This window comes from Hakea prostrata, chromosome 7 (genome assembly GCF_041222555.1).
Source record: "Hakea prostrata isolate BN-2017 chromosome 7, UWA_Hpros_2, whole genome shotgun sequence".
Classification (NCBI taxonomy): Eukaryota; Viridiplantae; Streptophyta; class Magnoliopsida; order Proteales; family Proteaceae; genus Hakea; species Hakea prostrata.
In genome coordinates, this window is record NC_142606.1 from 3,774,425 (window position 1) to 3,844,545 (window position 70,121).

The 70,121-nt window shown below is 36.0% G+C and overlaps 7 protein-coding genes and 1 pseudogene across 9 annotated transcripts in view; all 8 read left to right on the forward strand.

Annotated features, from left to right (window-relative positions):
- Nucleotides 1-1,993: 1,993 nt before the first annotated feature.
- LOC149009061 (ABC transporter G family member 1-like) lies at nucleotides 1,994-6,497 on the forward strand. The gene is made up of 8 exons (XM_089161595.1): nucleotides 1,994-2,704; nucleotides 2,875-2,954; nucleotides 3,868-4,332; nucleotides 4,422-4,508; nucleotides 4,595-4,723; nucleotides 4,828-5,022; nucleotides 5,126-5,212; nucleotides 5,315-6,497. Exons 1-8 carry the CDS (start codon nucleotides 2,179-2,181, stop codon nucleotides 5,990-5,992), a joined length of 2,247 nt encoding a protein of 748 aa, XP_089017721.1. The 5' UTR covers nucleotides 1,994-2,178; the 3' UTR covers nucleotides 5,993-6,497.
- A 2,970-nt stretch (nucleotides 6,498-9,467) lies between these two features.
- LOC149009062 (ABC transporter G family member 1-like) lies at nucleotides 9,468-13,786 on the forward strand. The gene is made up of 8 exons (XM_089161596.1): nucleotides 9,468-10,163; nucleotides 10,339-10,418; nucleotides 11,309-11,773; nucleotides 11,863-11,949; nucleotides 12,036-12,164; nucleotides 12,269-12,463; nucleotides 12,567-12,653; nucleotides 12,756-13,786. Exons 1-8 carry the CDS (start codon nucleotides 9,638-9,640, stop codon nucleotides 13,428-13,430), a joined length of 2,244 nt encoding a protein of 747 aa, XP_089017722.1. The 5' UTR covers nucleotides 9,468-9,637; the 3' UTR covers nucleotides 13,431-13,786.
- Nucleotides 13,787-19,303: 5,517 nt separating this feature from the next.
- LOC149009063 (ABC transporter G family member 1-like) lies at nucleotides 19,304-23,246 on the forward strand. Its single transcript, XM_089161597.1, has 8 exons — nucleotides 19,304-19,902; nucleotides 20,038-20,117; nucleotides 20,883-21,347; nucleotides 21,471-21,557; nucleotides 21,641-21,769; nucleotides 21,878-22,069; nucleotides 22,181-22,267; nucleotides 22,371-23,246. Exons 1-8 carry the CDS (start codon nucleotides 19,374-19,376, stop codon nucleotides 23,040-23,042), a joined length of 2,241 nt encoding a protein of 746 aa, XP_089017723.1. The 5' UTR covers nucleotides 19,304-19,373; the 3' UTR covers nucleotides 23,043-23,246.
- A 1,699-nt stretch (nucleotides 23,247-24,945) lies between these two features.
- LOC149009064 (ABC transporter G family member 1-like) lies at nucleotides 24,946-29,608 on the forward strand. The gene is made up of 8 exons (XM_089160948.1): nucleotides 24,946-25,511; nucleotides 25,684-25,763; nucleotides 27,349-27,813; nucleotides 27,902-27,988; nucleotides 28,081-28,209; nucleotides 28,314-28,508; nucleotides 28,647-28,733; nucleotides 28,838-29,608. Exons 1-8 carry the CDS (start codon nucleotides 24,989-24,991, stop codon nucleotides 29,606-29,608), a joined length of 2,337 nt encoding a protein of 778 aa, XP_089017074.1. The 5' UTR covers nucleotides 24,946-24,988.
- A 3,230-nt stretch (nucleotides 29,609-32,838) lies between these two features.
- Nucleotides 32,839-37,138, forward strand: LOC149009065 (ABC transporter G family member 1-like). The gene is made up of 8 exons (XM_089161593.1): nucleotides 32,839-33,573; nucleotides 33,701-33,780; nucleotides 34,679-35,143; nucleotides 35,260-35,346; nucleotides 35,433-35,561; nucleotides 35,670-35,861; nucleotides 35,973-36,059; nucleotides 36,163-37,138. Exons 1-8 carry the CDS (start codon nucleotides 33,024-33,026, stop codon nucleotides 36,820-36,822), a joined length of 2,250 nt encoding a protein of 749 aa, XP_089017719.1. The 5' UTR covers nucleotides 32,839-33,023; the 3' UTR covers nucleotides 36,823-37,138.
- A 4,241-nt stretch (nucleotides 37,139-41,379) lies between these two features.
- On the forward strand, nucleotides 41,380-45,519 carry LOC149009066 (ABC transporter G family member 1-like; annotated as a pseudogene). Its single transcript, XR_016174455.1, has 8 exons — nucleotides 41,380-42,060; nucleotides 42,242-42,321; nucleotides 43,010-43,474; nucleotides 43,594-43,681; nucleotides 43,766-43,894; nucleotides 44,003-44,197; nucleotides 44,308-44,394; nucleotides 44,484-45,519. The product of XR_016174455.1 is annotated as an ABC transporter G family member 1-like (transcript).
- Nucleotides 45,520-50,809: 5,290 nt separating this feature from the next.
- On the forward strand, nucleotides 50,810-55,428 carry LOC149009067 (ABC transporter G family member 1-like). The gene is made up of 8 exons (XM_089162117.1): nucleotides 50,810-51,335; nucleotides 52,083-52,162; nucleotides 53,043-53,507; nucleotides 53,680-53,766; nucleotides 53,901-54,029; nucleotides 54,115-54,306; nucleotides 54,416-54,502; nucleotides 54,662-55,428. Exons 1-8 carry the CDS (start codon nucleotides 50,939-50,941, stop codon nucleotides 55,325-55,327), a joined length of 2,103 nt encoding a protein of 700 aa, XP_089018243.1. The 5' UTR covers nucleotides 50,810-50,938; the 3' UTR covers nucleotides 55,328-55,428.
- A 4,167-nt stretch (nucleotides 55,429-59,595) lies between these two features.
- Nucleotides 59,596-70,121, forward strand: part of LOC149009068 (polyadenylate-binding protein 2) — a 10,617-nt gene continuing 91 nt past the window's right edge. Inside the window, exons 1-6 of one of the 2 annotated variants that reach the window (XM_089161561.1) lie at nucleotides 59,596-59,753; nucleotides 59,867-59,969; nucleotides 62,040-62,110; nucleotides 68,124-68,315; nucleotides 68,464-68,591; nucleotides 68,907-70,121. The exon at nucleotides 68,907-70,121 is cut by the window's right edge and continues 91 nt beyond it. In XM_089161561.1, the coding sequence (XP_089017687.1) occupies nucleotides 59,631-59,753; nucleotides 59,867-59,969; nucleotides 62,040-62,110; nucleotides 68,124-68,315; nucleotides 68,464-68,591; nucleotides 68,907-68,955 (666 nt within the window). In that variant the 5' untranslated portion in view covers nucleotides 59,596-59,630 and the 3' untranslated portion in view covers nucleotides 68,956-70,121. Of the gene's footprint in view, nucleotides 59,754-59,860; nucleotides 59,970-62,039; nucleotides 62,111-68,123; nucleotides 68,316-68,463; nucleotides 68,592-68,906 lie in introns of both variants that reach the window. The other variant, XM_089161560.1, reaches the window with a different exon arrangement.

A 70,121-nucleotide genomic window follows, 5' to 3' on the forward strand; every position in this document is an offset into this window, starting at 1 on the left:
ACGAAACTACCGAAAATCGAAATTTTGACAATTTTCAGCGATATGTTTTACCTTGAAATACCCCCTCTATTTGAGAAATTGATAAAATGCCCTCTCACTAACTTAAGTGACCCAACCTCACCCATCTTCTTCCTACATCTTGCTGAAAACCCCCACCACCATGGTGACCACCACCCTTTGCCCGGCCTGCAACCCCCGCCTTTCCCTTGCCGTTGCCAAAAATTATCTTTGAACTCACAAGGGTTCTCTTCATCTATAGGCTCAATCACCTCACAACTCTTCTTCTGCATTTCGGGAGACATGGCCTAACACTGCCTCTGCTGCTTCATTTAAAGGATTTCTAACTCCACTTGCTTCAGCAGTTCACTCTCTATGGTGAGAGTATTAGTTTTGGAACTAGCCCAGATAAGATTTCCCAGATCATTGGCACTGCTGGAAGGAAAAGTCTTAATTTGCACAGAAGAGTAGTAACTTATTCATCTTCTAACGAATTCGAGTTTTATTTTAAAATTTTTGACGAATTCATTAGCTTCTATTCTTTAAGAATGTGAAAGCAGAAGTAGTATACGATTATCATGTTACATTTGACTATTCTTTTTAGATAATATATGTTACACTCAAATAATTGACCACTATATAATACGTAAATATAGAATGAGCTGAAAATTCATTGACCAATTCAATACGTCTGAATTCCTAGTTTGTAACCTCTAATGGTTTTTAAGATACGGTCGACTGTAGCTTAAGAAAATAATTATTTTCTTTAACCAGGGTACAAGATGAGCAAACCTGCAAGATTGAATCTTTAGTTTATTTGTTCAGTTTAAATAAAAGGAAGATTATGAAGCTGGTTTTGTTTAAGAATAACAAATTTGGTTATTGCTTTTTCAATTGGAGGACTAAACATCTCTCCCAAGAAAAGCAAACCTTACAAAAACACTCTCAGATATTACATAAATGTCAATAATTGAAGGAAGATGACTATTTACTTTCAAATAAAAATAATTAATATCTAAAGGGTATTGTGAAATTACTTTCAAAGGAGATTGCTATTTTACTCATTTAGTAAATGAATTCAATATATACCCAAAGTAAAATTATTAATCTACTCTAAATTTTTTACCTTAAACAGCAACTACAGTAGTCAATCAATTAGCCTTAAATTACTAACCTATAATTGCAGTTTTTTGTTCAGTGATAAAAAAAATTAAAAAAGAAAGAAGATGAGTGAAGAAAGAATTCATTCAATCATATGCATAAGTTGATTATATAAATTTGAAAATAGGATAAAAGTTAAAGGGCACTTGAGTTCAATAAAGAGCATTAGAATGTGGTAAAGAAAAAAAAAATAAAATGCAATGGTAGGTTCTTTGAGTCAGTGTAACATGGTGTTAACAGTGCTTAACAATGTCAAATGCTGGGGGATGCCTTTGTAAGATTTGTTTACACTAAGGTCTCGCAAGTATGATTCTACACCACAAGAAGCGTTGTATGTGTGACATTTTCACTAAGAAGTGTTGATCATTTTTAATTGAACTATCCTTAGATGGTTAGACTTTTTATTTTTCTGACATCGTCCCTCCAAGCACTCTTTACACAGTCTGCCGAGCAGACCATTCTTCTATACTCACATTAAGTAATGAAACCCACACTGGTAAGGTTTACCAGGGTCAAACAAAATAGTGTTTATACTGCGTTAGATGGTTTGACTATTGGGTGGAAACACATGTGTTGGGGCCGACATCCTATCGGCTTATAATTTATAAACCAGACAATTAATTAGGAGTATTCTCGAGGTTAACGAATCCCAAAGCAAGACTCGGTCACCCCACGCGGGAAGCGTGGACAACTGCATTTGTTTACTTACACAGGAGACTTCTAGGGTAGTGAGGCACCAATACGATAGGAATTCAAACATAAGTTCTACATGTGATTTTTGTTTTTGTATTCTAGACTCTTGAAAGTTCAAGCCATCCCACCGGCCTCAGTTCTATATAAAGCCATTAAATCTACAATGCTCTTTACAAAACAAACATACCAACTCCATGCATCAGAGTTAAGACTCTCTCTCTCTCTCTCTCTATCTCTCCCTTCAGTCAATCCCTTTTCCTGATCCTCGGATCAGAAACACAAACAGAGACTTTGGCGAGTCATATAGGTTGTCATTGAATACTGAGAATGGCTTCTCCAATCAGATGGACACCAAGTCCAAGCCCTACTAGATCACCTAATCATGGTGAACCAATTACACATGCCGAAGATGGACTGGAGTTGGGAAGCTTTGGTTCTGAAGAAGGTAACAATTCCTACAGCAAGGCAACCTTTTCCCCATTCAGTATTGGTCCTCCTTCATCTTCTCCTGCACCTCCTGCTTGTTACAATCAACACCAGCCTCAGCTTGAGAGTCATGAGATTATCAAGCATGAACTGCATGATGATCAGTTGCAGCACTCACCAACCTTGAAGATTGGCTTGGGAGATCAAAATGAAACTATCGATTTGCAAACCCAGGGAGAAGAAAATTATGGTACCGGCGGTGATGGTATTAGCTTGACTTGGGAGGACCTGTGGGTGACTGTTTCTGATAAGAAAGGGAGCCGAGCAATACTGCAAGGGTTGACTGGATATGCTCAGCCTGGTGAGCTATTAGCCATTATGGGTCCTTCTGGTTGTGGCAAATCCACACTCCTTGATACCTTGGCAGGTGATCTCCATGTTTCAGTTTTCATTTAATTTGCGTTTCTCTGTGACTCCATTTTTTCCATATCTGCTAACAATCAAACGTTAGACTTGGTAAATAGATTATTCCTTCTTAAATTCCTTTTTGTTAATTGGGATGAAGAAGTAGGAATAATGGTGTTGTATGATATGCAGGCAGACTAGGTTCAAACACAAGACAGTCAGGGAAGGTGCTTGTCAATGGTCAAAAACAGAGGCTCACATTTGGTACTTCGGTAAGTGCAACACTAATTCTATTTTCTACCACAATGAAATATATCCCTCAAACACAAACTCTATTGTTTCAAAAGAAAATTAAAAATAAAAACTCAAAAGAAACATCTTTTCTCCTAGTTATTTCATCGACTATTTTTTTCCTTGAGATTTGCCAAAAAATATTTTTTCCACGGAGGTCATCAACTCACCCCTTCAAAACTGTTGAATATATTCCAAATCTTCATACCCAAGTTTTAGTCATGCATTGTGTTTCATAAACTCTAGTGACTCAAGAAATCATGCAACTTGGTAAACCGTGAGAGATTTAATCTTTTCCATTCGCATGATGATATGTTTAAGTTTCATATGGACCATCATTAATCACTGTGAAGAGCGTGGAATAATAGAAATTCACGCCCAACTTGTCTATATTAAGAATATGGTTTGTAGGGGTTATAATATTTGACATTATTTGACCTAATTATTAAGTTATGCTGTCTTTGCTATTACATTATTTGAACTAATTATTAAGATGCTGAAAGTCAAATTAATGTAAATAAAGATATTTTTTAATTAGAAAAACTAGTTTAAAAGGAGAAGAAAAAAAACCAAAAACATGTTTTATAACCAGGATCTAAAGTAGTTAGACAATCTATTTTAATCTATATCTCATGAATGATGTCATAGAAAAGGACTTAAATTTGTAACCTATCTTCCATGCTGTAAGGACTTAAATCTATAAACATATTTATTGATTATATTTTTCTTATTGTTCATGTAATTATTAAAGCAAAGTCAAATTAAAAAAATAAATAATAATAAACTATTAATAAATTTTATTTGAAAATTTTCAAAAATTATAAAAAAAAATTTTGAATTCTTTTAATGATGAAGACAGTTATATTAAGGAGCCTCATTTTGAAAAATCTTCAGGCGTATGTGACTCAAGATGACACATTGATGACTACTCTAACGGTCAAGGAAGCTGTTTACTATTCTGCCCAACTCCAACTTCCAGATTCAATGCCAAAGACTGAAAAAAAGGAAAGAGCAGAATCTACCATAAGGGAGATGGGCTTGCAAGATGCCATGAACACAAGAATTGGAGGTTGGAGTGTCAAAGGACTAAGTGGTGGCCAAAAGAGGAGAGTCAGCATTTGCATTGAGGTCTTAACACGCCCAAAGCTTCTCTTTCTTGATGAGCCCACAAGTGGATTGGATAGTGCAGCATCTTTCCATGTCATGAAAAGAATTGCAGGCCTTGCCCAACAAGATGGAAGGACTGTAATAGCATCCATCCATCAACCAAGCAGTGAAGTTTTTGAGCTCTTCCAAAATCTTTGTCTCCTGTCAAGTGGAAGAACAGTTTACTTTGGTCCTGCTTCTGGAGCTAATGAGGTAATTATGGGATCCAATTCTAACATTGATTTGATTTGCATGTCCTAGTTTTAGTGAATGATGGTTTTTCTTTTTGCCAATTCATGTAGTTCTTCGCATTCAATGGTTTCCCATGCCCAACAATGAGGAACCCATCCGATCACTTCCTCAGGACAATCAACAAAGATTTTGAACAAGTAAGCTTCTTTAGTACATCTTTCAAGGTTTGATCAGGCATTATTTCTTTCCTTCAAACCTAAATTCTTGATTATTGTCTTTATAGGATATCGAACAAGGCCCTGGAACAGAGGCCATGACCACTGAACAAGCTATAAAGATCCTTGTACAGTCGTACAAATCATCATCAACATGCAATCAAGTTCAAAGACGGGTAGCTGAGATATGCAAAAGGGTATATATGCAAGCAACTCTCTAGTTGATTTCATCTGTTCTAATGGTTGTTGTGCAGTATAAGATCCATAGACCTACATATAATATACTTGTTTCGTTCATTAGGAAGGAGCACCAATGGTGAAAAAGGGAAGTCAAGCTGGATTTCTCACTCAATCCATTGTTCTTACTAAGAGATCCTTCAAGAATATGTTTCGAGATCTGGGCTACTACTGGTTGAGATTTGCTATCTATGTTGCTCTGTGTTTATGTGTAGGCACTATCTACTATGACATTGGTCACACCTATGGATCAATTCAGGTAACCAATTGAAGTTGAGAATGCATTTGTCTTATGGCTAGCAAACCATCTAAATTGATTTATAGTGCATTATGCCTAAACCTTTTTATAACTCTAATTTCAGGCAAGAGGTTCTATGCTCAGCTTTGTTGGTGCATTTTTAACATTCATGGCTATCGGTGGATTTCCTTCATTTGTTGAGGACATGAAGGTGAGCTAAATCAATAAAATCCTATTTGTATTGCTTCATCTCCAAACCTGCAATAGTTACAATTTTCTAATGATGCACTCTAATCTTTTTTTTCTATCTCAGATCTTTCAAAGGGAGAGGTTGAATGGGCATTATGGAGTGGGTGCATTTGTCATTGGCAACACACTTTCTTCCATTCCTTACTTGATATTAAATTCGTTGATACCGGGAGCAATTGCGTATTACCTTGTTGGACTTCAACGAGGAATCGACCACTTTGCCTACTTTGCTCTAGTACTCTTCATGTGCACAATGTTGGTGGAGAGCTTAATGATGATTGTTGCAAGTATTGTTCCAGATTTCCTTATGGGCATAATCACAGGAGCTGGAATTCAAGGAGTGATGATGTTAAATGGTGGTTTCTTTAGATTGCCAGATGACCTCCCTAAACCTTTCTGGAAGTATCCAATGTACTACATTGCCTTCCACAAATATGCCAACCAAGGGTTCTACAAGAATGAGTTTTTAGGGTTAACTTTTCCTAATAACATGGTAGGGGGGAATGCTACCATCAGTGGATATGAAATTCTAAGAGATTCATGGGAAATGGAGATGGGTTACTCTAAATGGGTTGACTTGGCAATCTTGTTTGGGATGGTGATTCTGTACCGGCTAATGTTCTTTGGCATTATAAAGAGTGTTGAGAAACTCAAACCAATCATCAGAGCTGCCTTTGCTGTTCCACCCCAGCAGAAGACACATATTATGGTGGAGGAGTCAACGAAAGAATTAGCGGAATAGAACTACCCAGTTTCGTTTTACTTCCTCTTTTTTCTTTTTAATGTAATAATATCAATAAGCTCTAGTTAGCTGCTCTCTATGAACATCTCGTTCAAGTATTAAAGATTTGGAGTTTCTCTCTATGAACATCTCGTTCAAGTATTAAAGATTTGGGATTCAAGTTTTTCTTAGTCAATGAACTACCCCAATTGGTGCAAAGTGTATCATACTGCGTCCTATAGAGGTGGTTTGTATCGTGGAGGATATTAATCGAGTGCTTCTTCTACAACATTTTTTCTAATAGTCAACAATTTGTATCCCTAGAGAAGCCAATGTTATTGCAGATTCACTAGACAGACAAGCCTTGCCTTTGGCAATTAAAACAGCTTGGCCTATTGTCACTTGAATTTGTGTTATTTATGTATGAAATTAAAGTTACATTTTAATTATATAATAGTTAATGAAAAAGAACCCAAAAGCGAAGCAATGTTTTGGAAAGTCAATTAGCCACCATGAGACTTTTTTTTTTTAAACATGTTTATATTACTTACTCTGTAACCTGAAAGTTCAAATAAAGCTGGTTTTATTAAGAGCTACATGAAAAATTGATTGATGTTTTCTCATTTGGAGCACCAAACGTCTAATTATTTATCACGACGTATGGATGACATTATTATTATTTTTTTTGAACTAAGGTTTATCTAGGTCAATTATATACACATGTTGACCATCTCTTTAGGGGATAGTTTTACGATTACTTAAATATATGATGGGACTTTATTACTTAACTCTTCATCTTATACTATGTGGGTTATTCTTTACCAAAAATAATTTTAAGAAATAGCCATTATAATATATGACTAGAATGCATGATAGATTTTTATTTTATTTTATTGTGTTTTTTCACAGGTACAATGATCAAGGAGAGGTCAAAAACTCAGTAAACACACATTTGAGGAGAGGGGGAAATAAAATTATTTAGGTCTAATCTGTTTTACAGGATGAGACCGGATCTTAAATTAGAGGGAAAATGCATGAAATTCGGCTGAAATTTGTTTACTTACGCTACTGTATTTCTCCTCTAAAAATATCACAGTTAACCTAAAATTGGGTTTGTTTGTCCTGTGGAAAAAGAAAAATGGAAGAAAATTATGGATGAAGGAAGAATTTTTGTAAGTTTGAAAATAAGATTTAAATTAAATGATATTTAAGTTCTTTTTAACGTATAAAAAAAGGCAAAACTGGTTTCAATGGTGAAGATTGAAAATAAGACTTTATTTTAACACTAAGAAGCATGGGTCATTGTTAACAGAACTGATTTGCTGGTAAAAAGAATAACAAAAAAAAAAGATTTTTATTTGTTGCAGCCGACGGTCGAGATTCGACCACGTTATCAAACTTATGTTTAACGGTCTAAATTAAAAACTCAAGGATCTTAATTGTAAATATAATTTTTTTCTTTTGCATTTTAAGGTTTTAGAGTTTTATAAATTTACAAATTCAACCCCTGGTACTAGCCGAATAAAAACCCCAATTGAAAGACTGATTTTTGCTGTCGGAATCTTCGGCAACATTCGCCGGTTTTCTTCCTTCTCCTCCTCCGTCGTTTTCCGTCTCTCTTCCACTCCTTTCACATTCTTCCTTCAATTTCTTAATTTCCAATGGAGCAAAATAACATTAAAAAAACTTCATAGATCTTGAAGAAATAAAGAAAGAACAGAGCCACAGAATCTCGTAGGATTTGTCATCACCGACTTGTGTTTATTGTTCTAAGGAGTTAGAAGATGAAGAGGAGCTTCGGTTCTGTATTTCCATAGCAACAGAGTCCCGGTTATTGGTTCCGTTAACGGCACAATCACAGATCCGTTTGGTTTTGCCATGGTTTCTCATGTCTTCTATCTCTCCATCAAAATACCACCTATCTTAATCTATCTGCAATTCTTTTTGAAAACTAGGGAGGTGGAGCGGAGGAGCCTTCGCTCTCTTTTTCCACCACTCTTAAAGCCATTTTCAAGGATTCTTCCGCTGCTGCGTCCGATAGTATAGCCTCTCCTCTCCAATCAGCGTGATAGATCCTCTTCTTCCTCCTCTTTCTTCCCTGAACTCTACTGCCGCAAAGGAGAGGGATTCTCCATCCACTCTTAGAGCCATTTTCACAGGTTTTTCCACATTTTTCAAGAAGATCTGCCACAAAACATCGGTAAAACCTGCAGCCGGAGGTTTAATTTATCACAGGGTTTAGATTCGGTTACATAATAGGGGCTGATTTTGTAAACTTATAAACTCTAAACCCTTAAAATGCAAAAGAAAAAAGTTATATTTTTATATAAATCCCTAAGTTTTAATCTCAACCGTTAAAACGATATAGTCAAATCTTCTTGACAGTCAGCAAGACTAGCAAGTTGCAAATAAAAGTCCAACAGAAAACCTCTATTTTATTTTGTTTAAGGTGTTAAAAGTCTAGATCACTTCATTGTTAGGAGAGAACAATGTGCTCCTCCGACTTTTTTAACTACGTAAAAAGGGGGTGGGCCCACGTGAGACTCACTGGGGTTCCCGTTTCTCATTATTTTTATATTTACAAGTGAGCCAAACCAACTATTATGTAGTTATAAAACGGGGAGCACATTGTTCTCCCATAACGAGAAGGTGATTTAGACTTTGCCTAGCCTCAGTCTCTAGAAAATTTAGATCATTTTCCTATCAAAGAAGCATTATGTACTACTTTCATGTTTTTTTATCACACATTTTTTAACATGATTATTAAATATTTTAATATTTCACTTTAATTCATTATTCTATTTTATTTAATTAAAGTAATTAATAATTGACAGAAGAAGCTAGCTAAGGAGTCTCTTTTTTCCTCTGCCTTCCATGATTCTCACATGCATGGTTTAAAACATGGGTATCAAGTATCAATTGGGTAATTTTGAAAGACAGTATCGTTTTTAACGGTGATGGTGTGTCATACTGTCTAAACCTGAGATCAACAATAAAAGGTGGGGGTGAGAACCCCACCAAACCTGAGATATCTACAAATGGGAACACAACGAAGCCAAATAACGTATCAATTCGTGGTGGAATTGGCTCCTGGACAAGTCCAGCATTCCGTCGGCAATAGTACCCACACCCGTAGGCTATGCCTGTGTCAGACAGGATAGTGTGGATCCTACGCCAGATGGTTTGACTATTGGGTGGAGACACATGTGTCGGCTTATAATTTATAAACCAGCCAATTAATTAGGAGCATTTTCGAGGTTAACGAATCCCAAAGCAAGACTCAGTCACCCCACGCGGGAAGCGTGGACAACTGCATTTCTTTACTTACACAGGAGACTTCTAGATCAGGTACCAATACAATAGGAATTCAAACATAACAAGTTCTACATGTGATTTTTGTTCATCTATTCTATTCTAGACTCTTGAAACTTGGAAAGTTCAAACCATCCCACCGACCTCAGTTCTATATAAAGCCATTAAATCTACAATGCTCTTTACAAAACAAACATACCAACTCCATGCATCAGAGTTAAGACTCTCTCTGTCTCTGTCTCTGTCTCTCTCTCTTTCTATCTCTCCCTTCAGTCAATCCCTTTTCCTGATCCTCGGATCAGAAACACAAACAGAGACTTGGTGAGTCATATAGGTTGTCATTGAATACTGAGAATGGCTTCTCCAATCAGATGGACACCAAGTCCAAGCCCTACTAGATCACCTAATCATGGTGAACCAATTACACATGCCGAAGATGGATTGGAGCTGGGAAGCTTTGGTTCTGAAGAAGGTAACAATTCCTACAGCAAGGAAACCTTTTCCCCATTCAGTATTGATCCTCCTTCATCATCTCCTGCACCTCCTGCTTATTACAATCAACACCAGCCTCAGCTTGAGAGTCATGAGATTATCAAGCATGAACTGCATGATGATCAGTTCCACTCACCAACCTTGAAGATTGGGTTGGGAGATCAAAATGAAACTACCGATTTGCAAACCCAGGGAGAAGAAAATTATGGTACCGGCGGTGATGGTATTAGCTTGACTTGGGAGGACCTGTGGGTGACTGTTTCTGATCGTAAGAAAGGGAGCCGAGCAATACTGCAAGGGTTGACTGGATATGCTCAGCCTGGTCAGCTATTAGCCATCATGGGTCCTTCTGGTTGTGGCAAATCCACACTCCTTGATACTTTAGCAGGTGATCTCCATGTTTCTGTTTTCATTTAATATTTTTTGCGTTTCTCTGTGACTCCATTTTTTCCATATCTGTTAACAATCAAACGTTAGACTTGGTAAATAGATTATTCCTTCTTAAATTCCTTTTTGTTAATTCGGATGAAGAAGTAGGAATAATGGTGTTGTATGATATACAGGCAGACTAGGTTCAAACACAAGACAGTCAGGGAAGGTGCTGGTCAATGGTCAAAAACAGAGGCTCACGTTTGGTACTTCTGTAAGTGCAACACTAATTCTATTTTCTACCACAATGAAATGTATCCCTCAAACACAAACTCTATTGTTTCAAAAGAAAATTAAAAATAAAATATCAAAAGAAACATCTTTTCTCCTAGTTGTTTCATCGACTATTTTTTTCCTTGAGATTTGCCAAAAAAATATTTTTTCCACGGAGGTCATCAACTCACCCCTTCAAAACTGTTGAATATATTCCAAATCTTCATTTAGTCATGCATTGTGTTTCATAAACTCTACTCAAGAAATCATGCAACTTGGTAAACCGAGAGAGATTTAATCTTTTCCATTCACATAATCATGATATGTTTAACTTTTATATGGACCATCATTAATCACTGTCAAGAGCATGGGAAAATAGAAATTCGCGCCCAACTTGTCTATATTAAGAATATGGTTTGTAGGGGTTATAATATTTGACATTATTTGACTTAATTATTAAGTTACGCTGTCTTTGCTATTACATTATTTGACCTAATTATTAAGATGCTGAAAGTCAAATTAATGTAAATAAAGATATTTTTTTTATTAGACAAATTAGTTTAAAAGAAAAAAAAGAAAAAAGAACAAAATGTTTTATAACCAGGATCTAAAGTAGTTAGATAATCTATTTTAATTTCATCTCATGAATGATGTCATAGAAAAGGACTTAAATTTGTAACCGATCTTCCATGTTGTAAGGACTTAAATTTATAAACATATTTATTGATTATATTTTTCTTATTGCTCATGTAATTATTAAAGCAAAGCCAATTCAAAAAATAATAATAAAAGATAAACTATTAATAATTTTTCAAAAATTATAAAAAATTTGAATATTTTTTAATGATGAAGACAGTTGTATTAAGGAGCCTCATTTTGAAAAATCTTCAGGCGTATGTGACTCAAGATGACACATTGATGACTACTCTAACGGTCAAGGAAGCTATTTACTATTCTGCCCAACTCCAACTTCCAGATTCAATGCCAAAGGCTGAGAAAAAGGAAAGAGCAGAATCTACCATAAGGGAGATGGGCTTGCAAGATGCCATGAACACAAGAATTGGAGGTTGGAGTGTCAAAGGACTAAGTGGTGGCCAAAAGAGGAGAGTCAGCATTTGCATTGAGGTCTTAACACGCCCAAAGCTTCTCTTTCTTGATGAACCCACAAGTGGATTGGATAGTGCAGCATCTTTCCATGTCATGAAAAGAATTGCAGGCCTTGCCCAACAAGATGGAAGGACTGTAGTAGCATCCATCCATCAACCAAGCAGTGAAGTTTTTGAACTCTTCCAAAATCTTTGTCTCCTATCAAGTGGAAGAACAGTTTACTTTGGTCCTGCTTCTGGAGCTAATGAGGTAATTATGGGATCCAATTCTAACATTGATTTTATTTGCATGTCCTTGTTTTAGTGAATGATGGGTTTTCTTTTTGCCAATTCATGTAGTTCTTTGCATTCAATGGTTTCCCATGCCCAACAATGAGGAACCCATCCGATCACTTCCTCAGGACAATCAACAAAGATTTTGAACAGGTAAGCTTCTTTAGTACATCTTTAAAGGTTTGAACAAGCATTATTTCTTTCATTCATACCTAAATACTTCATTATTGTCTGTATAGGATATTGAACAAGGCCCTGGAATAGAGGCCATGACCACTGAACAAGCTATAAAGAACCTTGTACAGTCGTACAAATCATCATCAACATGCAATCAAGTTCAAAGACGGGTAGCTGAGATATGCAAAAGGGTATATATGCAAGCAACTCTCCAGTTGATTTCATCTGTTCTAATGGTTGTTGTGTAGTATAATTTGCATAGACCTACATATAATATACTTGTTTCGTTCTTTAGGAAGGAGCACCAATGGTGAAAAAGGGAAGTCAAGCTGGATTTCTCACTCAATCCATTGTTCTTACTAAGAGATCCTTCAAGAATATGTTTCGAGATCTGGGCTACTATTGGTTGAGATTTGCTATCTATGTTGCTCTATGTTTATGTGTAGGCACTATCTACTATGACATTGGTCATACCTATGGATCAATTCAGGTAACCAATTGAAGTTGAGAATGCATCTGTCTTATGGCTAGCAAACAGTCTAAATTGATCTATAGTGCATTATGCCTAAACCCTTTGATAACTCTAATTTCAGGCAAGAGGTTCTATGCTCAGCTTTGTTGGTGCATTTTTAACATTCATGGCTATTGGTGGATTTCCTTCATTTGTTGAGGACATGAAGGTGAGCTAAATCAATAAAATTCTATTTGTATTGCTTCATCTCCAAACCTGCAATAGTTACAATTTTCTAATGATGCACTCTAATCTTTTTTTTCTAACTCAGATCTTTCAAAGGGAGAGGTTGAATGGGCATTATGGAGTGGGTGCATTTGTCATTGGCAACACACTTTCTTCCATTCCTTACTTGATATTAAATTCGTTGATACCGGGAGCAATTGCGTATTACCTTGTTGGACTTCAACGAGGAATCGACCACTTTGCCTACTTTGCTTTGGTACTCTTCATGTGCACAATGTTGGTGGAGAGCTTAATGATGATTGTTGCAAGTATTGTTCCAGATTTCCTTATGGGTATAATCACAGGAGCTGGAATTCAAGGAGTGATGATGTTAAATGGTGGTTTCTTTAGATTGCCAGATGACCTCCCTAAACCTTTCTGGAAGTATCCAATGTACTACATTGCCTTCCACAAATATGCCAACCAAGGGTTCTACAAGAATGAGTTTTTAGGGTTAACTTTTCCTAATAACCAGGTAGGGGGGAATGCTACCATCACTGGATATGAAATTCTAAGAGATTCATGGGAAATGGAGATGGGTTACTCTAAGTGGGTTGACTTGGCAATCTTGTTTGGGATGGTGATTTTGTACCGGCTAATGTTCTTTGGCATTATAAAGAGTGTTGAGAAACTCAAACCAATCATCAGAGCTGCCTTTGCTGTTCCACCCCAGCAGAAGACACATATCATGGTGGAGGAGTCAACAAAAGAAGTGGAATAGAACTAGCCAGTTTCGTTTTACTTCCTTTTTTTTTTTTCCCTTTTAATGTAATAATATCAATAAGCTCTAGTTAGTTGTTCTCTATGAACATCTCATTCAAGTATTAAATATTTGGAGTTGCTTTCTATGAACATCTCGTTCAAGTATTAAAGATTTGGAGTTGCTCTCTATGAACATCTCGTTCAAGTATTAAAGATTTGGGATTCAAGTTTTCTTAGTCAATGAACTACCCCAATTGGTGCAAAGTGTATCATACTGGGTCCTATAGAGGTGGTTTGTATCATGGAGGATATTAATCAAGTGCTTCTTCTACAACATTTTTTTTTTCTAATAGTCAACAATTTGTATCCCTAGAGAAGCCAATGTTATTGTAGATTCACTAGACAGTCAAGCCTTGCCTTTGGCAAGTAAAACAGCTTCACCTATTGACACTTGAATTTGTGTTATTTATGTAAGAAATTAAAGTCACACTCTAATCATGTAATAGTTAATGAAAAAGAACCCAAAAGCCAAGCAATTAATGTTTTGGAAAGTCAATTAGCCACCATGAGATTTTATATATATATATATATATATATTTGATAAATAAATAAATTCATTACCAAAAAGAAGTAAATACAAGAGTAGAAAGGGTGCAGCTAGAGCAAAGAGACACAAGGCACAATGATAAGCAACCAAAGAGGCAACAAGTCTAGCAACTACCTACGAGCAAAATGCAACAAACTAGGCATACAAGATATTGCCTATTTTTAGGATATATTTCTTTTTCTTTTTCTTCTTATTTAGCTGCAATGTAAAATCAACAATAAAATCTTTGTTGATTTGGTGTTGCCCTTTATTGGCGCAATTGCTTTTTCTACAACCATCATGAGCAAAGACTGATAAACGACTTGAGACAATGTCCTCAACTAGGTCAGAACGGGAGAAGGAGGAGGAGGAAAGTGGCACAGAGGAGTGGGGAGGAATTTGGAAGAGAGAGAGAGAGAGACAGGGATGGCCCGAGAGGGAGACAAAGAGGGAGAGAGGAGATGAGGGACCAAAGGGATCGAAGGAGAGGGGAAAAAGACTTATTCAAGCTGCAAACTAGGACTTGTCAATTCAAGTGATAATGGGACAAAGGTAATTTCCGTTGAACAATCAATTCCATTGGTCTATGATGAATGATTATTCGTTCCCCTAAATAAAAGGAAAAACTACATCTAAATTATTTCAGCACTAAACTTACATTTCCATTGACTGTTAACTTATTTTCATATTTTGATGAATTTGTTTCTTATTTTTAACCTTTGACGAATTCGGTGATTCCATTCTTTAAGAATATGAAAGCAGAAGTATTCTACAGTTTTCGTGTCATATTTGTTTATTTTATGGATAATATCTCACACTCAACTATTTGACAATTACTAGAAAATTTGTTGATGAATTAAACATGTTTATACTTTATATTACTTACTCTGTAACCTGAAAGTTCAAATAAAAGTTGGTTTTATTAAGAGCTACATGACAAATTGATTGATGCTTTCTCATTTGGAGCACCAAACGTCTAAATAATTATCACGACGTATGCATGGTATTAATTTATTTTTTTTGAACTGAGGTTTATCTAGGTCAATTATATACACGCATCTTGACCATATCTTTAGGGGATAGTTTTACGATTACTTAAATTTATGATGGGACTTTATTACTTAACTCTTCATCTTATACTATGTGGGTTATTCTTTATCAACTGAGTCAATCTCTTTTAATGTTTACTTTGTTCCCTAATAAGAGATGAGTTTTTTTTTTTTCGGTTTGCCAACCCCGGTTTTTTTATAAACTGGTGTTCGACTCGCGCGGCACACCTGGCTGTGGTGGGTGAGTCTCCCAGCGGGAATTTTTTACATCCACAAGGATTTGATACCGGAACCTTGCTTAAGCGAACCAAGCTACTTACCACTTGGACCAACCCCGTTGGTAATAAGAGATGAGTTTACGAGGACATGTAAGAAGATTTTTATTTATTTTTTTATTTTCTCTTTTTCTAATCTAAAATTCCTTGCAGCAAGTATCATTATTACTTTTTGCTCTTCGAAAATGAGGTTTATGCAAGTCAACAGAGCGACAGGCCCGCACGGGAGGCCCCAAAAGGCGAGAGGGCGAGAAAACGAACCCGCAGGGGGGGCAGACAGAAAGACAGAACCAAGAGGCCAAAAACACATTGGGGGGAGACCAAAACACACCAACCAAAGAAAGGCACAGCCAACAAGGGACAAACGAAAGGGAAAAAAAACAAGAAAAGCAAAGAGAACACAAACACAAGAGAAGAGAGACAAAGACAAAAACAACAGGAGAGGCAGCACAAGGCCGACGGCGGGGCCCGAGAACGAAAACGGGAAACAAACGAAGGGTATATATGGCGAGGCGACACCGGCCGCCGACATGGAAAATGAGGTTTATGCAAGTCAACTTATGCGTATCTTGAGCATGTCGTTACGGATTTCACCAAAAAAACAAAACCAACCCCTTTGAAATTTACTCTATTTTCACCCTTTGAAGTTTACTTTATTTCATAATAATGAATGGATTCAAACAGGAGGCACGAACGTTCCCAAACAACTTTCTTTTTCTTTTCATTTTCTCTTTTTCTAATCGGTGGAATCAACTACCCGTTTTCATTTCATTTTATTTTACTTTTTCTGTCGACACGGTTTCTTTGTTTTTTGTTTGAATGAGAAGATTCTCCGAGTGGCTCTTACATAAATTGACTTCTTGGTATAATAGTTGTTGAATCCATTCTAAGATTACCAAAAATAAAAAAAATAAAAAAAAAGGATAGAAGTCAAAAACGCAGCAAACACACATTTAAAGGCAGGGAAATAAAATTATTTAGAGGGAAAATGCATGAAAATCGACCGAGATTTGTTTACTTATACTGTATTTCTCCTCTAAAAATATGATAGTTAACCTAAAATTGTGTTTGTTCGTCCAGTGGAAAAAGAAAAATGAAAGAAGATAATGGGTGCAGGAAGAATTTTTACTAAGTTTGAAAATAAGATTTAAATTAAATGATATTTAAAGTATTTTTAACATATAAAACATTACCAGTGTCAACGAAGCTGATTTGCTGATAAAAAAGACATAACTGGTTTCAATGGCCAAGATTGAAAACAAGACGCAATGATAGGGTATTTGAGTTTTTTTTTAACAAAGACACTTTATATATAGGGAAATTGGGGCTGTGATATTACATATGCCGCCGGTAAGGATTAAACCTACAATCTTTCTATTGGGGGTGAGTTCTCAACCACTCCACTATCCTTCCATTGGCATTGATCATTGTCAACAAAATTGATTTGTTGGTAAAAAAGATAACAAAAAATCTCTATTTTATTTTGCTCAAGGTGTTAAGAGCCTAGATCACCTCATTGTCAAGAGAGAACAGTGTGCTCCTCCAATTTTTTTTAGCTACATAAAAAGGGGTGGGCACACGTGAGACTCACTGGGGTTCCCGCTTCTCATTATTTTTTATATTTACAAGTGAGCCTCACCAACTATTATATAGTTATAAACCGGAGAGCACATTGTTCTCCCATAACAAGGAGGTGATCTAGACTTTGCCTAGCCTTTGTCTCTATAAAATTTAGGCCATTTCCCTGTCAAAAAAGCACTATGTGCTACCTTCATGCTTATTTATCACACATTTTTTGTGAAGGCCCACGCAACAAGGATGTGATCCAAGGATGTGATCCAGACTCACTCTTTTGATGGAAAATCAATTTCATTGGTCTATGATGATAGATTATCCATTCCCCTTTTAAACTATATCTTTTTTTTTTTCTTTTTTCTAGCCACTAAACTTACAGTCTATTAACCGTTAACTTATTTTCATTGGTCTATGAGGCATTAATGAAGCATTATTCTTTGTCAATTGAGTCAATCTCCCTAATAAAAGAAGAGTTTAGGAGGACAAGTACTAACATATATGGAGATTGTTTCTCTTTCATTTTCTCTTTTCTAGTCCAACATTCTTTACATTAGGTACCATTATTATTTTTTTTGTTTTTTCTTTCATTTTTTCCTTTTCTAGTCCAACATTCCTTACAGCATGTATCAATATTATGTTTTGCTTTTCGGAAATGAGGTTTATTTTAGTCAATTTATGTGTATCTTGACTACTTCTTTGGGGTTCACCAAAAAAAAATATAAAGACTACTTTGCTTCATAATAATTATTTAAATATACAATAGAATTTTGCATTTGCATTTGATCTTAAAGAGATTCTAACTTTTCACCTAATACTATGAGATGTTGATCTTCGTCAACAATCCAATCCGTTGAAATTTACTTTGTTCTCATCCCTTGAAGTTTACTTTGCTTATGGATAGATTTAAAAGGAAAATAAAAACATTCACAAATATATATTTTTTTCCCTTTTTCTTGTTCAACATCCCTTTTTAGATTAAAATTTTAAAATAATTGGTGGAATCAACTACTCATTTTAATTTAATTTTTTGCTTTTCTGAAAATGCATGAAAAGCGGCTGAGATTTGTTTTCTTATTCTGTATTTTTCCTCTAAAATATTATAGTTAACCTAAAACTTTGTTTCCTTGTCTGGTGAGAAAAGAAAAGAAAAAGAAAAGAAGAAGAGTACAGGTGATTAGGTGAAGGGAGAATATATTCCTTCTCTCTTTTGTGTGGTTCAAGTGTGAAAATAAGATTTAAATTGAAGAATATTTTTAAGTCTTTTTAACATATAAGACGTTACTGGTATCGATTACCAAAAACGCCATTACCAGTATCGACGGTCAAGGTTGAGCATAAGATGCAACAAATAAGGCATTTGAGTCATTTTAACACTACGAGGCATTTGGCATTGTCAACTAAGTTGATTTGCTAGTTAAAAAGATAAGATTTTTTTTATTTTAATTTAATTTCAACCCTTTAATATCAACTAGGAACATTTCAAACACTCATCCATAAAGTCATCCATTTCCTTGTTATAAAATGACACGTTTTTCAATCACATAAAATAGGGGTGGGCCCACGTGAAATCAGCTAGGGTTTCCATTTCTCATTATTTTTCATATTTACAAGTGAACCTCACCCACTATTATGTAGTTTAAAACATGTGGGAAGCTATGAAGGAATTAGATTCCAACATGTGTACTGGGAGTCCAACTACATTGCTGACTGGATTACAAAGAGACCGACTTCTTTAGAGGAACTTTCGCGATTCTTTATAGATCTACCCCAAAAATTGGAGGAGATCCTACTGGCGGATAAGATTTACATGCTTGAGTAGTTTTTCTTTTTCAGTATTGCTAAACCTCGTTTATTTGTTAACTAAAAAAAAAAAAAAAAAAAAACATGTAGAAAGATATTTTTCTCTCCTAATGAGAAAATGATCCAAACTCGGCCAAACCGATGTTTCATGAGAATCGAGATCACTTCCCATCGAAAGAGCACTATTTGCTACTTTTTGCTTTTTTTAATCACACATTTTTTGTAGGCTTCCGTCTGACATGAAGGTGATTTAGACTCCGTCTCTCAATCGCAAGCATGGGCCCACACTCTGGAGGTGGGACACATGCAGTGGGGCCGCATCCTGACCGCGTATAGAGTCAGCCAATTATTCGGGATATTCTGCGAAGTTAACAAATCAAGCAAGACTAAGTCTGCCCCACCCAAGGGTGACGATGGAAGCGTGGACAGAAAGCCTCGTAGACTTCCTAGGTAGTGAGGACAGTCAAAATTGGATTTCTGAGAAAAAAAGGTTTTCTTTTTTTTGGTAAATGGTACAGTCAAAATTCAAACAAAGTATCCTTCCTCTCCCAGTTGGTCGATCGTTGTTCAAACCATGGCCAGGACCTTCTATATAAAGCCATTAAATCTACAATCCTCTTCACAAAACAAACAAACATACGAACTAGATAGGCTGTGGTGTTATTGAATATCTGAGAATGGCTTCTCCAATCAGATGGACACCAAGTCCAAGCCCTACTAGATCACCCAACCGTCTACTCAAACATGAAGAAGACGAATCGGAGATGGGAAGCTTTGGTTCTGAAGAAGGTAACAATTCCAACAGCATGGGAAACTTTTTCCCATTCAGTATCGGTTCTCCTTCCTCTTCTCCTGCACCTCTTCTTTATTACAATCAACACCAGCCTCAGCTTGAGAGTCATGAGATTATCAAGCATGAACTGCATGATGATCAGTTCCACTCACCAACCTTGAGGATTGGCTTGGGAGATGATCAATATGAAACTGTCGACTTGCAAACCCAGGGAGAAGGAAATTATGGTAATGGTAGCTGCAGTGATGGTATAAGCTTGACTTGGGAGGATCTGTGGGTGACGGTTTCTGATCGTAAGAAAGGGAGCCGAGCAATACTGCAAGGATTGACTGGATATGCTCAGCCCGGTGAGCTATTAGCCATCATGGGTCCTTCTGGTTGTGGCAAATCCACACTCCTTGATACCTTGGCAGGTGATCATCATGTTTCTGTTTTCATTTAATTTTGGGATTCAGTCCATGACTCTATTCTTTTCATTTCATTTCTGTTAACAATCAATCGTTAGACTTGGAAATTAAATAGTAGTAATGGTTTTGTATGATATGCAGGAAGACTGGGTTCAAACACAAGACAGTCAGGAAAGGTACTTGTTAATGGCCGAAAACAGAGGCTCTCATTTGGAACTTCGGTAAGTACAACACAAACTTCAAACTTCTTCCGGAAGGAACTATATATCCCTGATTATCTCTTGATCTCTGCATAAACTCTTTCGTTCACCAACTTGACCCCTTCATAACTATTGAATAATCTATCCAAATCTTCAAACCCAGGTATTAGTCATGCATGATATTTCATAATTTTCTTGGTCACTTAAAAGAAATCATGCAACCGGGGAAACCGTGAGAGAATTATTAATCTCTTCTGCTCATGACGACATGTTTAATTAACTTTTATTTGGACCATAGAATAATAGAAATCAGACCCGCCCAACTTTTCTATATTAGAAAAATGGTTTGTGGTAGTCAGTAAGTTGTCGTTGTCTTCGCTATTGCCATTTGGAATTAATAATTCAACGAATCTAACTGAACGTCAGATGAATGTAAATAAAGATATATCTTTTAATTGGAAAAATTAGTTTAAGGTAAAAGGTAAAAATCCTAAGAAAATTTATTTTAATCTACATCTCATGAATGATGTCAGAAAAAGACTTAGATTCATAATCTATCTTCAATGTTGTAGGGACATCAATTTATTAAAAAAAATTTATTGATTATATTTTTCTTATTGTCCATGTAATTATTGAAGCAAAATTAAATTAAAAGCAATTAATTATTTATTTTTTTATTTCACTTCGCTTCCACCCGTGAAATCATCATGAAGAAAAAATAAAAAATATTTGAATAAGTTAATGAAGATAGATGTACTAAGGAGCTTCCTTTTGAAAAATCTTCAGGCGTATGTGACTCAAGATGATACATTGATGACTACTCTAACGGTCAAGGAAGCTGTTTACTACTCGGCACAACTCCAACTTCCAGACTCAATGCCAAAGGCTGAAAAAAAGGAAAGAGCAGAATCTACCATAAGGGAGATGGGCCTACAAGATGCTATGAACACGAGAATTGGAGGATGGAGTGTCAAAGGACTTAGTGGTGGCCAAAAGAGGAGAGTCAGCATTTGCATTGAGATCTTAACACGCCCAAAGCTTCTCTTTCTTGATGAACCCACAAGTGGATTGGATAGTGCAGCATCTTTCCATGTCATGAAAAGAATTGCAAGCCTTGCCCAACAAGATGGAAGGACTATAATAGCATCCATTCATCAGCCCAGCAGTGAAGTTTTTGAGCTCTTCCAAAATTTGTGTCTCCTATCAAGTGGAAGAACAGTTTACTATGGTCTTGCTTCTGGAGCTAATGAGGTAATTATGAGATTCAATTTTGCCATTAATCACTAACTTCTAGTGATTTCTTTTTAATTTTGATATGCATCCCTTGTTTTAGTGAATGATTTCCCCCTCTTCTTCTTCCCCCAATTCTTGTAGTTCTTCTCATACAATGGTTTCCCATGCCCAACAATGAGAAATCCATCTGATCACTTCCTCAGGACAATCAACAAAGACTTTGAACAGGTAAGCTTCTTTAGTACATCTCTGAAGTTTGAACGAGCATTTCTTTCCTTCAAGACTTAAATTCTTGATTATTGTCTATATAGGATATTGAACAAGGCCATGGAACAGAGGCGATGACCACTGAACAAGCAATACAGGTCCTTGTACAATCATACAAAGCATCAACAACATGCCAGCAAGTTCAAAGACGTGTAGCTGAGATATGCAAAAGGGTATGTATGCAAGCAACTCGATTTCCAGTTGATTTCCTCTATTCTAATGGTTGTTGTATAGTATAAAATGTGTAAACCTATAAATGATATGCTTGTTTCATTCTGCAGGAAACAACAATAGTGAAAAAGGGAAGTCAAGCTGGATTCCTCACCCAATCCATCATTCTTACGAAGAGATCCTTCGTGAATATGTTTCGAGATCTAGGCTACTACTGGTTGAGATTTGCTATCTATGTTGCTCTGTGTTTATGTGTAGGCACTATCTACTATGACATTGGTCACACCTATGGATCAATTCAGGTAACCAAACTAAGTTAAGAATGCATTTGACATATGGCTAGCTGAATAGCAAACAGGATAAGTTGATCAATAATGCATTATATATAAAGATTTTGTTGACTCTAATTTCAGGCAAGAGGTTCAATGCTCAGCTTTGTTGGTGCATTTTTGACATTCATGGCCATTGGTGGATTTCCTTCTTTTGTTGAGGACATGAAGGTGAGCTAAAATCTATACAATCCTATTCATACTGCTTCATCTCCAAACTTGCAACAATCACAATCTTCTAATGATGTGCTCTTATCTTTTTGTTCTAACTCAGATCTTTCAGAGGGAGAGATTAAATGGGCATTATGGAGTTGGTGCATTTGTTATTGGCAACACACTTTCTTCCATTCCTTACTTGATATTAAATTCTTTGATACCGGGAGCAATTGCGTATTACCTTGTTGGACTTCAACGAGGAATCGATCACTTTGCCTACTTTGCTCTAGTACTCTTCATGTGCATAATGTTGGTGGAGAGCTTAATGATGATTGTTGCAAGTATTGTTCCAGATTTTCTTATGGGTATAATCACAGGAGCTGGAATTCAAGGAGTGATGATGTTAAATGGTGGTTTCTTTAGATTGCCAAATGACCTCCCTAAACCTTTCTGGAAGTACCCTATGTACTACATTGCCTTCCACAAATATGCCAACCAAGGATTCTACAAGAATGAGTTTTTAGGGTTAACTTTTCCTAATAACCAGGGGAATGCTACCATCACTGGAAGAGAAATTCTAAGAGATTCATGGGAAATGGAGATGGGTTACTCTAAGTGGGTTGACTTGGCAATTTTGTTTGGGATGGTGATTCTGTACCGGCTAATGTTCTTTGGCATTATAAAGAGTGTTGAGAAACTCAAACCAATCATCAGAGCTGCCTTTGCCGTTCCGCCACAACAGAAGACACATATCATGGTGGAGGAGTCAACAGTAGTGGAAAAGAACTAGCCAATTTTGTTTTCTTTCATTTTTTTATTTTAATTTTTTTATTTATATTGTAACAATATCAATAAGCTCTAGCTAGCTGCTCTCTATGAACATCTTGTTCAAGTAGAGATTTGGGATTCTAGTTTTTTTTTTTTTTTATTCTATGTACTACCCCAATTGGTGCAACGTGTATCATCCTGGTTCCTATTGAGTAATAGAGATGGTTTCTATCGTGAAGGATATTCTAGTGCTTCTTTTAGAACATTTTTTACCTCTAGAAAAGCCAATATTATTTGGGACTCGCTAGACAAAAAATCCCTGTCTTTGGCAAGCAAAATGGCTTAGCGTATTGTCACCTAAATTTGTGTTATTTATGAAATTAAAGTTACACTCTAATTATCACATCCCACCCGATGGTATTGGATTTGTTCCAACTACCCGTGGATGTGATCTACATCACAAGATCATGTTACAAGAATAGTAATAAATATTGCACACAAAACCATAATCTTGAGAAAACGATAATAAATCCATTATGAATAAGCGTGATAAATGTCAAAGTCCTAAAGAAATCCAAAAGAAATCTCCAAATAAAAGGTAGAATTATCAAAACTGAAAATTTGCATATGTCCTAAGGCTCTTTTTTTTTTGTATCAATTATCATTTTCAATTATGAGAATTTTTTATTATTTTAAATTGTTTGGCATCTATTATCAATTTTACTTTTACTTATACTTTCAAATAATAAAAAAAAATTCAAAATCCATAATAGACTTTTTGTCTATTATGCATTTGGTGAGAATTGAGAACTAGTCCCTTAAAGGCCCAGCGGAGTTAATTTCGATCATGGAGGACATTAGACATTCAATGCCTATGTTTATGGAATATAGAATTTGTCATATTTTTAGGGAGAATAATAGTTGTGTGACTTCTTAGCTAGGTGGGCCCTATTTTTGATAGGAGAAATAGCTTAGCCCTCTCCTTGACCTGGATTACTCAGTTATATCCAATGCTTATTCTCAATGAAGGACTCATTTACCCAAAAAAAAAAAATCCAAATATAATTTAAAAATAGAACCATCGGTGAGTCCCACATAGGGCTCACACAAAATACGTAAAAAAAAAAAACAATCGAAGAAGCACATGGTGCTTTGGTGATGGGATGGTAATTGAATGTGGATTATCTCCTCGTCAGGAAAGCACCCTGACTATGTTACCGCTACAAATCATGTGGGACCCACTGATAAATAATAATAAAAAAATATTTATAAAAAAAATTAAAAAAAAATAAAAGAAAAAAGCCCAGGAGTCCAGATCCTCACCCCGTCGGGGGAGCACAAACTGCTCCCCGACAGCTTTCCAACCATACAAATACGTGGGGCCTACAGGTGAAAAACACTATTTAAAAAAAAAAAATAAAATTCAAATTTTCATATGTGGGCCCCACGTGTTTGTGTTTGGGAAAAAATTTAAAAAAAATTCAAATTTTTATATGTGGGCCCCATGTGTTTGTGTGTTTGGGAAGCCGTCGGGGAGCAGTCTGTGCTCCCCTGACGGGATGAGGATTCGGACTCAAAGCCCATCACCCAAACCTGTGGGCGCTCTTGTAATTTGTGGTCAATAATCATCAGGGGAGGACAAACGGGGAGCTGGATGGTTCAGGTTAACAAATCAAGAAAGACTCCGTCTGCGGTCTGCTCCATACAGGGGTGACGATGGAAGCGTGGACAGACTGCATGTACTCGTGGGTCACGATCGAGACTTCCGAGGTCGTGAAGGCAACAGTCAAAATTCATACAAAACTGAAGAATCCCTTCCCAATTGCGGTCGTTGTTCAAAGCTTCAAACCATTAACCATCCCCATTCCCCTCCCCTGTCCCCTGGACAGTTGATTAATCTACAAATCTCTTCAGAAAACAAACATATATACGTACTAGATAGGCTGTGCTGGTATTGAATATCTGAGAATGGCTTCTCCAATCAGATGGACACCGAGTCCAAGCCCTACTAGATCATCACCCAACCGTGTACTGAAACATGAAGAAGACGAATCGGAGTTGGGAAGCTTTGGTTCTGAAGAAGCAGGTAACAATTCCTACAGCATGGGAACCTTTTTCCCATTCAATATTGGTTCTCCTTCCTCTTCTCCTGCTCCTCTTCTTTATTACAATCAACACCAGCATCAGCTTCAGAGTCATGAGATTATCAACCGCCACCAACCGCATGATGATCAGTTCCACTCACAGTCACCGACCTTGAAGATTGGCTTCGGAGATGATCAATTTGAAACCGTTGACTTGCAAACCCAGGGAGATGGTAGTGTTGGTATTAGCTTGACTTGGGAGGATTTGTGGGTGTCAGTTTCTGATCGTAAGAAAGGTAACCGACCTATACTGCAAGGGTTAACTGGGTATGCTCAGCCCGGTGAGCTATTAGCCATCATGGGTCCTTCTGGTTGTGGCAAATCCACACTCCTTGATACCTTGGCAGGTGATCTATGTTTCTGTTTTCATTTAATTTTGGGTTTCTCTATGCATCACTCCATTTTGCCATTTTCTGTTAGCAATCAAACTTAATTTTGACCTGGAAAATAGATTATTCCTTCTTAAATTTGTTTTTGTTCTGATGTAGTATTGTAATAATGGTGTTGTATGATATGCAGGCAGATTAGGTTCAAACACAAGACAGTCAGGGAAGGTGCTTGTCAATGGCCGAAAACTGAGGCTCCCATTTGGTACTTCGGTAAGTGCAACACAAACTCAACCCGATGCTCGCTGGAGCCCACCCGGGGAAAACAACCAAAAAAAAAACTCGTTGCACAAACTTCTACAAGAAGGAAATGCATCCCCCAACACCGGGGCGGGGCCGCCAGATTTGAACATGGGGGGGGGGGGGGCCAATGTATGTGGGCCAGTGTGGGACCCACTGTAGGTCCCATCTCAGAATATATAATTATATTTTAATGTGGATTCTACATTAAAAGTTAGGTAAATTAATAGAAAATTCGTGAGTATGAGAGAAAAATGAATAATTTGAGAAAGAGAGTGAATACCTGATGCGGAGAAGATTTAGGAAAATTCCAAAGTTTGCTAACTGCTTCAATATTTTGTGAGACGTGTGAGAAAAAAAAAAGGAGAAAAAATAGGAATAAAAGAGGAGATTCATGAGAAAATAAATAAAATTGAAAATAGGAGAGAATATATAAGGAGAAATTCATGGATCGTGAGTTAGTTTTTAATTAAAATTTAACCTTTTATTCCTTAAAACTAGGGATTTAATGACAACCATTAGATTAAGATTATGAATGACATTTGTACCCATCATCTCTATCTTAAATTTTTATTTTTAATTTTTGGAGGGGGCCAAAGAATGGTATTTCACATTTAAAGATAGAGAAATAAGGGAAAAAACAAGGATATTCACAATTTCAAAAAATCCAGGGGGGCATGGCCCCCTCCGATCCCAACGTGGCTCCCCCACTGCCCCAACACAAACCTTTTCTACGGAATCACCACTAACCCCTTCAAAACTATTGAATAATCTGTCCCAAATATTCAAACCCACGAACAAGTTATGGACAATGTTTCATAATTTTTTGTGACTTTAGAAATCATGCAGTCAACGTGACTAGGTAAACATACGTGACATATGAACATATGTCACTCATCCATAAAAAAAATAATTATCAAAAATTGATAAAATTAAAATATGTGGAGATTTAATCGCTGACTCTGCACATTACGATATGTTTAAGCTTTATCTGAACCGTAGAATAATAGAAAATCAGGCCCAACTTTTCTGTATTATACAAAATGGTCCGTATGGGACGAAGTCATTAAGTTGTCGTTGTCTTTTCTATTACTATTTGGAATTAATAACTCGATTGATCTGATTCAAAGTCAAAAAAAAAAAAAAAATTTGGGTAGCATTGAAAGTTAAAATGAATGTAAATATAGACAACTCTCTAATTAAAAAATAATTTAAAAAGAAAAAAAAATTATAACAATTATTTAAACGGGTAGATATTTTATTTTAGTCTACCATCTCATGAACGATACTACAGAAAAGGAGTTAGATTCGTAATCTATTGTGGATGTTGTTGGAGGCATTAATTTATAAATATATTTATCGTTTATATTTTCTTACTGCTCATGTAATTATTAGAACAAAGTAAGATGACAGGAAAACTGAACTATTAAAAATTTTTATTTTTGAAAATGATCACTTTCTTTCCACCGATGTGGTCATCATGAAGCAAGTCTAAAAATTTGAATAAGTTTATGAAGATAGATATACTAAGGAGCCTTCTTCGGAAAAAATTCTTTAGGCGTACGTGAGTCAAGATGATACATTGATGACTACTCTAACGGTCAAGGAAGCTGTTTACTACTCTGCCCAGCTCCAACTTCCAGATTCAATGCCAAAGGCTAAGAAAGAGGAAAGAGCAAAATCTACCTTAAGAGAGATGGGCTTGCAAGATGCCATGAACACAAGAATTGGAGGTTGGAATGTCAAAGGACTTAGTGGTGGCCAAAAGAGGAGAGTCAGCATTTGCATTGAGATCTTAACACGCCCAAAGCTTTTATTTCTTGATGAACCCACAAGTGGACTCGACAGTGCAGCATCTTTCCATGTCATGAAAAGAATTGCAGGCTTTGCGCAACAAGATGGAATGACTGTAATAGCTTCCATCCATGAGCCCAGCAGTGAAGTGTTTGAGCTCTTCCAAAATCTATGTCTCCTATCAAGTGGAAGAACAATTTACTATGGTCCTGCTTCTGGAGCTAATGAGGTAATTACTAACTTATGGTGCTTTCTTTCTAATTTGATCTGCATCTCGTTTTAGTGAATGATGTTTTTTTCCCCCTCAATTCATGTAGTTCTTTGCATTCAATGGTTTCCCATGCCCAACAATGAGGAACCCATCTGATCATTTCCTCAGGACAATCAACAAAGACTTTGAGCAGGTAATCTTCTTTAATTAGTACATCTTTGAAGTTTGAACAAGCTGCTAGCATTTCTTTCTTTAGACTTAAATTATGGATTATTGTGCATTTAGGATATTAAACAAGACTCTGAAACAGAGGCTATGAGCACTGAACAAGCTATAAAGATCCTTATACAATCATACAAATCGTCAGCAATATGCCAGCAAGTTCAAAGATGGGTAGCTGAGATATGCAAAAGGGTATACGTGCAAACAACCATCCAGTTGATTTTCTCTGTTCTAATGGTCATTGTGAAATATAAGATGCATAGACCTACGCGTAATATACTTGTTTCATTCTGTAGGAAGGAGCACTAATGGTGAAAAACGAAAGTCAAGCTGGATTCTTCACTCAATCCATCATTCTTACGAAGAGATCCCATGTGAATATGTGTTGTGATTTAGGCTACTACAGGTTGAGATTTGTCATCTATGTTGCTCTATGTTTATGTATAGGCACTATTTACTATGACATTGGTCACACCTATGGATCAATTCAGGTAACCAGTTGAAGTTAAAAATGCATCTTTCTTATGGCTAGCAAACAGTTTAAGAATGCATCTCTCTTATGACTAGCAAACAATACAAATTGATCAGTAGTGCATTATACCATGACATTTTGTTAACTATAATTTCAGGCAAGAGGTTCAATGCTCAGCTTTGTTGGTGCATTTTTCACATTCATGGCTATTAGTGGATTTCCTTCCTTTGTTGAGGACATGAAAGTGAGCTAAACTCAATAAAATCCTATTTGTATTGCTTCATCTCCAAACCTACAACAGTTACAATTTTTATAATGATGTGCTCTTATCTTTTTGTTCTAACTCAGATCTTTCGAGGGGAGAGGCTAAATGGACATTATGGAGTGGGTGCATTTGTTATTGGCAACACACTTTCTTCCATACCTTACTTGATATTAAATTCGTTGATCCCGGGAACAATTGTGTATTACCTTGTTGGACTTCAAGAAGGAATCAATCACTTTGCCTACTTTGTTTTGGTACTCTTCACGTGCACAATGTTGGTGGAGAGTTTAATGATGATAGTTGCAAGTATTGTTCCAGATTTCCTTATGGGTATAATCATTGGAGCTGGAATTCAATGTGTGATGATGTTAAATGGTGGTTTCTTTAGATTGCCAGATGACCTCCCTAAACCTTTCTGGAAGTACCCTATATACTACATTGCCTTCCACAAATATGCCAACCAAGGATTCTACAAGAATGAGTTTCTAGGGTTAACTTTTCCAAATAACCAAGCAGGGGGGTCTGCTACTATCACAGGATATGAAATTCTAAGAGATACATGGGAAATGGAGGTGGATTACTCTAAGTGGGTTGATCTGGCTATCTTGTTTGGAATGGTGGTTCTGTACCGACTAATGTTCTTTGGCATTATAAAGAGTGTTGAGAAACTTACAACCATCATAGCTGCCTTGGCCATTCCACCCCAGCAGAAGACACATATCATGGTGGAAGAGTCAACCGGAGAAGTGGAAAATATGAACTACCCCAATTGGTGCAAAGTGTACCAGCTAATGTGGTCTAAGTTGGGGGAGATACTTGAAGGCTCCTACAACATTTTTTCAAATGAACATTAGTTTGTATGTCTAGAGAGGCTAATATTATTGTGGACTTGTTAAACAGACAAGCTCAATCTTTCTTTCTTTCTTTTTTTTAATAAACAAATAAAAAGAGATTACAATCTGTAATATTTTTCCGCTGGCATCATTGTTAATTAGATTGGAAAGAGCCGCTGGGAGACAAAAGGGGTGAAAATGAATTTCTTAGGTGCATTGAGAAACTACCTTTATATATGTTGGTGCACCTTCCAAGCCACTTTAAATGAGCCATTTTTCTTTCTAGTTTGTGCAAAATATATTTTGGATTGTGAATCACGTTCATCCAGTATCTAATGATACCAATCAATACTGATTAAGTGTGAGACGCCCTGCTTAAGATAGGTGTTTATTTGGGTTCAATGAGCCCTGTGAAGTCATTGTCTTTCTAAGCACCTGAAGTTATTGGGACTCCAAGGTATTTAAAAGGGAAGCTTCCATGGTAAACCCTAGTGTATCGTTAAAAATATGAGAGATTTGTTGATATTAATGCGTAGACTAGATTGCTCTGAGAAATTCCAAAAAAAATATTTTGAAGACCCATTCAACTATTTCTATTTTCCTTCGTGTAGACATCCGAATCATCAACCAAACAAACTGATGTGCATGATCCCTGTTTTGGCAAGTAAAATAATTGGCCTATAATATTGCCACTTGAGTTTGTGTTATATATGAAATCCAAAGTTACACTCTAATGTAATACTTAATGGAAAAAAAAAACCCATAAGCCAAGCAATGCTTTGGAAAATCGATTGGTCACTATGAAACTTATTCAAGCTCTAATATTCGTATGGAATTTGTCAATTCAAATGGTAATGGGACAAAGGTTATTTTTTGTTGAACAATCAATTCTATTGGTTTATGATTAATAATTCATTTATTTTCTTAAATAAAAGGAAAAATTATATGTAAACTTTTTTACTAGTAAATTTACATTTCCATTGACTGTTAACTTATTTTCATTTTTGATGAATTTGAATTTTATTTTCAACTTCAGACGAATTAGATGATTCATTCTTTTTTCTTTCTTTTTTTTGGTTTGGTAAACTGTTGATTCTTCTTTTTTTTTCTTTGTTTTGGTAAACAGATGATTCCATTCTTTTAAGAATATGAAAATAGGCGGATTCTACAATTTTCATGTTACATTTAACTATATGTCACACTTAACTATCAGAGCACCATGTAAAATGCAATACAGAAAGAGCTGAAAATTCATTAGTGAATTAACAAATAAATAACTTTTTTTAACCCATGCACAAGATGAACGAACCTTCAATTGATGATATCGATTATTGATCGTTAATTTATTTGTTCAGTTCAAATAAAAGCTGATTTTATTTTGGTCAGTAACGAAACTGGTTTCACGTTTAACTTATTATGAAGATGTGCCTATGATTTTACTTTAGTTTTTGAACTGAGGTTTATTTGGGTTAATTTACACTACTTTAATTAGGTTTTCAAAGAGATAGCTTCATAATTAACTAAATATATGATGAGATTTCGTCCTTGGCTCCAAAAAAATTTGAATTGTTCACTTTATACTATGATGCTTTAGTCTTTATCAATTGAATCAATTCCTTTAGGGTCTGTTTGATTACATGAATCTAGAGATTTCGAATATCTATAGATTTCAAATCTATGGAGTTATAATTTATAAAATTAGATGTTTTGTTGTGGAATGAAATCTGTGGATTCATAAAAAACTATTTGATTGACGTGATTTTTGTGAATGTGCAAATGTATAGCTTTTTTAAAATCTCTGGATTTCATCCCTTACCCATAAATCTAGAGATTCAAGTATAAAATACAAAAATGAATCTCTAAATTGAATGAACCATTGAGATTGTTTACAACCAAACGGGTATAATTCTCAAATTCATGAATTCAGAGATTTGAAATCTCTTGATTCATGTAACCAAACAGGCCCTTAAGATCTAGGTTGACCCAAAAAAAAGATGAGTCTAATGGAACACATATACTAACATTTATGAAAAATCCCTTTTTTTCTTCTATTCCAACATTCCTTTCTTGGACAACAATAATCGGTAGAATTAACTACTCTTTTCCATTTTATTTTTCTGTCAAGCACTTCGCTTTTTCTTCTCACGTGACGATTGAAGTGTTCTTACTTAAAAGCCTGGTCTGCTTGGAATGGTAGTTGTTGAATTCACTTTATGGGGTCCATTCTAATCTATGACTAGCAAGAATATATGGTAAATTTTTCATTTTTATAAGTTTTTTACATGCACATATCAGCTTTCAAATTAAACTCGCGAGTCTCCCAACAAAAGTAAACCTTAGAAAAGACACCCCGAGATTTGACATCATTGTTTGACTGATAATAATTTAAGACAGATTATTATTTTACCTTTAAGTTAAAAAAAAATATCTAAAGATATTGTGAAATTACCTTTATAGGAGATTATTATTCTAAGTTAATGAATTATGGCATTACATGGCATTAGTGGTCAAGATTTGAAAATGAGATATAATGTCAGGATATTTGAGTCATTTTAACATGTTAAGGGTTACTAATTTTATTATCATATTATTTTTCTGGAATTAAGGTTCATTTGGATAAAATCTAGAAGGGTGGTTCAGTTGATAAAAAGTCAACAAATTTAAGTGAGAAATCAAAAGTCAAATCTCATTGGGCACTTGGCCATTTCTAATATATAAAATGGCCTATTACCAAAAAAAGATTCATTCGAATAATTCTATATTCGGGAGTAGAGACTATACGTGAAACGCATGACTCTTCATTAAGAGGTGCCTATTATTATTAATTGAGGAACCTTTTTTTTGAAAACTCTATTTTATTTTGAGTAATTATACTTAGTGCTTGTGGGCGCGTAACCTCTTCTCACAAGCATGCATGCATGGCCAATGCTGGATCCAAATTGTTTATGCCGATCGAGCACTTTAGGCATCCAGATGTCATTCATCTAACAGTTGGATTGACCGGATGATGAGGATCTGAGGTGGGACGTATGCGGTGGGGCCTAGTTGGCACTATAGAAGCATTAATACTAGGTCATAACTCATACGCCAGCCAGGGGTGACCATGGAAGCGTGGACGACTGCATATGTGAGACTTCCTAGGTAGATAGATACAGTCAAAATTCAAACAAGAGACTCTACAGCCTTCTTTACAAAACTACTGGTCTTTTCCATATGGTCACCGTCGTTCACTCTTCATAGTTCAAACCATCCCCACCTCAGAGTTCTATATAAAGCCATTCAATCTACAATCCTCTTTACAAGACAAAATACATAACCCATCAGAGTTCAAGATTCTCTCTCTCTCTCCTTCAATCAGTCCCTCTTTCTGATCCTTGGATCAGAAACACAGCTAGAGACTTGGTGAGGCATATAAGCTGTTATTGAATAGCTGAGAATGGCTTCTCCAATCAGATGGACACCAAGTCCAAGCCCTACTAGACCACCAAGCCGTGGTGAACCAATTACCACAAAGGTAATGAAAGATGACGAAGAAGGATCAGAGTTGGGAAGCTTTGGTTCTGAAGAAGGTAACAATTCCTACAGCATGGGAACCTTTTTCCCATTCAGTATTGGTTCTCCTTCCTCTTCTCCTGCACCTCTTCTTTATTACAATCAACACCAGCCTCAGCTTGAGAGTCATGAGATTATCAACCACCAACTCCATGATGATCAGTTCCACTCACCAACCTTGAAGATTGGCTTCGGAGATGATCGATATGAAACTGTCGACTTGCAAACCCAGGGAGAAGGAAATTATGGTAATGGTAGCTGCAGTGATGGTATAAGCTTGACTTGGGAGGATCTGTGGGTGACGGTTTCTGATCGTAAGAAAGGGAGCCGAGCAATACTGCAAGGATTGACTGGATATGCTCAGCCCGGTGAGCTATTAGCCATCATGGGTCCTTCTGGTTGTGGCAAGTCCACACTCCTTGATACCTTGGCAGGTGATCATCATGTTTCTGTTTTCATTTAATTTTGGGATTCTCCATGACTCTATTCTTTCATTTCTGTTAACAATCAATCGTTAGACTTGGAAATTAAATAGTAGTAATGGTGTTGTATGATATGCAGGCAGACTGGGTTCAAACACAAGACAGTCAGGGAAGGTGCTTGTCAATGGCCGAAAACAGAGGCTCTCATTTGGTACTTCGGTAAGTGCAGCACAAATTTCTACCGGAAGGAAATATATCCCTCAACACAAACTCTTTTCTCCTAGTTACCTCCAGAGGTCACAAACTCACATCTTCAAAAAATTTGAATATAGTTCAAATCTGATCACCCAAGAAAGAAAAGAAGGAAAAAAAAACCCAAGTTTTAGTCTTGCATCGTATTTCATAATTTTTTTTTAGAGACCTGAGGAATCATGCAACCAGGTAAATCATGAGAGATTGGATCTCTTCTGTTCACATGATGATATGTTTAAGACCATAGTTAATCAATGACAAAAGCATAAAATAATAAAAAATCAAACTCTACAATATGAAGAAATGGTTTGTAGGGATTATAACCTTCGACATAGTTTGATATAATTATTATTTATTGAGTTATCGTTTTCTTTCCTATTGCAATTTGGAATTAATAGTTGCATGTGATCTGATTGAAAGTCAAATGAATATAAATAATGTTAATGAGAAAAATTAGTTCACAAGAAAAGATGAAACATGTTTATAACAATGATCTAAAACAGTTAGAAAATCAATTCTAGTCTACAAGTCAAATCCACGATGTAGACCATCTGGGGGTATGAAGACTACATCTCATGAATGGTGTCATAGGAAAGTGCCTAGATTCTTAATCTATCTTAGAAGTCTTGGGAACTTAAAATTTGAACATGTATAGTGATTATATTTTTCTTGTTATTCAAGTAATTACTAAAGCAAAGTTGAATTAAAATTATATTAAAATAACTTATTTGAAATTTTCACTTCCTTTCCACCAATGAAGGCATCATGAAGAAACTCCAAAAAATTGAAATTTTTTCTATTAAAAATTTTGAATAAGTTTATGAAGATAGATGTAGTAATGAACCTCTTTTTGAAAACTCTTTAGGCGTATGTGACTCAAGATGATACATTGATGACTACTTTAATGGTCAAGGAAGCAGTTTACTACTCTGCCCTGCTCCAACTTCCAGATTCAATGCCAAAGGCTGAGAAAAAGGAAAGAGCAGAATCTACCATAAGAGAAATGGGCCTGCAAGATGCCATGAACACAAGAATTGGAGGTTGGAGTGTCAAAGGACTTAGTGGTGGCCAAAAGAGGAGAGTCAGCATTTGCATTGAGATCTTAACACGCCCAAAGCTTCTATTTCTTGATGAACCCACAAGTGGACTCGATAGTGCAGCTTCTTTCCATGTCATGAAAAGAATTGCAGGCCTTGCCAGACAAGATGGAAGGACTGTAATAGCTTCCATCCATCAGCCCAGCAGTGAAGTGTTTGAGCTCTTCAATAATCTCTGTCTCCTATCAAGTGGAAGAACAATTTACTATGGTCCTGCATCTGGAGCCAATGAGGTAATTATGGATCCAATTTTGACAATAATCACTAACTTCTAGTGCTTTCTTTTTAATTTGATCTGCATCTCCTTGATTTAGTGAATGATGGGTTTTTGCTTCCTTAATTCATGTAGTTTTTTGCATTCAATGGTTTCCCATGCCCAACAATGAGAAATCCATCTGATCACTTCCTCAGGACAATCAACAAAGACTTTGAACAGGTAAGCTTCTTTAGTACATCTTTGAAGTTTGAACAAACATTTCTTTCCTTCAAGACCTAAATTCTTGATTATTGTCTGTCGTATAGGATATTGAACAAGGCCTTGGAACAGAGGCGATGACCACTGAACAAGTTATAAAGGTCCTTGTACAGTCATACAAATCATCAACAACATGCCAGCAAGTTCAAAGACGTGTAGCTGAGATATGCAAAAGGGTATGTATGCAAGCAACTCAATCTCCAGTTGATTTCCTCTATTCTAATGGTTGTTGTACAGTATAAGATGTGTAAACCTATAAATGATATGCTTGTTTCGTTCTGCAGGAAATACCAATAGTGAAAAAGGGAAGTCAAGCTGGATTCCTCACCCAATCCATCGTTCTTACGAAGAGATCCTTTGTGAATATGTTTCGAGATCTAGGCTACTACTGGTTGAGATTTGCTATCTATGTTGCTCTGTGTTTATGTGTAGGCACTATCTACTATGACATTGGTCACACCTATGGATCAATTCAGGTAACCACTCAAAGTTAAGAATGCATCTGTTTTATGGCTAGCTGAATAGCGAACAATATAAGTTGATCAATAGTGCATAATACCTAAAGATTTTGTTGACCCTAATTTCAGGCAAGAGGTTCAATGCTCAACTTTGTTGGTGCATTTTTGACATTCATGGCCATTGGTGGGTTTCCTTCTTTTGTTGAGGACATGAAGGTGAGCTAAAATCAATAAAATCCTATTAGTACTATTTCATCTCCAAACCTGCAACAATTAGAATTTGCTAATGATGTGCTCTTATCTTTTTGTTATAACTCAGATCTTTCAGAGGGAGAGGTTAAATGGACATTATGGAGTGGGTGCATTTGTTATTGGCAACACACTTTCTTCCATTCCTTACTTGTTATTAAATTCTTTGATACCGGGGGCAATTGCATATTACCTTGTTGGACTTCAACGAGGAATCGATCACTTTGCCTACTTTGCAATGGTACTCTTCATGTGCACAATGTTGGTGGAGAGCTTAATGATGATAGTTGCAAGTATTGTTCCAGATTTCCTTATGGGTATAATCACAGGAGCTGGAATTCAAGGAGTGATGATGTTAAATGGTGGTTTCTTTAGATTGCCAGACGACCTCCCTAAACCTTTCTGGAAGTACCCAATGTACTATATTGCCTTCCACAAATATGCCAACCAAGGGTTCTACAAGAATGAGTTTTTAGGATTAACTTTTCTTAATAACCAATCAGGGGAGCCTACTACCATCAGTGGATATGAAATTCTAAGAGATACATATGAAATGGAGATGGGTTACTCTAAGTGGGTTGATCTGGCTATCTTGTTTGGGATGGTGGTTCTATATCGGCTAATGTTCTTTGGTATTATAAAAAGTGTTGAGAAACTTAAACCAGTCATCAGAGCTGCCTTTGCTGCTCCACCCCAGCAGAAGACACATATCATGGAGGAGTCAACATGAGGAGTGGATAAGAACTAGCCAGCCAATTCTGGTTTTTTTCTTTTTTTCTTCATTCTTTTCATGTAATAATGTCAATAAGCTCTAGTTAGCTGCTTCTTTATGAACATCTCGTTCAAGTAAAGATTTGACATTCAAGTTTTTCTTAATCAATGAACTACCCTAATTGGTGCTAAATGTATTAATTGATGCGTATCATCGTGGTACCTACAGAGGTGATCATTTCTGTTATGAAAGATATTTGAATGCTTCTATAACATTTTTTCAAATAATCAGTAATTTGTATCCTTAGAGAAGCAAATAACATTGCGGACTCAGCTTAACGGGCAAGCCTTGTCTTTTCTTTTCTTTTTGGGTGAAAAAAGTAGTTTTGTTTAAACAAATAGAAAGAAATTATTACAATCTATAATATTTTTTCCAGTTGGCTTCATTGTTATTTAGATTGGAAAGAGCAACTGGAAGACAGACGGGATGAAAATGAAATCCTTAGGAGTATTTTGTTCATTAACGTCCGCCCAGTAAAATGATCTGCTACCCATTTCAGATATAATCATATATATACAATTGATAAAATGCATAATTTTATCTATTGTTAATTTTGAATCTACTAATATATAAAAATAATAATAATAATAAAACTTTTAAATTTTTTTTTTTTTTGAAATATTTCACAACCCTATATAAAAGATGAGATATCTAAAATCATTGACATCATAAGTCAAGAAGGTGTTGAGATATGAGCAATCGATCAAGAAGATCAATAGGTATGCCAAGAGGAGATTTATAGTTTGTGTCGGATGGTTGTGAAGTGTGAACCCTCTGTTAGTAACAATAACTAGAATCCGTGCCATTTCATTCTATAGTGTCTGAAATGAAAAGCACTCAAAGTCAAGCATGTGAACCTCTTCTTTTTTTCTTTTTCTTTTTTTTTTTTTTTTTGCCAACAATCATGTGAACGGTGAATCTCATCAAGAAATTTGATAAAATAAAAGGTTTATATTCATGTTTTCATTCACATTTGTTGGATAAATTAAAATACTTATCCAAAATGTTATTAAAAAGTAAATCAATAATATTTAGTCTTCTATAAAATTTTAAAAAGGGATAATTACGGGGGCCCCCCCTGTCCTTTTTTTATTACTACTTTATCCCTTTACTTTTTAAAATATATATTTAACGATACAAAAATAACTAGCCCCCCCTATGTTTATCATGTGGCATCAAAATTTTTGAAATACCAAAAAGGGAATATCTCTTCACTATTTACTCTTTGAAAGTTGTCAATATTTCTTTGGAAAAATTAACTTTAAATGAATTTTCTTTTCTAAAAAGAAAGTACCAAAAAAGAAAGACGATTTTCTGCTCTAAAAAGGCACAATAAAGGAAATATGTGATTAAATAAAACTTAAAATAGAAAATAAAGATAAGAAATATCAAATGTATTTTAAGGAAGAACCCTAATATAATCAAACCATTGACAAATCAGTGGTCCACCAAAGATCAAATTTATTGTAAAATATAACATTTCAAAGATTAATTGAATATGAGGAAGTCAATATTGTAATAAATTCATAATTGAAGTCAAGGCCATTCATGTATTGAAGGAAACCAGCATGATGAAACCGTGTTTTCCTCCATCTAGTTTCTGTTTTCTGCTTCAATGTCTCTTTGTCTGAACAAAACACCTTCTTCTTTTTTTTCATTTCTTTGGGAAAACTATGCAATTGTCAACATTTTCCAGATCAAACACGGTCTATCCTAGCTCCTTACCTGAACATTATTTGGTCTTATAATTTTTCTTGCCTCGATTTGATATCTCAATGCAACAGCAAATAGAAGCACATGGTTACGCACGTGATGAAACCTGTTGCCTGATTGATCTCCTAAATGTCTTTAAGTCTAACAAATCTCCTTCTGTGTGTCATCTTGTAAATCAATCACGTTTTCCAGATCAAACACGGTTTTTCCTCTCTTTATCTGAACATTATTTGGTTTATAATTTTTCTTGCCTCGATTTGATATCTCAGCAGCAGCAAATAGAAAATGGTTCGAGTGCCTGATTGATCTCCTAAATTTTTTAAGTTAAAATCTCCTTCCGTGGTGACCAAACAAACTGATGTGATCCATGTATTTGGCAAGTAAAATAATTTGGGCCTATTGCCACTTGAATTTGTATTATCTATATAAAATCAAAAGTCACACTCTAATGTAACCCATAAGCTAAGCATGCTTAATTTGGAAGCTCAATTAGCCACCATGAGACTTATTTTTCAATTCAAATGAAAAATAGAATTCATCAAAAGATGAAAATAAGTAAACATTCATTGGAATACAATCAATACATTCTGTAACCTCTAATTGTGTCTAAGACATGGTCTATAGTAGCTTAAGAAAATAATTAACATTATTTTAATCTCCAATTTTTGATGATTGAATCTTTAATTTATTTGTTCAGTTGTGATAAAAGCTTGTTTTTTTGTTTTTTTTTCTTCTTTTTAGTCAATAATGAGTTTTATATAAGAACTGTATAACAAATTGATTATTTCTTTGGATTCCAATTGAAGCACCAAAAGTCTAACTTATTAGGGTCACATGTTAGTCGTTTCATTTTATATTTTGAAATCATCTAAATCAGTTTACGTATACTTTAATTATATTTTTAGGGGATAATTTAATTTATGATTTTTCCCCACCATGGATGAAAGCGTGACAATCTGAACGGAAGGTTCAGATAGGGAATTATGTGACTCATTTATCACCGCGTCTACATCTATCCCCATGGATTTTCGGGGTATGATCCTCATTCTCTCGGAGGGTAACTGGACCGAAGAAGCAAGAAGGCTTAGTTTACGCATACTTTAATTATATTTTTAGAGGATAACTTAATTTATAATTACTTAAGTATACCACAAGACTTTGTCCTTGACTCCAAAAAGATTTGAACTCTTCACCTCATATTATAATTCGTTGATGTTTATCAATTGAATCAACCCTTAGTGTTAAGATTTACTTTGTTCCCAAATAGAGGATTCTCCAAGGTTTCTTACATAAAAAGCTTTGCCTGGTTGGAATAGTAGTTATTGAATCATTATGTTATGTTTTTTATGGGGTCCATTCTAATCTATGACAATTAAGAATGGATGGTAAAATTTCAGTTTTCATTGAGTTTTTTACATGCACATCGTGAGTCTCCCCAAGAAAAGCAAACTTTACATAATACCCCTAGATTTAACACCGTAATTTGACTGGTAATAATTGAGGGGAGTTTACTATTACTATTTAAACTTCAGATAAACAAAAATGATATCTAAAAGGTATTGTGGAATAATTAACTTTAACAGAGACTATTATTTTACGCTTACGTTAATGAATGAATTTAGAAACCTAAGGTGCCTCTGCTAGTGGATATCACAGAGGGTTCAATCTCAGCAGTCAAATCCCAGCGGCCAATCTGGATGGCCACCACATGTCAATGGCTGAAATCTCAGCTACTGACACTTAATTAGTGATTACTCAAACAAATGGGTAAAAACCATCACGGGCTGAATAATAGACCGGTTCCATTGTTTCTTTAAAATATAAAATTAATAACATAAATAAACTAATTCTATTCATTCGACGGAAGAAAACAAAGCAGCGTCTTCTCCGACGAATGAACATATGATGGTGGTTCTCACCCCTAGAGGTGCTCACCGTCATGTTTTGTTAGATATATTAATCTCTCCTTGTTGTGATATCTGGGGTTTAAGAAACCAAAACTGCAATAAGATCAAGATCTGAATTGTTGAATGGTGAATTGATGCTCAGTGTCTTTATATATATAAGGGTTTGACTAGCTCCTATGGAGTGAGAGATAAGAGAGAATCGTATACTTTATAGATGAATTCATGCAGACTTACTCTAGGTCTCCACTGACTTTGGGCTTTGCTTACATGAGAAGAACCATGTGGAAGTCATGCAAATAATGAAAGCTTGAAGAAAGTGCTTGGAAATGGCAATAACTCCCTAGCTCAACGGCTATTTTTCTTAATTTAGGATACAAGGTTGACCCATAAACCAAGATTAACTATTCAATCAAATTGACGAGATGGGTAGTGCATGATAATAAATAAAAGAAATGGGGATTCATGGATTCAAAACACTTATTTTATTAGAGGAGAGGATTGTTTCATGTGGGTGCATGTCAATATCCATATTATAGAATTGGATATATAAGAACCTTCCTGTGGATCGAGGTTGATTAGAATTGGATATATAAGAACCTCTTCATTAAATAGTATTGATTATTACCAACTAAATAATTCTTTGTTGATAACTTTATATTATTTTGACTCATGATATATGAGACCTCATAGGTGGTGAGTTACAGTCAAAATTCAAACGAAAGAATCTGCTATCTTCTTTACCTAACGACTGGTAGTCTTACTTACCAAAAAAAAAAGAATGGTAGTCTTTCGTCCATAAGGACATCGTTCACCTCTTTAAAGTTCAAACCATCCCACCCCAGTTCTATAAAAAGCCATTGAATACACAATCCTCTTTACAAGACAAACATACAGAACCATCAGAGTCGAAGACTCTCTCTGTTTCCCTCCATCCCTCTCTCTCCCTCCTTCAATCAATCCCTTTTTCTGATCCTCGGATCAGAAACACAACTAGAGACTTAGTGAGGCATATAAGCTGTTACTGAATATCTGAGAATGGCTTCTCCAATCAGATGGACACCAAGTCCAAGCCCTACTAGATCACCCAACCGTGGTGAACCAATTACCACAAAGGTACTGAAAGATGACAAAGATGGATCAGAGTTGGGAAGGTTTACCTCAGCAGAAGGTAACAATTCCTACAGCACGGAAACATTTTTCCCATTCAGTATTGATTCTCCTTCCTCTTCTCCTGCACCTCTTCTTTATTACAATCAACACCAGCCTCAGCCTAAGAGTCATGAGATTATCAACCACCAACTGCATGATGATCAGTTCCATTCACCATCCTTGAAGATTGGCTCCGGAGATCAATCTGAAACTGCCGATTTGCAAACCCAGGGAGAAGGAAATTGTGGTACTGGTAGTGATGGTATTAGCTTGACTTGGGAAGATCTGTGGGTGTCAGTTTCTGATCGTAAGAAAGGGAGCCGAGCAATACTGCAAGGATTGACTGGATATGCTCAGCCCGGTGAGCTATTAGCCATCATGGGTCCTTCTGGTTGTGGCAAATCCACACTCCTTGATACCTTGGCAGGTGATCATCATGTTTCTGTTTTCATCTAATTTTGGGTTTCTCCGTGACTCCATTTTTCCATTTTTCCATTTCTGTTAACAATCAAACGTTGACTTGGACAGTAGATTATTCTTTCTTAAATTTGTTTTTGTTCTGATGTAGTTAGCTAGTAGTGGTGATAATGGTTTTGTATGACATGCAGGCAGATTAGGTTCAAACACAAGACAGTCAGGGAAGGTGCTTGTCAACGGCCGAAAACAGAGGCTCTCGTTTGGTACTTCGGTATGTGCAACGCAAGTTTTCTACTCAGGAAATATATCTGTCAACACAAACTCTCTTTTGTCCTACACTCTTACGTACCTCCAGAAGAAAAAATATATATATTTTCTCCTACTTGTTTTATTGAATATTTTTTTCCAACTAGGTTACCAGCTCACCTCTTCAAAACTATTGAATATATCCCAAATCTTCAAGCCATGCATCGTGTTTTACATACTTATAGTTATTTTAAAAAATCCTGCAACTAGGTAAACCGTTCACATGATGACATGTTTAAGTTTTGGTTTGACCATCGTTCATCAATGATAAAAGCATAAAATAATAGAAAACCAAGCCTACTGTAGCTTTTATTTATTGAGTAAAAATCAAACGAATATAAATAAATATATCTTAAATTGGTTTACAAGGAAAAGAGAATCAAAAACATGTTTTACAAAAATTATGTAAAGTAGTTACAAAATCTATTTAATGAGCCATAAAAAAAGGACTTAGATTTGTATTCTATCTTCGATGATGCTGGAACTTAAATTTATGAAAATATTTATTGATCATATATATATAGTTTATGTAATTATTAGATTAAAAAAATAAAATGTACTAAATTTTATTTTATTTTAAATACCCTGATAAAAATATGAATAAGTTTATGAAGATAGATGTACTAAGCAACCTCCTTTTGAAAAATCTTCAGGCGTATGTGACTCAAGATGATACATTGATGACTACTCTAACAGTCAAGGAAGCTGTTTACTACTCGGCACAACTCCAACTTCCAGATTCAATGCCAAAGCTTGAAAAAAAGGAAAGAGCAGAATCTACCATAAGGGAGATGGGCTTGCAAGATGCCATGAACACAAGAATTGGAGGTTGGAGTGTTAAAGGACTAAGTGGTGGCCAAAAGAGGAGAGTTAGCATTTGCATTGAGATCTTAACACGCCCAAAGCTTCTATTTCTTGATGAACCCACAAGTGGACTTGATAGTGCAGCTTCTTTCCATGTCATGAAAAGAATTGCAGGCCTTGCCCAACAAGATGGAAGGACTGTAGTAGCATCCATTCATCAGCCCAGCAGTGAAGTTTTTGATCTCTTCCAAAATCTTTGTCTCCTATCAAGTGGAAGAACAATTTACTATGGTCCTGCATCTGGAGCTAATGAGGTAATTATGAGATCCAATTTTGACATTAATCACTAACTTCTAGTGCTTTCTTTTTTATTTGATCGGCATCTCCTTGTTTTAGTGAATGATGGGTTTTTTTTATTCCCCAATTCTTGTAGTTCTTCTCATTTAATGGTTTCCCATGCCCAACAATGAGAAACCCATCTGATCACTTTCTTAGGACAATCAAACAAAGACTTTGAACAGGTAACCTTCTTTAGTACATCCTTGAAGTTTGAGTAAGCATTTTTTTTCCTTCAAGACTTAAAGTCCTAATTATTGTCTGTATAGGATATTGAACAAGGCCTTGGAACAAAGGCCATGACCACTGAACAAGCTATAAAGATCCTTGTACAGTCATACAAATCATCAGCAACATGCCAGCAAGTTCAAAGACGGGTGGCTGAGATATGCAAAAGGGTACGCATCCAAGCAACTCTTCAGTTGATTTACTCTGTTCTAATAGTTGTTGTATGATATAAGATGCATAGACCTGTAAATAACATAATTGTTTCTTTCATTCTGTAGGAAGGGGCACCGATGGTAAAAAATGGAAGTCAAGCTGGATTCCTCACCCAATCCATCGTTCTTACAAAGAGATCCTTTGTGAATATGTTTCGAGATCTAGGCTACTATTGGTTGAGGTTTGCCATCTATGTTGCTCTATGTTTATGTGTAGGCACTATCTACTATGACATTGGTCACACCTATGGATCAATTCAGGTAACCAACTGAAGTTTAGATGCATCTCTCTTGTGGCTAGCTGACTAGCAAACAATATAAATTGATCAATAGTGCATTATACCTTAACATTTTGTTAACTCTAATTTCAGGCAAGAGGTTCAATGCTCAGCTTTGTTGGTGCGTTTTTAACATTCATGGCTATTGGTGGATTTCCTTCTTTTGTTGAGGACATGAAGGTAAGCTAAAATCATTACTACTTTGTCTCCACACCTGCAACAATTACAATTTTCTAATGATGTGCTCTTATCTTTTTGTTCTAACTTAGATCTTTCAAAGGGAGAGGTTAAATGGGCATTATGGAGTGGGTGCATTTGTTATTGGCAACACACTTTCTTCCATTCCTTACTTGATATTAAATTCTTTGATCCCCGGAGCAATTGCGTATTACCTTGTTGGACTTCAACGAGGAATCGATCACTTTCCATACTTTGCTCTGGTACTCTTCATGTGCACAATGTTGGTGGAAAGCTTAATGATGATTGTTGCAAGTATTGTTCCAGATTTCCTTATGGGTATAATCACTGGAGCTGGAATTCAAGGAGTGATGATGTTAAATGGTGGTTTCTTTAGATTGCCAGATGACCTCCCTAAACCTTTTTGGAAGTATCCAATGTACTACATTGCCTTCCACAAATATGCCAACCAAGGGTTCTACAAGAATGAGTTTTTAGGGTTAACTTTTCCAAATAACCAAGCAGGAGGGCCTGCTACCATCACTGGATATGAAATTCTAAGAGATACATGGGAAGTGGAGATGGGTTATTCTAAGTGGGTTGATTTGACTATCTTGTTTGGAATGGTGGTTCTGTATCGACTAATGTTCTTTGGCATTATAAAAGGGGTTGAAAAACTTAAACCAATCATCAGAGCTGCCTTTACTGCTCAACCCCAGCAGCAGACTCATATCATGTTGGAGGAATCAACAATAGGAGCGGAAAAGAACTAGCCAGTTTTGATTGTTTTATTTGTTTATGTAAGAATCAATAAGCTCTAGTTGTTCTCCGTGAACATCTCGTTCAATAGAGTTCTAGGGTTCAAGCTTTTCTTAGTCAATGTAACTACCCCAAGGTGGTTTGATGTTGATTAATCAAGTGTTCTTGTCAGTCAAGAGCCAAGAATGAGCCTATTTCTCAAGGTTGTTCTGGTTCTAGGGTTGGTTGTCTTGTATGTGTATCTTTTTCTCTTAATATATAAAGCAATATTATTCATCCAAGGAAATGTGAAGTGGTCCATCTTTTGTTCTATAGATTTTCCAAATTAGCAACTATTACTGTGTGCATATATATTTACTGAGACAAGCATAAGAACTGATGGATAAGGAAACGAAAAACTCAACGACAACATTGACAATAACAATGGGAACCTGTTAAGAAATAAATAAATAGAGATTTTTGCAAGCAATTTATCAAGCACTATGTGGGCAATATATTTTTGACTGCTTCGTTGCAAATTGCATTACAAACACATCCACAAACACATCATGAACATGTCCACAAATTAAGAAGCACAGAACACAAAAAATCTTTAACGCAATACACCTCTCCGATGTGAAAAGGGATAATCACGGTACCGTAGTCCAACCAAAAATCTACTAATTTTCAAAATTGAGAATACAAGGATTCTTCTCTAGATAATCTAGAGATAAACATCAACAATCATCAACAACATTAGTCTAAGCATACATCATCAAATTATTTGGACTCCAAAAATGAAAAAATCAAGAAGATTTAGATAGATCTCACCAAAATAGAAGCACAAAGGCATATAAATTGCACTAACTTCACAAGCTCACAATCCCACTGTTGGATTTGAAGAGAAAGAAGTTGTGAACCTCCAGTCCAAAATTTCATCTCGATTGGATACCAGATAACCACCCGATAAAGCACTTGATGGGGCACACTCAAAAACTAGATTTGAGCTCTTTCTTCACTATTTTTGGGATTTTTTTGTTCTTCACTATTTCTCAAGGGCCCAGTTTTAATTCATAGGAACAGAATAGAAAATTTATATAGATTTTGAACTGAATCAATAAATAATGGCTTCAGAAATTGATGTCTCGACTTTGAACCCATGTTCAAATATGTTCAGCAGGTTCAGATGGCCATGAATACTGTACTGAGATTGACAGGGTTGGAGATAAATTACTTCAACATAGAGATTAAGCTGTTCCATTGCCAAACAGAGGAGAAGAAATCTGCTATAGTACTACAGGACTCAATGGTTTTAGAACCTGTGAATCAGAGCCATATGGCTTGCCAGTTCTGAGGCTAGAATGGATCTCAATTTCTGTGATCTTCAATCGAAGCATGCAGTGAAGAGTCCCTGGAAGGGGCCATTCAAATAGGCTACCAAGCCGGTCACAAGGACCCATGATCCATCCAACCCAGAAATCAGCAAGATTTGGTCATCCATTAATTCATTTTAGATGATGGGGACTGGGAGGGACAATTAAGGGAGGATGGGTAGAAGATAGAGTTTGTGAAAGAAGCCTACTAGACACTAAAGAGGGAAGATGGAGAGGAGGAACAGGAGAGTGATGATAATCAGATCAGGAAGCATTAATGTGTAGGTTGGCTGTTGGATATCCGGATAAAGACGCAGTTGATAGCAACCGGAAACAATACATGTATTCGATCTAGGCTACTTTCAGATGCAACTTGCAATGTACATTCTCTTGTGTGTATGCCTGGGAAACCATGTTTTACAATGTTGGCTTCAGTTTTGGCTCAATTCAGGTAAGGTTGTCTAGGTATACCAAGTTTGAAAAATAGAAAATTGATCATTTGATCGTTTTAACTTAATTAGTCATACAAGTAAAGAATGCATTACTAATCATGTATCGTCTCATGTTCTTCCTTATCATAAAGGCTGCTGAAATGGTTTCCTTGATGTTACTGTTCCTCATCATGCAATTAAGTGTGTAATGGAATTTGTTTTATAGTTACTGTATATAACCTTCTTTAATGTTAATGATTATTTTAGGTGAATAATCAGCACCATTATAGTTTGACAATTTGAGGTTCTAAAGCCTGTGAATCAGACCCATATAGTTTGACAATTTGAGGTTCTGATTTGTGTGATTTTCACTTTTTCAGTCGAAGCATGCAATAAAGAGTCTCTGGAACAGGCCATTCAGATAGGATTCCAACCAAATCACAAGAACCCATGATCCATCCAACCCATAACAAAATGGGCAAGATTTCCTCGTCTATTATTATTATTTTTTTTTTTATTTATTTATTTTTTTGGTAAAGATTATTAATTCATTTTTGAGGATGGGTAGAAGATAACGAGCTTTTTTTTTTTTTTTCCTTGGTTGACCAAATCTAGTCAAAAAAGAAGGGAGTCCTATATGATAGTTTGTTAAACTAGGTAGCCATAGTTTTGTTGTGTCCTGTTTTAAATTACAAACTTTAAGTTTGGTCATTATAGGTAGAATATGTGTCAAAATAGGAATTAAAGAAAGGGATAAGTTGTGTATCTCCTTTCTTTGGATTGGAAATGTTGCCATGACTTCATTACACCAGATTTGTTGGAGTTGTACTTGGTTCATCTGGGCTAGGCTATTTTTATAGCTTTGCAAATGACTTGTATGTAGTATGTTCTTTAGAAGTTGTCATTCGAGTGTTATCCCTATGTTAATGTCTTGGATGTTCCCTTCCCACAATAGTCACACGCTCCATTTGTCTCCTTCTAGTGCATTAGGTAAACCTACACACATAAGGATTGGTGAATATCCCAAGTCATTAGATCTGTTTAAACATTTGAAGGGGATGGGGATTGTGTTCTTTCTATATTGGTTATTTCCATTCTATTTTTAGGAAAAAACTGTAAGTCTCCACTCGGATATAATAGCATATTATTAGGAATATGCAAAAAAAAACCCAGATTTTAGTCTCTTTATCAAAATCGTCACGAATTAGAAGGGAGTTGCAAAAGTTAATGATCATTTTTGTTCTCAGTCTCAGTAATCCCGCTGCTAATTTCTCTTTGTTCAATTGCACGAAAGGAAAACATGCCAAAGAGATTCATCATTGTTATTACAAAATTCACAAGTTGGGTCTATCTTTGCCCACTTAAAGAGTATGGTTTTTGTTGGCAATCATGTATAAAAAAGATATCAGAAAAACGTTTTAAACTTTTCTTGTAATTAGCCGTGAATTCACCTAGGCTGCTTTTGTTGCTGAAATAAAGATGGGGAGGGAAAAAAGAGGTGGGGAAATTCTTGAAAAGAATGCAAAATTTTTACTTTTCCATTAAATCCCAAAATGGTAGATTGTTTGGTTGTTTGGGATGGGAAAGTAAGAGACGAATTTCTTTAAATCAAGGAAACTTGTCTGCTGATGTGGCAATTCAACTTTCTCATCCCAAACCATTTTAAAACCTCACATATTTGGTAGGACTATGTGGGAAAGTTAAAAAAAAAAAAAAAAAAAAAAAAAGTAAGACCCACCACTATTACTTTTTTCACAAAATTCTTTCATTTTCTTTTCACTCACCCAACTATATATGGGACCCACGTGTTTTTTTTTTCACCTTTTTTTTCAAACAAACGCAGTCCTATTATTGATAAAAGAAATAACCGGGAATCCGATGTCGGTGAAAGAATTGACTGGAATAAAGATGTTAGAATGGAAATAACGAGGTTCGGTAGAAGACACCAGTGATGCAGGAAGATGGAGAGACTGATGAGACCCTGAAGGGAAGGGTCGGTGACTTTAATGTGTAGATTACCTGTCGGATATCGGGATAGTGAGACAGTTATGTACGAAGTAATGACGCTACCCACTACCGTATCGTCAATTATTGGATTATAAATCATATCAATATCGTTCTTCAAAGTTAAAATATCTTCTCTTTTCCACCTTTTTTGGGGAAACGTTGAAATATCTTATCAGTATCATTATCAATGCCGACTTATTAGGAGATTTTAATTCCCCGCAGAAGCAGAATGGGGGGTTATATGTAAATATAAATTTTATAAAATAATGTTTTCGAATTTTACATTATCAAACTCAATTTAAATTTATATTCAACACATCTTATTCCTTAAATTTATTGGCATGTTCTAGAGATTTTAAATCCATGAAATTATAATTTATAAAATTAAATGTTTGATTGTGAAATGAAATATGTGGATTCATCCTAAAAAACTATTTGATCGACTGATTTTTGTGAATGTGCAAATGTATAACTTTTTTGAAATCTCTGGATTTCACCCCTTACCAATAAATCTACAGATTCACGTTTTTAGTGTAAAAAAATGAATCTCTAAATTTCATGAATCTAGAGATTTTTACGACCAAACGGGTATAATTCTTAGATTCATGAATCTATTAATTTGAAATTTCTGGATTCATGCAACCAAACAGGCCCTAAACAAATTATTTTTCATTTCGACCACTCATTTTTCACTCATTGCTCTGGCCGATGATCAATTTTGAAAAAGAAAAGAGAAAGCAAGGGAGAGGATTCAAACTGCAAATGAAAATGGCTCTTACTAGACAGGCGTTTCTGACATGATGGCATGTGTGGTGTTTAACATTAGATGGATGTCACATAAATTCATTAAATTTCTGTTGCAAAAATTGAATATATATGCAAATTATGTCAATTTAAGAAAAATCGACATAAATCGATTTTTCTTTGATTCAAACAAACCACTTTTTACATGTGAATACCGAAAACTGAAATCCAACACTAGACGCCATAGGCACCATAACAGAACATCACATCGTTTACCAAAAAAAAACAGAACATCACATCACATCAAGCGTATCATCATCTGACACTTTTTTTTTTTTTTAGACCATCTGACACTTTCATGTGAATACCGAAAACTGAATAGTTCTTTTAAGAGTCAAAATCAAGATATCACAAATCCCTAACTCGATAATCGAATTGAAATCATTCCATGACTATAACAGCCACGTTTACATGAAGCTATAAATCATATATAATTTGATTACCTAGAAAACTCTCTGGGTCAAGAAATATCAATTATCAACAATAAAGGAAATCATTAGTGGGGACGTTCATTGTCTTTCATAAATTTGAAGTTAATTCAAACTGAACAGAACATGCAGTCACTTGGATCTTTCAATGCCCTACACATTTCGGTTAAAGGTCACTTTTTTTTCTGTGACTAATTATCCTTCAAACTCATTTTTAAGCATTCATGTTACATTAAGATTTTATAAACAAGTTAGCAACATTGAGTAGTTGAGTCACCATACATTATTTATGTACATTATGAAATGAAGAAGACATCAAGTTAAGATGTGCCCAGATCAAATCAACATCTCTATCAAGATTGAGGCAAGGCTTCCTCAGTAAAGCCTGAGTTTATTTTCTGTTTCACCCTTGTGTTCTGTTTCACCCTTATGTTTCAATCCGATTCTTCTTCAGAGTCTGATCATTTGACTGGGTTCTCTGTACATACTTTAAAGTGAACTTGTGCTTCGTTTAAAAACTGCCAGTGCTAGTTGACACTGCCCATTCCGTGGTCACTTTCACAGGCTTTGAGCAATTCCTGCTACTCAATAATCACTCTCCAATATATAAATGCACAAGTCTTGAGATAGAGTTGAGTTAAAGAGCCTCTCTCTTTTCTTTTTTCTTTCTCCCTGGTTAGAATGAATATACAACTGAGAGACTGGAAGTGACAAGAACTATAGCTTCTATAAAATTTCTAGAGAGTAGTCGAAGAGAGAATCAACAATGGCTTCTGATATTGATGTCTCTAGTTTCTGTCCAAGCCCGAGCTCAGCAGGACCATATCACCATGAACACAAGCCAAGATTGGAAGATGATGAGTCGGAGAAGGGACACTTGGACATAGAAATCAAGACTCTGGTAGAACTAATGGAAATTGATCCATTGCCCAAAGGAGGAGCAGGAGAAGAAAATTTTGGTAGGGGTGATGATGTGAGTTTGGAGATTCATGAAGATGGTGTTGTATTGACATGGGAGGATATATGGGTGACAGTTAGTGTAGGAAGAAATGGGTGCAAACCAATCCTTGAAGGGGTCTCTGGCTATGCTCAACCTGGAGAGGTCTTGGCCATCATGGGTCCATCTGGTTCTGGCAAGTCCACTCTTCTTGATGTTCTGGCAGGTGAACACCATTTTCTTAAAACTGCACTTAAAATCGGAGAATTGGATCTGGAATCGACCATGTTCGATCTCAGTTTCCGATCCATTCTGATTCAGAATCACTCCTGAGTAAACTATATTTTTTCTTCTTCTTTTGTTTCCTCCCCCCCCCCCCCCCTTATGATAGGTGAATACCATTGCCTTGCTAGGTCAATTAGACCGAGTCACTCACTCACTATTGCTATTCGCATATCAATTGTGAGCGAGAAATAATTACTTCCCTTAAAATACTTATGAACACACTCCATACTCAGATCGGTCTCTTGAGATGGAGATGATGCAAAATGAGAAAATATTCATCAAGATTCAAAGAAGCAAGCAGCCAAGAGTTCATCCAACTACAAATCCTATAGTAACAGAATTTTAAAACTCAGACTCACCCATCCAGAATCAGTATTTATATCTAAAAACAAGGAATTTCTAAGGTTTTTGGGTCTGAATCAGCTGTATCAATAGGTTGGAATCAGGATCTGTCACCACCGATCCAATATTAATCCACCCATATGTTCGACATGATCCCTTTTCACCTGAATTTCCATATACAAGTCTCAACAATCAAGCAAGCAGCCAAGATTCTTCTTCTAAAAATTCACATACGAATTTAAATAAATTATTGGCTTTCTAAGAAGGGTTGTTCTGTTAATTTATCCAGTTCTGCACATCACAAGGGTCTTATGATATGCGTTCTGATGCAAATTTTCTGTAGCAGGGCGTCAAGGTCCAAGCACAAGGCAGCATGGAAAAGTGCTTGTCAATGGCATAAAGCAAACTCTAGCATATGGAACTTCGGTAAGAAAATAGATCTTTTGCTTGACTCAGTTCCATGCATGGTACCAAGCACCTCAATCATTGAGTTTCAATGAATTAGATGCTGGTGAATGTTCAGATTGTAAGCAACCAATCCAAACTCATCTGGAACCTAGATAGAGATGAACTGGGTTCTATTTGAATCTTGGGTTTACCAAGATATTAGTAACCTATTTATTTATTTGGATTTTCAAGTGTTTCGTTTCGTTTTGAATATCATACAGGCAGTGATAGAGTGCCGCTAGATGTTTCTTTTATATCGAACCATCTAATCGTGCAATTAGAACAGAGTTGAAGAATAGAACGGTTGAAGTGCTTTTAAGTGTTTGTACCCCCCCCCCCCCCCAAAAAAAAAAAAAAAAGAGGCTTGTAAGTGCATGCAAGGCCAAAGTGATCATCCAATTTTACTTCCCCCAGCTCGTCCCCTTCTTATGTAACTTCCCGTCTTCCTCACAACTGTGATATCACCCAGTTGATGCCTCAAGCCAAACCTTGCCTTAAGCGTCTATTCAATATTGTGTCAGTTCACTGATTAGGACTATGTACTTCTTGCCCTGTATCAGTTCAGATACAATTTGCGTTAACACGGTTGGAAGAAGAGTCCCACCCCAGTCCTTGAGGCCCCTCATATTCTTGTAAGCACCTTTGCCAAAGAGTTTTAAGGTATCTATAGTAACACAATTTATTCCATGTAAGAAGGATCACACCAATTCAATGAGGTTTTTGCTAAGAACACTAGGCAAGTGACTATCTCATCCTCTTTGTGTAAATGCTGCTTATAGTTTTACCTCATATGATTACTATAATTTTTCAATATTTTTCTAAACCACAACATTGCTCATTTGCCTTTGCATTTGTCAAGGCTTTCGTGACTCAAGACGATCTTCTAATGCCAACATTAACAGTTGAAGAAGCCGTATACTACTCTGCTCAGCTACAACTTCCTAATTCAATGTCAAGGTCAGAAAAGAAGGAAAGAGTAGAGATGACTATAAGAGAGATGGGTCTCCAAGATGCTATGCACACACGTATAGGGGGATGGGGGGCCAAAGGGATTAGTGGTGGCCAAAAGAGGAGAGTCAGCATTTGCATTGAGCTCTTGACACACCCCAAGCTACTCTTCCTAGACGAGCCAACGAGTGGACTTGATAGTGCAGCATCTTACCATGTCATGAAAAGAATTGCAAACCTTGCTCAACAGGGTGGAAAGACTGTAATCACATCCATTCATCAACCAACATTTGAAGTCTCTGAGCTTTTCCACAATCTCTGCCTTCTCTCTTGTGGTAGAACAATTTACTTTGGTGCTGCTTCTGCAGCAAATGAGGTAATCATGAGAAATACGGTTCTTTCGCACTCCAACTAGGCTTTAGAAGATACTATTTATTTATTCTTTTCTTGTTGAAATTTATCTAATCCTTACCTTTAAATTAAGGGTAAGAGTGGATCAAGCACTTTAAACATTAGTGTATGAATATTGATTCTTAACTCTGATGCAGTTCTTTGCATTGAACGGCTTCCCATGCCCAACCCAGAGGAACCCATTTGATCACTATCTTAGGGTAATCAATAAAGACTTTGATGAGGTGATGACAGCTCTGTTCTAATAGCAATTTCTCTGCATCATCTAGTTATCTTTTCAACTAATTGACAGCAGTTCTAGTAAATAATTTGTGTATACAAAAATTTCATAATTTTAGACTTTATTGCTTGTGATTAGGACATCGAAGTAGGCCTTGAAGGAAGGATCCTAACCACTGAGAAGAAAATCGATATTCTTGTAGAGTCATACAACTCGTCTGACACTCGTAAACAAGCAAGAAACAAGATAGCTGAGTTATCTCAGAAGGTAATCAGTCATGTACATTGTTTAACTATTCTGAGTTGGCCACTACTTAGAGAAGAAACTTTGAGGATACCATTTGCCTTTGTAGGAAGGAGCAGTGTTGGAAAAGGGTGGCCAAGCTAGCTTCCTTACCCAGTGTTTTATTCTTACAAGAAGGTCTTTAGTGAACATGTATCGCGATTTAGGCTACTTTTGGTTGCGACTTGCAATGTACATCCTTTTGTGTGTATGCCTGGGAACCATCTTTTACAATGTTGGCTTCAGCTTTGGCTCAATTCAGGTAAAGTGGTCTAGGTATATGAAGTTCAAAAAATAGAAAATTGATCATTTGACCATTCTAATTTAATTAGTCATCATATCTGACTATTGGACTATTGTAACCTTTCCAGGCCAGAGGCTCATTGCTCATGTTTGTACCTACCCTTGTGACATTTATGTCCATTGCTGGATTCCCTTCTGTTGTTGAGGACATGAAGGTTAACTAATCTTCATATTATTCTCTAATTCATCTTGAAAGTTACTTATTAATTATACTTCATCTAAGAGATAGCTTCAAAAACAACAGGCTACGAGCAATATTAAAATATGTCTCCAAGTTGTTCCCCTTTTCTCATTTCTCTTCTCTTTGAATTCAGATCTTTGGACGAGAGAGACTAAATGGGCATTATGGAGTTGGAGCTTTTGTTATCAGCAACACACTCTCTTCCATTCCTTACTCACTTCTAAATGCTGTTATTCCTGGTGCTATAGCTTATTATCTTGCCGGTCTTCAACGAGGATTCGAACACTATCTGTACTTTGCCTTGCTGCTATTTGTGTGCATCATGGTTGTTGAAAGCCTAATGTTGGTTGTTGCAAGCCTTGTACCAAATTTTCTATTGGGCATAATTATAGGAGCTGGAATTCAAGGGTTGATGATGCTCAATGATGGCTTCTTTCGCTTACCAAATGATATCCCTAAGCTTTTTTGGAGATACCCAGTACACTACATTGCCTTCCATACGTATGCAGACCAAGGTTTCTACAAGAATGAGTTTGAAGGTTTAATATTCCCTAACAATCAGTCAGAAGGGCCATCCAGCTTCACTGGAGATGAAATTCTGAGGAATGTGTGGCAAGTAAAGATGGATTACTCTAAGTGGGTTGATCTTGCTATCTTGTGTGGGATGATGGTAGTGTATCGTCTCATGTTCTTCCTTGTTATAAAGGCTGTTGAAATGGTTAAGTCCACTGGCATCAGCCTCGCCACTGTTCCTCCCAAAAAGAAGACACAAACCATTCCTCATCATGCTAGTGTGTAATGGCTTTCCCTAATTTGTTTTATAGTTACTGAAAATGACATAATTTGTCAATCCTTAGCCTTTATGTACTTACTATAAATAGCAAGTAATTTATAACTATGTCTGTGGTAACTGTTCTCTTACGAACAAAAGATATAAATCATGGAAAAGCCCTCTTCCTTAAAATGCAAGTCTCTAATGGTTTTCCACTATTAACTCTATTTGTCTTATAATTGCTGAGTTTAAGCTTGTTTCATCTTGATGATAAACTTTCTTGAACTTCTCATCTTTGATGCTAAATGAAATCATGGAGTCCAAATGAGAAATCAAATCACGAAAAATCCAATGGGAATAACCACCAAACAACTGCAATATTCACCCAAAAGACAGTACCAAACTCCTCCCATGCTTCTCCAAGAATTTGTGCCCATTGTGTATTCAATGGCTTGATATTTACTAGGGCTACTCATCTTCCTTGCCTACATCTTATATTAACTAGAAACATGATCATAACCCAACCCTAAAACAGTATAAGATTCTTATTCAAAGGGTAACTATTTGAAACCTCCTCCAACAGGAATCCACAAACACACACCACACTTGTAACTTGTAAAGACTCCAATGAGTTAAGCGTAGCAGTCTATTACAAGAACATGTCAGTTTCATATGGCATGTGAGACGGATCCAATGAAGGTATATTGAGTGGGATCGGGCTGCGAAATGAGTGAAGAATGAAGATCTACTTTATGTATCTTACAACTGTTTGCAACAATGATAATAGGCCATTGTCAATCTCAATCTGTCAGTTACAAGTGCATTTTAATGAAATTGGGGTTATGGAGTCATAAGTAATCTCTAATAATGCACGGAATCACAACTGGTTACGAAGTCACACCCCTTGTAGTAGTCTAAAATTAAGGTAATGACAAGATAAGATTGAGCTTAAGGAAATATCTTAAGGATACGCATGATTTTGATCATGTACCTTTTCATATTACTAAAGCACACACATTCTTAATGCAGAAGACAGTACAAGGACAACCAGAAGGAAGCAAGAACGAGATTAAGAGAAACAAAATTAACATAAAAGTAAAAAGAAATGCTCGTCGCCAATATCTTATCTATCTATGAAGCAAGAGTCTTTCAATCTCCTAAAATGCTCGTCGCCAAGTAGAAAGAAATGCAGTTTAACCTTTCAGTTACAAACACCATAAGCATAAGTTCAAATCCATCTCCAAATATTAACACAAAATAAACATTCCCAACCAACTGTGATCAAATATAAACACAAAATAAACATTCCCCACCTGTAATCAAATATTAACACAAAACAAACATTCCCTAATTGTAATCAACAATTAACACAAAAAATATTCATCCCTCACCTGTAATTCTTTACTTAAATTTCATACCTGCACATCCTCTCTTTCTTCAACCGCTAACATTCCGAGGCTCTCGACCTAGGAATCAACTTTGACGCAGAAAGAATTTCGATAAATGTACAGAGATCTAGCGCCACCATTAACTAAGTTAAATAAAGCTGGTCTCCGTTGATCCACCATTGAAATCTGACCATTCTTGAAGCCCCACAATCCATATCCCTTGATCCCTAGACGTATATCCGACACGATAAGAAGAGGTTTTGTTACATCCTCAAACGTGCTTTTATATAATTAATATTAATTAGGGATAATTACTGTTGCCCCTGTAGTTTGATTTTATTACTAATAAAATCCTGTTCTTTACGAAATTACTGTTGCCCCCTTCCTTGTAACGGTGTTAAGTTGTCGTTAAGTTTGAATATGTAATGTCTAATTTGCCCTTCATTAAAATTAAGAAATCAAAAAACGATGCTACCCCAATTATAAAACCAGATTAAATGTCAATTCTACCCTAAACTTCATTTATTTTGAATTAATGAAATTGGCAAAATTCAAATCCGATTTGGTTTCCCACCTTTACTAAACTTCATTTATTTTTGAATTAAATAAATGAACAAAGTCCAAATCCAATTTGGTTTCCCACCCTCACTAAACTTCATTTATTTTGAATTAAATAAATGAGCAAAATCCAAATCCAATTTGGTTTCCCACCTTTACTAAACTTCATTTATTTTTGAATTAAATAAATGAACAAAGTCCAAATCCAATTTGGTTTCCCACCCTCACTAAACTTCATTTATTTTGAAAAAATTTTAGGTAATATTCAGTTTCCAATTTGAGTTGAATTCGATTTCCTTCCTCTTCTGTTTCTATTTGAGTTTTATTCAATCATTCATTCATTCTTCTTTATTTTATTTTATTTTATTTTTTATATTTTTTTATATAATACTATTGTAACTTGACAAAAGGGTAAATAAATAAAGAGATAAGTATAAGGGTATTTTTGGGTTTTTGAAAAAATATAAATATGCCACATCATCAGTTAACTAACGAAACTTAACAGTAGGGGGCAATAGTAATTATAGACAAAGTTGAAGGTTGGATTAGTAATTCTGAAAAGTACAGGGGATACAATAGTAATAAAATCAAAGTACAGGGGGCCAATAGTAATTATTCCTATTAATCAATATAGGCAAACCCCTAGCCCGAGGGTATTCCAACTCTAAGAGTTGTAAGTTCATCTAGTATTCTGTAATCTTGTACTCATATGAGTCATATACCCCGCTTGGGAAAAGTAGAAAAATAGAAAAAATTACGCCTGTGGACCTTTTTAATGAGGCCTAACCTATTGTGACTCCTGACCCTTTACCCCAACGATCCAATACCCATGGATGGAGCTTCAATGTGGAGTACGGTTCGGATGAAATGGATGGTCATGGGTAAAATCTCAACCATCAGATTTTTTTTTTCTTTCAACCGCTACATACTTATAACCAATGCAAAATGAGTATTGAGTAGTCAAGATTTCGACATCCCACTCAGGGATCGTGGTCATACGCAGCTCAGTGATGTGCATTTAATACATAGCACTTAAGTTGAATCTACACCCATACATCTAAAGTTCTCTCTCACAGCCCACCGCGTTCAGACCATTGGAGCCACCTATGTTAGGTGGGTTGTGAGTGGTGGAAATTTCGACGGTATTCGGTCGAAATTTTGGTTTGAACTATTGTTGGATCCCTTTAATATAAAAAAGGGTAAATATCAATTACCTCCCCTCTTAACTGGACAAATAGCACTTATACCCCCTTAGCTGGATAATATCACTTACCTCCCCTCTTACATAGCAAATATATCAAACACCTCCTCCTGTTAACTTTCTCAGTTAATTTAACTTTTACCATTAAATATTTTTCTAAAATCCTAAAAAAATTAACACGGTCACTAACTATTAATCTTATTAAATTTTTTAAATCAATAAAGATCAAAATATCCTCAACTTGTTTCATAAATATGATATGATTAAAATACCCCAACTAATCTATTATGTTAACCCCATAACTGAGTGAAGGGAGAATTATTTCACCCATATTCTTCTTTTACATTGGCAAAACCACTGTCAAAGCCACATTATAATATGAGGGGGAAAAACACCACCTACTCCATCCCTAGTAACCAAAACCCTTTTGAAATCCAAATGGAGAAGGAGCGGAGAGTTAGATGGGGATTGTGAACTCCTACTGCATAGGTTTCTGCCCAAGAAAAGCCTCTTTCCTAAAAAATTTTGACTCAAAATTAAATTACTTAGGCTGCGTTTGTTTGCAAAGGTGGGGTGTGAAAAAAAACATGTGGGTCCCATGTATAGTGGGGTGAGGGAGAAGGAGAGGAAAAGAAAGAATTTTGTGGAAAAGTGATAGGGATGGGTCCCACTTTTTACTTTTCCCAACTTTCTCACAAAGTCCCACCAAATATGTGAGGTTTTAAAATGGCATGGGGTGGTAAAGTTGGGCTGCCACATCAGCAGAACTTGTTTCCCACTTTTCCACCACAAGCAACCAAACAATCTACCATTTTGAGATTTAAAGGGAAAACTAAGAAATCTACATACTTTTTAAGAATTTTTCCACCCCACCTTTATTCCAGCAAATAAACGCAGCCTTATAATTTTTTTTTTCTTTTTCGGTAAACGCAGCCTTATGATTTCAACCAAAAAAAAAAAGTCTAAGGGGATGTTGTACCAAAAGAATCTCTGGGTCCAAAATGAAAATTATCCATCCAAAATAGAAATTTACATTCCAAGGGTAAAAGGGGTATTAATTTTATGCGTCTCGTTACTTCGCGCCTTTGTTATCTCATTATATATAATAGAGTAGGGCTCCTGTAACGCGTTGTTTAGTATTGGGACAGAATAGCAGTGCAGTTTCGCAACGAGAAAGGTTGAGATGGACGAGGAAGAGCATGAAGTTTATGGTGGAGACATCCCTGACGAGGGGGAGATGGAAGGGGATATGGAGGCTAATAATGTCGATGTTGAGATGGGAAGGGCAGATGAAGATGCCGTTAAGGTACTGTCACAGATCTCTCTTCGAACCCTAGTAACTTGATCAGATTTTACTTGTAGAAGCCTTATGCCCTAACCAACCTAGCCTGATTGGTTGAGTTTTATGTGAAGTTGCAGGAGCTTGATGAGATGAAGAAACGGTTGAAAGAAATGGAGGAGGAAGCGGCTGCCCTTCGTGAAATGCAGGCTAAAGTCGAGAAAGAAATGGGTGCTGTCCAGGGTTGGTTTATGTCTTACTCTGATTTATTTATTTTATTCTGGAGTTTGTTGATTGATGTTTGTAAAACGATAATCAGTGTAGATTTTTGCTGGCAACCTTCGGCTTGTTGGTCACTGTCCTTCAAGTTCTGCTATGTTTCATACATCTATAATCGCGTTTTCTTGCGTTCTATACTAAATATCGTTTTACCGTAGAACTTTTACAACGGTTTTATTTGGACGGAAACCTCAGTATTTTGCATACATTAGGGCTCTTAGACGTGGCTTTTTTTTTTTTTTGGGGGGGGGGGGGGGGATTAATAGTTCCCATTGGTAGTACAACACCTTCTGCAAATTCGTTTAAATATTCTTATGAATATTACGATTGAAGAGATGAATTGAAAACTTCTAAACGTGAATGTTTGTAATCTCTTGTGCAGCCTGCTTGTTTCTTAGTGAATGTTAGGGAAAAAGAAAGTGAATCTGCAAGACCAAAATATCACTATGAAAGTTTAGTAACTTTCAAAAACTTGCATATAAAGATGAACATGAAATCCATGTGTTGTTAAATGGCTGCATGAGAACTAGAGTTGCATAATATTCGTCCTGGTGAGGAGATGAGTGGAACGAAGCCTGAGGAGGTGGGATTGATCCAATGGTTGTATGCAGTAGCTGAAAGACTAGTATGACCAGGATTGAAAAAACTGAAATAGAATTAGCCCAGCCAGGTTCTCATTCTAATCAAAGCTGGCAGTGATGTAGTTGTTTGTTTTGATTTAATTTCTAGTCCTTATTTCTTTCATCCTTTTTTTTTTTTTTTTTTTTTTTGGGGGGGGGGGGGGGTGGTTCTGACATGTTTTGTTTTGAGTGGGATACTTACGAATAGGAGATAGAGAGAGTTGGTTGCAATTTAGTTTCTATACTTTCAGTTTTGCATTCCAATTAGGAGTCATCAATTTTAAAATGGGATAACATGCTCGATAAGGCATAAGTTCGAGTATTTGTAAGTGTTTGTTTGTAGGAACACCCACAAATCCGATTACTCTCCATGCTTTGTGAGCAGACATAGATATATGTTGACCTAAAGCTTATATTTCTTTTAGAGAAGTTTTCTTTTTTCTCTTCTTTATCATAAGTTCACGTCCCTCAATGATCGTTTTGATTTATCTATGCCTTGTAACAATCATTGGATAGACAGATTAGAATGAAAAGAAATAGATTTGACCATGTTGTGGTGTGTGCACGATTGCCATCATGGACATTCCCTTCATCCCTGCAACTTTGAGTTCCATCTCTGATATCTTCTCCTTCTCTTGCTGGCCCTCAGGTACTCTACCTGGTAATACAAGAGATATAAAAGTAACACTTCTCTGGAACCACTCTTCTATCAAGTTCATCTTGGGTATTCTCTAGAATTATCCTATAAAGCCAGTGGCTTGAAATAAGGTTACCAACAAAAAGAAGTTTGGGTTTATTTCTTGACAATCTCAGAGGGTTCATCTCTGCTTGTGCCACTTCTGCATTAGAACATTTATATAGGCTCAAAATATAGTCCATAGCCTGTGAAGTAAAATGAGGAAAAACTGGGGGGGGGGGAATTCAGTGACACGTAATTTCAGTTGGTAACAAGGAAATTTAACAGGATTGTTTCAGCTACGAAAGAGTACATATGTTCTTATTTTTTCAGAGCCATGTTGATACTATACAAGAAAACTATTAATTAGAAAAACTTCCTGTTGAAGGAAACATCTCATTGATGTTTACTTGAACTTATTAGCGGAATATAATTCTTTAGATTCAAGATAAGCTTTTTATGTCTTTAGTGTCCAACATTTATTTTGATCTACTTTTTTAAGACTCAGACTAATTATGACAAAAAATAAATGAATAAGCAAAATTATATTGTATGGTTGATTGTATCATCTTGACAAGAAAAGGGTTCAATTTGCACCTTTGTGCAACTTTTGTAGCTTAACTTATTAGCCTGCCATCCCCTCCCCCTATGCCTCCCACTGCTCCCCCCGGCCAAAAAAAGAAGAAGTTATTTTAATTGTTTTAATTCTAAAATGCAACCTCTGCATTATGTGTATAGATCCTGCAAGCATAGCGGCAACTCAAGCAAGTAAGGAGGAGGCAGATTCTCGATCAGTATTTGTTGGCAACGTGAGTTTCATGATCTTTGCAACTTTGGCTTAATATTGTGTGATATGATGCTTTGTAGTTGCAAAAGTTCTGACTATGGGGTGCCACCTCTTTAGGCGACCTTAAACAAAAGCTGTGTTTCTTTTTAGTTTGTTGGGTTCCCCCACCCCCTCTTACGAGAGGATATGGGCCATGTGTTTTTTAATTCTTTTCTCAACTCTGTTGAATATAGTATCTAAATACATCTTGACGTTGCTACTCTAAAATCTCATTCAGTAGTCTGCTTCAAAATATTTTACCTCAACATTTAGTCTGTAAGCTCTGTCATGCTATTTTTGAACTTCAGTCTTTGCCCTTGCTGATGTTTGTTTGGTATTGATATGTTGTTTAGGGTTATGTTTTTTTTTTTTTGGCTCCTGTGATTGAGCTTGAAATTTGGAATTGCTAACAGAGTTAATTTTAACCTTGAACAAAAACAGCTAAAAATATGGGATGTGAATCTGTTTGATCTTTCCATCTGGGGGCTCTCTTTGTTAATTATCTAGCTAGGGGAGAGAGCCTATCCACCCATTTGTTGCTCGTCTTTGGGGAATTTTTGTCTCTATTAATTAAAATTTTGTCTGCTGTTCCTTGTAACTCATGGATTATCTATTCTTCATTCTGCCATGGCAGGGTATATTGAAGATTGTTAAATTTCTGTGGTTCCTCTGTTCCGGCCATTTTTACTTTTTCAGTATTCAGTTGATTCAGTTGATGGGAGTCGTAGGAAAGAGTGTTGACTCTTAATCTCTACTTTGATATTATAGTCAAGGGTTAATACCTTATTTTGTTGAAATATAGTACTTTTCTCCTAAGTTATGGTTGGTTTTTGGCTGAATTAAGGCCTGAAATTTCATGGAGACCCTATTTCAAATTATATAAACACATTAAGATTATCATCTTATATAGTGAAAATAGTTACCCTTTTGATTAGTAATATATGTTTGAATCTTGTTGTATAAATATATGTTTACTCATTAGGTAGTACTAGATGACACAAATGATAAGCAATATAAACTAGTATTGAAGTAAATCATTCAAAATTGTAAAAAATGAATAATAATTAGCTACATAATTTTCTGAGGACATAATCAAACCAGAACCCTCCAAAAGTCTTGATACAATTGCCTAGAAATTAGTAAATACTAATAATAACTGCCTTGCCATTCAAGATTCGTCACAGTAAAAGCTGGATGGTGATGCAGTATTCAAGCCCTTCCAATCCAAGAACAAGTCCAATACCAAGTGAAGGGCCAAGGTAGCCATCCAGGGTTGCTGTCCAGTTGCTTTATTTCTTGTTCTAATTTTAATTGCTTTCTTTGAGTCTACTCAATAGGTCAGGGTTATAATTCTACCTATGTCGGGTGTATTTCGTATGTAATTTTCTATAATTAGAAGCTTGACTTGAACTAGGAGTTTTAAAACAGTCCTTGTACGGGTTAGGTTATAAGACCTAATAGTTAAGTTCTACCATTGGGCTGGGAATTCAAGTCCAAGTAGAAAAGCCAGCCCCTACCATATATAATAAAGCCCTCCACTCGTTGGCGAGAGAGATTTCTAATTGTTGAGTGATAAAGCTTCCCTTTCAAGCACTGTGTGTGTTTTAGTATCGTTCCAGTCAATTAGTTTGAGTGTTCAAGTAGTAGCTGGTCTGATTTTGTCAATAAGTTAAAAGAATCAACACTAGAGGAAGGATCTAAGTGAAGTTCACCTCAGATCCTAGACAGTGGCTGTAGTAGACAGCTTTCGGCCACCATCAACAGCTGTGTTCCAGCTTCACCCAGGCTCCATTCAAGGTCCAAATCAAGTACTATTGAAATTCCTCACCAATCCCTTCCCCTTCCCACATATTTCCCTTTTTCTTGAGTTCTCGGTCTTTCTAGAGACCCAGAATTCAAGGTCAGATCAATGCCAATCTAACAGAACTTCAGCATCCTCCCAACCCCAGTGACCTTCCTTCCCAATTTCAGCCCTAACAGACCAACCTAACCCTAGATTTGCCCATACTTGTTATTGTCATCCTATTTTCCCTCCAAAACAAGAAACCCAACATCTCCCGAAACACATCCAAAATCGTTGAAACTTGAGAAGACCATGCAAAAGAACAAAATATAAATTCATTTCAAGTTTTACTCCATTCGCATAAGTTTTCATCTCATCCCAAATCTACCCCATATCAAGGAATTTATCAACTTTCCCATGGGATGGGCTAAACTATCCTTCATACCCTAAATGTCCTTCCTTCTTTAACCATCAATGTCCCATCAAATCAACCAAACCCCAATCAGGAAATCAGAACACAACTATTAGGAACTAATTGGGAAACAACCATCCATATACTCTTAACTAAAACCCTAGTTCTGGGCCTAGAATTCAAGTCTTGACCTAGAGATCCTTGAAGCTGCAATCCTATTTGATCAAGGCTGCATCAAATTGAGTAGACTTGCATTTTCTAAGAGTTCAGGACATGTGATTGCGATGTTATAATTGCAGCAAGAAATGAGCAGTCTTCCAGATCTGACATTTACATTGCATTGTTGATATACAGAAGTTAGACCTACCATAGGATGTGGATCATCAAATTATGAAGAAACCCTCTGGTCCACTCTTGTACAAGTCATATGATATCATTGATAGCATGTACAGATGGGTGTTGGGTAGGAGAAGATGTCCTCAGAAAAAGACAATCCAGTATATCCCTTTGGGTGGGAATCATACTCAATTACTGAAACTTACAAGCTTTCAATTTATATACCGTCAAACTAGTGTACTTATTTTTTCCAAGCTGGCATTTCTTTTGGCCATGTTGAAATACTTGAAAATTTGCCGACTTTTTGCACTATCTTTTTCGCTGGCTGTTTGAGTCAAATTCAAAGCAGTTTTAGTTCTTAACTAATTTTTTATCCTTTTTATGGTCACTTGTGCAACCAATTTTCATGATTGTAATGTGTGTTTTCTGCTGTGTGCTGCTGTTGAGCAATTGAGTTTCTTGGCAAACGTTTTCTTTCTGTAGATGAATAAGTGTCTATTATTCAGTACTTCTCTTCTACCTGTAATTACATTGTTGACAAGCATGTTACAAGTTACAAAAGAAATACTCAGCCTTATCTTAACTTAAAAGGAGTTGGCTTTATGCATGCTTGCAAAATAAGGAGGGAAAACTGCAGTCTGAGCACAAAAGAGTAACGAAGAGATGGGAAAAGATGAAATGAGAAGAGAAAATAAAAATATGAGAGGCAATAGAAGGAGGAAAAAGAAAGAAGAAATTAAGAGGAAAGAAGCACAGACTGGCAACTCAGGAGAAGATCAGCTAATTGGGTCTGCTGCATCAATCCTTGGCCCCCAGTAAGCTTTATTTGAGGAGAAAATAATTTAGTTTGGTGGAAAAGTAGATTCAGGGAGGAAAAAATGTGCAAAGTTTATGATGGAGAAATGCTATCAAGTCTAATGTGGGATGATCTGAATGGTTCATTTTAACTTAATAAATTAATTAATTTATCAGAGTAGTTAAGAGTTAAAATAGTGTGTTACCTTTCCATCCTTTTATTTTTGGGTTATGGGTTGGTTCATAACTTGGTGTTCAATTGAGACTAATGTCTGGTATGCCTCTTTGAACCCTTAACCTAAACGTTGAAAGGAAAAAGTTAAGTTTTTAACTAACTATATTGGGTACAGTTCTTTTCTAAATTTATTGCATCCTAATTACAAAGTAATTGATTTTTTTATTGTTATATCAATGATTGGCTTCACTCATATTGTTTTTTGTTTTTGTAAAGTTATTAATTATCTGAAATTGTTTTCTGTGCAAAGGATCTTCTCTCATGTCAATGTCTAATATATTTGGTTACTTTTTCAACACTGAAGTCATGGTTTTGACTTTACATCTGAATGATCGCAGGGTCATTCTGCATTATTCTTCGAGTCCTCTGATAAGCTGGATTTGCTACCAAATATTTGTGTTGATGGAAGTTTTCTTGTATTAAAATGTGTCTGAATTAGAAAAGAAAAGGAACAGAAGATAGTTGCATGTATGAAAAGTAACAAAAGAGGGCAAAAAAGAAAAAGAATAGCTAGAAAGAAAAGGAAGGAAAAAAGAAAAAAGAAAAGACCTCCCCCCCTCTTCAGAGAATGAGGGATTAATCTTACAATTTAGCCCCTAAAAAGAGAATTGCGATATCCTTTGAGAAGAAAAAAAAAAAAAAAAAAAAGAAAAAAAGAAAAGAAAAAAAAAGAGTTATTGAAGGGGAGAAAAAAAGAAAAAGAATGAAAGCCAAAAATAAACCAGTCCCATAAGGAGGGGGGAGTCAAGAAAGGAAAGGAAGGTATTGTAGGATATTTTGTGTGTTTTACCAAGACATTCCAGCTTGGAGGTGATATGATTGAAGAACTGAAGAGAACTACCCCGGTAAGAGGACTAAATCTGTTGGGTAGTTTGGAAGCCAAAGATGAAGGCTATTTGTTCATTTTGCTGGAGGTGGCAGTGGATAGTACCTGGGAAGTATCTAGTTACGTTGCAACCAATGGTGAGGGGTTCAAACTCTTCCTTATGACCTTGATCTCTTGTTTGTCATGTAACTCACCCAATTCATGGTGGAGACATCTGTAATGTCGGAAAATGTGCTGATTGTGCTATTACAGGGAATCTTGCTGTTGATTTTGATGTTATATTTTACCAATGTTTTCTAATAAAGATTACTTGGTTTTAAATGTTTGAGAAGTTGTTTTTGTGTTCTCTGTTCGCTTGAGGATTGTGATTTTGGATACTGGAGTCTAAAACAATGTGTGGTGTCCAAAACTATATGACCTAGAAATCATCTGATAATTGGAGTCTTTTGGTGAGGATGTAACCTTTGTAAATTGTTATTTAAAAAAAAAAAGTAATCATTTCATCCCAACTAATTATGGTTTCTTTCTGCAAATCAAATTAGTTGTTGTTGTTACATGAGTTCTATTACTGATGAAAAATTGTTTGTCTGGGAGAACAAATGTTCTCCTTATTTAGTCGTTTCGTGACATTTTGGACAGACATCTATGCCATGCTTGCCTGTGCTACTAGAAGCAATACAAAATGAGGATTGAAGTATTAACTGTCATGTATATTGCATATTGTTATACATTGCAATGCCTAGGATTCCTTGTTAACCTGGTGCCTTCCCAACAACAGGGTCCCTCAGTCACCTTTACAAATATGAGGAGGACAAATCCTCATTCAGTAAGGGCTTAAGACAGATAACAAAGTTCTCTAATAACATGAGGGGTTAATACTCTATTTTCATCATGAGAACCTATAAGAAGCAACCTATATCTATTGAAATACCTATATTAAACGAAGAAACTCTTAATTGCTAGCTAATTTGGAACGTATGATCTGATTTGAAGCCTCTGTTATTAAAATAAGGAAAATTTGCAAAATGACTTGCAATTTTATCTAAGCATACAACATCTGAACATATACCTGTCCAATTCCTAGCCACATGATCTGGACCATGGATTGTTTGTGCATTTAACAGTTTTTCTTTTTCGTATTTCCAAGATTTTCTATTTTTGGATCTGTTGGAAATTAGGGGGAACCATAATGAGTTTTTTGAGTAAAAGTTAGCACACTGGTAGCCAATCCTGACCTATGTCCTCGTTTCATCACACACTAGCTTTTGTATTACAAACAAGAGGTTAGGTTGTGTTCCCCTACCAAACACGTATATACGGTGCATCTTTTGATGTCAGCTTTTGACAATACGAACAATTTGTTAGTGTCATTACTCTCCATGTCATTAGCTTGATACATTATCGTCTACCAACTTAGATTGCTTGATTTTTTGCTGGGTATTACTCGTTAGGCAAGCTTTCAAACTTGGGCACTGAATTTGTTGTGCTTCTGCTACGGTTACATTAAATGTGTTTTTGTAGGAATCTGTATGGTTAACTTCTGGCTGACCAAGTACTAGGTTTGTGTGGTATTTTGTAATTGTACCCATGAGTCAAATCACTTTTGCAGGTGGATTATGCATGCACTCCAGAGGAAGTTCAGCAGCATTTCCAATCCTGTGGGACGGTTAACAGAGTGACTATTTTGACTGATAAGTATGGTCAGCCGAAGGGTTTTGCTTATGTTGAATTTATTGAAGTGGAAGCTGTGCAAGAGGCTCTTCTTCTTAATGAATCAGAATTACATGGACGCCAACTGAAGGTCAGTATAATCTTGTCCTTGTTCCTGGATCTTCCTTATTTCATCACCTTATAATTGTCTTGCAAACATGCATCTTCTTCTTGTTCTTTGTTTTCGGTTAGTAGTTTCCCTAATGTTACCTGACCAAAGGTTGATTTTTTTTGGGCAGGTGTTGGCCAAACGAACCAATGTTCCTGGAATGAAACAGTTTCGTCCTAGGCGTTTCAACCCATACATGGGGTACCGAATCAGGAGGCCTTACGTATCCCCATATGCATACTCTCCTTATGGATATGGGTATGATTGTCGTTGCTCAAACAAATTTATTTTTTGCTTCTTGTATCGTGAAGCATTCAATTGGGATTTCCTGTGAACATGGTATCTGTGGCCTGGACATGTTGCGAGATCTTGGGCAAGCTTCTAAATACTATGTTATTGTGGGTCACTGGAAACCTGCCCAGGTGATGCTAATAGCCAACACCTGAGTGCGACGAAACTCAGCTATTGAGCACATAAATTTGTGTCCCTCGCTCCTGGCTTCTCTAGTTTGTTATTTGGGAATGGTGTTTCTTTGTTTCTTTCTTGTCACGTCTAATTTCTCATCAATTGCAGGAAGGTTCCCAGGTTTAGAAGGCCAATGCGTTTCAGGCCTTACTACTGATGGGGATTTGTGCGTTTTAGATAGATCAGAAGAAAAGCTCTATTGGAAGAACACTACTGTTGTAAGACACTGGAGATAACCATTTAGACTAGAAGAGAAGCACTATTGGAAGAACACTACTGTTGTAAGACACTGGAGATAACCATTTAGACTAGGCGTATTTTATTGCTATATTGATGTCATGCAGCTGCTTGGATTGTGTTGGAACTTGGTTCGTGGATTTGAACATGAGTTATTAAATTATATGCTTGATGCCTAACCACTGTGATGAAGCGTAATCTTAAAAATGATTGGAAGAAACGCATGGCACTTCAGTTTTCTGGCTGGCTGGTTTAAAAAACTACTGAACAGATTTGGATTCGACCCATGAAAGCATGGACCCAGTGATTAATTATTATTATTATTCTACAGGGGGAAACAAAGTTGCTCTTGCAACGACAGGTCTCCTGGCTGGGTTTTTTGTGGCTTTTAAGTTTCAGTCTTGGTCACTGATATCCTTGATGAGAACTGTTGGATTTTTTATGTGGGTGCATCATAGCCACTTGATTTATGGTACACTTAATTTGGTACCATGATTTTAGAATTGCTGACTTGACTCTGAGGTTGGAGTCAACATCCAAGGCATGAAAAGTATTGTTTTTGGGAAAATTATGTGATTAGTTACTTTGTCTTTCTTTACAGAAGTAACTACTCAATGTAATTATGTGATTATGTTTTCTCCTCACCTTTTTCCAGTTTGGAGTTCTTTGTCTTGAAACCATTTTAACATTATCATGCATGGCCAGAGTCATATAACTTGTCTTCAGATGGATTCTATATTCACCCGGTAGACGTGTAACGTACCCTGAAAATCCCAGTACTTGTAGTTATGTGATCTTTTGTGTTTGTATTTTTGGTAGGAACTTCTCATTATGTGATCATGTCTTGTATATTTGCTTCTAACAGAAAATCCTCCTAGTCCACAGCTGCTTCATTTTGAGTTATATAAACTCTTGTAGGTTTTGGCTGGTTTTAGATTACTACCTCACCCAACGGAAGCCCGTGACTGAAAGAAGATATTAATCGGCTATATAATTCCTACCCTAAATGTAACAAATGGAGAAGTGCAAAATTAAAGTTTCGTTTTATCTTATAATATATAATCTTTATGATAAATTTAACATGAA

Bases quoted from the DNA above. Each gene is read 5' to 3' on its own strand.
- LOC149009064 (XM_089160948.1), top strand. From the start codon at position 24,989: ATGGCTTCTCCAATCAGATGGACACCGAGTCCAAGCCCTACTAGATCA. The intron at 25,764-27,348 runs GTAAGTGCAACA...AAAATTCTTTAG, and splicing joins GGCTCCCATTTGGTACTTCG to GCGTACGTGAGTCAAGATGA. The intron at 28,210-28,313 runs GTATACGTGCAA...TTCATTCTGTAG, and splicing joins TAGCTGAGATATGCAAAAGG to GAAGGAGCACTAATGGTGAA.
- LOC149009065 (XM_089161593.1), top strand. From the start codon at position 33,024: ATGGCTTCTCCAATCAGATGGACACCAAGTCCAAGCCCTACTAGACCA. The intron at 35,347-35,432 runs GTAAGCTTCTTT...TCTGTCGTATAG, and splicing joins TCAACAAAGACTTTGAACAG to GATATTGAACAAGGCCTTGG. The intron at 35,862-35,972 runs GTAACCACTCAA...CCCTAATTTCAG, and splicing joins ACACCTATGGATCAATTCAG to GCAAGAGGTTCAATGCTCAA.
- LOC149009061 (XM_089161595.1), top strand. From the start codon at position 2,179: ATGGCTTCTCCAATCAGATGGACACCAAGTCCAAGCCCTACTAGATCA. The intron at 2,955-3,867 runs GTAAGTGCAACA...AAAAATCTTCAG, and splicing joins GGCTCACATTTGGTACTTCG to GCGTATGTGACTCAAGATGA. The intron at 5,213-5,314 runs GTGAGCTAAATC...TTTCTATCTCAG, and splicing joins CATTTGTTGAGGACATGAAG to ATCTTTCAAAGGGAGAGGTT.
- LOC149009067 (XM_089162117.1), top strand. From the start codon at position 50,939: ATGGCTTCTGATATTGATGTCTCTAGTTTCTGTCCAAGCCCGAGCTCA. The intron at 54,307-54,415 runs GTAAAGTGGTCT...TAACCTTTCCAG, and splicing joins TCAGCTTTGGCTCAATTCAG to GCCAGAGGCTCATTGCTCAT. The intron at 54,503-54,661 runs GTTAACTAATCT...CTTTGAATTCAG, and splicing joins CTGTTGTTGAGGACATGAAG to ATCTTTGGACGAGAGAGACT.
- LOC149009062 (XM_089161596.1), top strand. From the start codon at position 9,638: ATGGCTTCTCCAATCAGATGGACACCAAGTCCAAGCCCTACTAGATCA. The intron at 12,165-12,268 runs GTATATATGCAA...TTCGTTCTTTAG, and splicing joins TAGCTGAGATATGCAAAAGG to GAAGGAGCACCAATGGTGAA. The intron at 12,654-12,755 runs GTGAGCTAAATC...TTTCTAACTCAG, and splicing joins CATTTGTTGAGGACATGAAG to ATCTTTCAAAGGGAGAGGTT.
- LOC149009063 (XM_089161597.1), top strand. From the start codon at position 19,374: ATGGCTTCTCCAATCAGATGGACACCAAGTCCAAGCCCTACTAGATCA. The intron at 19,903-20,037 runs GTGATCATCATG...TATGATATGCAG, and splicing joins ACTCCTTGATACCTTGGCAG to GAAGACTGGGTTCAAACACA. The intron at 21,558-21,640 runs GTAAGCTTCTTT...TTGTCTATATAG, and splicing joins TCAACAAAGACTTTGAACAG to GATATTGAACAAGGCCATGG.